We start from the raw sequence: 64,627 nt of genomic DNA, 5'->3' as shown, positions 1-64,627 counted from the left end.
TGTTGAGGCAGGCTTTTTTTCCCCTCCTCTCCTTTTCTTCCCTCTCCTTTTGGTTTCCATGCCCTAAGTGAAGGCTGAGTGTTTGTTTGTGTGTTTAAGTTTTGGATTAGTACCCCCGTCAGTGCTACACTGGTCGGGGGGAAGTTTTTTTGGGGATTTCCGCTTTTTTAGCGACGTTTAAACCCCCTTGTTACTTACAAGGGGCGCTTTTGTTTGGAGCAATTATGGCGGCCGCTCACGTGATTCAGACCCAGACCGGAATAACGACAACCCTGACGAACAACCCCATAACCTTGGTGGAGAACGGCACAAGCAACATGGCTGAAAAAAGAAGTGAGGAAATGGATATGAGGAAATTGACTTTGAATGTTGAGCTGGACGGAGGAGACGGGCTGTCAGCAATTGAGCTGATTTCTCACATGCAGAGGCTATGTGGGGCACTGCTTGCTTGTAGGCCAATCAGCCAAAGGAAGTTTGAGATGACGATGAAACAGCCTAAAGGGAAGGAAAGGCTAATGGAAGGTTTTAGGGTGGGGGAGACGCGAGTCCACGCCAAAGAAATCATGAATGATGAGCTTGTGGTCTCCTTCCTTAACTTGCCTTATTATATAACAGACAAAGACATAATCGATAAACTGACAAGCTGGGGAGTTACGGCAGTGTCCATCATAAGGAGAAGACTTTGGCCGGGTTCTAAAGTAACGGACGGCACTCGGTTTGTGAGAGTAAAGTTCAACGACCGGGTTCAGTCACTGCCTTATTCCACTAAATTTGCGACGGTAATGGGTTTCGAATTCTTCAGAGTCCTGCATGACGGACAGGTTAAAATCTGTAGGCTTTGCATGCAGCCCGGCCACATACAGCGTGAGTGCCCTGAGTTCTTGTGTTACACCTGCGGGGACCACGGTCACTTCGCACGAGAATGTCTGAGAAAAAGGATTCAAGACTGTAAGGACTGTAAAAAACCTTTATTAAACTGTGTGTGCAGTACTGAGGGGGAGGCGGAGGCGGTGGAGGTGGAGGCAGAGCAGGCGGAGGAGGACAGAGAGAGTGAGGCCGAGGAGTCCAGCTTTTGCTCTGTGGTAGAGGAGGAGATGGACAGTGAGGGGCAGGAGGAGGAGAATGATGAGCCTGTTCCAGATGGCTGTGCGGGGGAACTGCAGGCGGCAGAAAAGACAGTGGATGCGGCAGTAGTGACACCAGTGCCTGAAGTCAGCGGTCTGGCAGCGCCTGAAGCCCGGATGGTGGAGACGCCAGCGGCGACTACAGGTTCAGCGGTGGTGCCGGAGACAGCAGCAGGTGAGGCGGCGGCGGCGACAGAGATGGAAGCAAGGGCGGCGGCGGAGCCAGTGACAGCAGCAGCAGAAGCAGGGTTGGTGCCAGAGACTGCGCCAAGCCAGCTCGATCTGAGGGTCGGGGAGCCACGAGCCAGTGGAATGAAGGAGCAGGTCCAGGGCAAGACAGGCAAGAGCCGGGTGGGGAGATTGGCCGCGAGGACGCTAAAACCTGTGCTGTTGGAGGACCAGGGGGCGGAGTTACGGAGGAGAGCTGAGGAGCAGGCGGCGATGGGGTCCTCCCTGGACAGTGTGGTTCCTTATGACGTTGAGGCCTGTGGCTCCCAGCTGATGCTGGATGATCCCTCGGACTTGCATCTGTCAGACTGTCTGTCTGCCTGTCTCACTCATCACATATGTGACAGTTATATTTCACTCACTCACTCAGGACTTATAACTGTCTGCCTGTCTCACTCAATCACTCCACCTAACTGTCTGTCTGTCTCACGCACTCACTCCGTACAAATGACTGTCTGTCTGCCTGTCTCACTCATCACATATGTGACAGTTATATTTCACTCACTCACTCAGTACATATAACTTTCTGGCTGTCTCACTCACTCAGTACAAATGACAGTCTGTCTGCCTGTCTCACTCACTCACTCCACCTAACTGTCTGCCTGTCTCTGTGTCTATCTCTCTGTCTCACTCACTCACTCCACCTAACTTTCTGCCTGTCTCTGTGTCTATCTCTCTGTCTCACTCACTCAGTACATATAACCTTATGTCTGCCTGTCTCACGTAACTGTCTGCCTGTCTCACTCACTCATTCCACCTAACTGTATGACTGTCTCTGTGTCTATCTCTCTGTCTCACTCACTCAGTACATAAAACTGTCTGTCCGCCTGTCTCACTCATCACATATTTGACAGTTATACTTCACTCACTCACTCAGTACAAATGACCATCTATCTGCCTGTCTCACTCACTCACTTCACCTAACTGTCTGCTTGTCTCACTCACTCACTCCATCTAACTGTCTCTGCCTGTCTCACTCTCACTCCATCCAATTGTCTATATGCCTGTCTCACTCACTCCTTTCATCTAACTGTCTTTATACTGGTTTAAGTTACATGCTCAGTCTTTTATGCTCTTAAAACACATTTCAGGCTGAGAGGAGGCCAAAAGTGGATTTTGTGAAAGTAAACAAAGTTTCATAGATTTTCTTAAATAAAGTCAATCAGGACAGCTGATTTCACAGTTTCATGTAATTTCTATGCATATCTGCTGCTTTCAGTACTTTACTGCCTAGAGGTGCATTTTAACTTTTTTTGCTCTTAAAACACATTTCAGGCTGAGAGGAGGCCAAACGTGGAATTTGTGAAAGTAGGCTACACTACATGTATTTTAATTATTTTTCCCATTAGCTTATTTTCTCTTTGCACAGCTCCTGTCTTCCTCAGTTGCTCTGCTTCCAGTGCAGCTTGCTTTAAGTAGAGCTTTTATCCAATCAGATTTCGCATGCGGCTCTTCGGCCCCTCTGTTGCGGCTCCCTGAGTCCTCCGTCCACACAGCGTTTAAGCATTGTTTTCGAGATGATCTCCATCCAGACTTAAATGCCTGAAAACGAATATCACATGACTATTTACTTGCACTGGGCATGCAGTGGGTGCCGGTCCTACTGATTTCCCTTCCGTGCATGTGTTGTGTTCGCGTAACAGCAGTAGCTGTTTTCTGCCTCTATTGTCAGATTCATCACACATTCACAAACATATTGCTGGAGATCTAAAAGCCACATCTCATATATATTGCGGGGACTACGATTGTATAAGTGAGCACTACATCACAACCACGTAGAAATACATTGAAGAAAATATATTTATGGAAAGATCGCATCTGTCGTGGAAAATAATCTTTTTAACCTCCCGGTGAGAAATAATCGAGATGAGAAAACTCTTAAAATATAAAAACATATTTATTTAACAGACACTAATGATAATTCAGCTGAATGGATAGAGCTCTTTCCCCACAGATGGTTCGGAGATCTAACAACAAGGAATAGACAAAAACAGAGTATATGCACGTTATCTCGTCTCCTCCCTTCACCACCCCTTCACAGATGTCGTCCTCCTGTCTGCCGCTGCACAGACCAAGGCCGGTTCACAGCCTTTTCGTGGGAAGAGGGTTAGGTGGTGAAATAACACTACAGCAAGTCAGAAATGCTAAAATACCGATGAACTCATTTATCGTTAGGTTTTAAATGAGCCTGGTTGGCCTCATCTACATATATGCAGGTTTAAGCGATACAAGTTATACCTAAAAGAACGATATGATAAATTTCCACAACAGCATCAACCTGGATTCGAACTCTGTCGAGCAAAATAGTAATATATTCAATAACGGCCAAGCTACGTGATCCGCCACTTGCATTTTACGTCAGTGTCTAGCGCCTTTTCCTACGGGTGGCTAATCATGATTTGCAGACCCCCGCCCTCAGTAAACTATCAATGGATAAATCCAAAAGAAGAAAAGTCACAGAGGAAAATAGAGAGTTTAATTTTGCGTGGAAGTATTAATTTGCGTTCACTGCGAACGATGTTGGCTTACCTGTATGCTTGATATGTGGCGAGAAATTTGCAAACAACTAAAAATGTAATGTTGAAAGACGCTTCCAGAACAAACGCACAGCATTTGCTGGAAAGTATCACGCTGGATTTGAGCGAAAAAGAGCGATTCCTCAACTGCTGCAGCAAACTCTCCTTTTCATAAGAGTTTGATATTGTTATAACACGTAAAATAGCAACACAATGTCAACAAGTGTCTTTATTCTTGTTCTATAATTTCATAAATACAACAAACTATAGTTTTTGTATATATACTGTAATATAACTATATATAAAACTTTATAAACTGTGACATCAAATAGCTTTTGCGGCTCCAGACAAATTTTATTTGGTGGAAAATAGGGCAAAATGGCTCTTTGGATAGTAAAGCTTGCCGACCTCTGCTCTACACCAACGACTGCACCTCAGAGGACCCGTCTGTTAAACTCCTGAAGTTCGCAGACGACACAACGGTCATCGGCCTCATCAGGGACGGTGATGAGTCTGCGTACAGACAGGAGGTTGAACAGCTGGTCCTCTGGTGTGGTCAGAACAACCTGGAGCTAAACAGGCTCAAAACTGTGGAGATGACAGTGGACTTCAGGAGGAGCCCCCCAACGCTGCACCCCCCCCCTCCTCACCATACTCAACAACACTGTGTTTGTGGTGGAGACCTTCAAGTTTCTGGGATCCACAATCTCCCAGGACCTGAAGTGGGCTCCCAACATCAACACCATCAGGAAGAAGGCCCAGCAGAGGTTGTACTTCCTGTGCCAGCTCAGGAAGTTCAACCTGCCTCAGGAGCTGCTGATCCTGTTTTACTCAGCCATCATCCAGTCTGCTCTCTGCTCCTCTATCACTGTGTGGTTTGGATCGGCCACTAAACAGGACAGGAACAGACTACAACAGATTGTCAGGTCTGCAGAGAGAATCATTGGTTCCAGCCTGCCCTCCATCCTGGACTTGTTGATCTCCAGAATCAGGAAACGGGCAGGTAAGATCACTGCAGACCCATCTCACCCTGAACACAAGCTGTTCCAACTCCTCCCCACTGGTAGGCGCTACAGAGCTCTGTACGCCAAAACCACCAGACACAGGAACAGCTTCTTTCCGCTGGCCGTCACGCTCATGAACAATAAATAAGTAATATTGCACTACTACCTCTGATTGTATATTATATATATATACACTTTTTTTGGATATATTTATACTTATATTGTACATAGCTGTTAAATGTTTATAACTACATCTGTTCTACTTTTTTTGCTGCCCTTTTTTATTCTTATATATTTGTCTTTGTTTATTGTAAAATAGTGTATGTACATTGAGAGCGGAGTGGAGACCGGAGACAAATTCCTGCAAATGCATACAAGGCCAATAAAGCTGATTCTGATTCTGATGAAGAGGGGGTCTTTTCATCTTTTCAGCCGTTTCTTTTTCTGTTTTGGGATTTGGTCATCATGCCTCAGACACTGGATAAAACGTTATTCAAACATTTGCATGATGGGCAACCTAGTTTCTACGTCACTGGCTCTTATTTATAGACTGGTAAAGCTAATTTAAATCTTACATTGATGCCGTCACAAGTCGGTGGACAAAAAGGTCAGAGAGACAGGAATTTATTTTTTAATTGTGACCAGCAGCTCTAAAGCTCTGTCTGTCTGTCTGTCCTCTTAGGCCACAGTTTTCACTCAATGGGCCTGATATTTGGCAATGAGGTCAACTGTGGGGGTGCGAAGGCGTTTTTGTGTTCATGCCAAATGGCAACAAGGGGGTTCGACAAAAAAGCGCATTACTTAACAGATTTTCTGACTATGAATCGTTTGAGGCATCATTGCATAAAGCAAGAGTTCCCGTTTAATTTTTCCATGGCGGCCAAGTGTTTGTGAGCGTGGATGCATGAGTGGATGCGGCCATATGTGTGTACCTGTGTGTAAAATTAACAAAATGCAAAACTCTATTGTTAATATCAATTTTATTTCAGCAAATGACAATGATAATTGCTATTTAATCTTTATTTGATTTACAAGTAGGTTTACACAGATTTAAAAAGGGGAAAGAAATTGGTCAAAACAGATCAACAATAATAGCAAAGTAAGAGAAATCAGCAGACACGGTCGGTTGCTGCAGCAAACATGTACATCATAAGGTACTCAGTATGTCAACTTGTCAACTCGCATACAATCCTGAGGAATCACTGCACCCCCCCCAACCACAGAACAATCCGAAACGAAAGTGTCACCAAGCAACAGGATTTCATTGATCAACAAAATTATGAAGAAGTCAGACATTGTAGTTGGTGGTCCATATAGAGTAAACTGAAAACCAGGCCTTTTAGTACAAGCACACTAACACATGCAAACACATGCTGCAGTTCTGAATGTGTCAATCCATTGGTGAGAAGTCTAGAAAAAAACAAATGCATGAACTATGGAGTCCATATTGGGATGGAGAGACAAATCTGATTTAATTTAATTTTTTTAAATAAAAAAAAAAAGACGAGGAGAAATATGACAATTTGTGAGTTTTTTTTGGTAATAATTTGTAATTTCTCTGCAGTCCAGTTGGAATGGCAGAGTAATTAAGGACCATGCACGATTCTACACAATTCTAAACTGCATTGACAGACCAGATGAAAAGATGCTCTGTTCAAAAACATAGTTTGCATTTTTACTGTTGGGCCAAAGTTTGCTTATGCTGCGATTTGTCTGGTCTTCAGTTTGGTTGGTCCCAACCTCTTCAAAATGTGCAACGAAGCCACCCTAAAGAACAACAGAGCTATAGATGATTATTAAGGTTGTGGAAGCTAGCTCGCACAGCTGGAACACCACTACTAGATTCTGTAGCCGTTATACACTCACTAATACATTCACTTCTCCATATGGAAAGATGTGAACAAGTGAGGTGACACACCTCTGTCAGCTAATAAGTCTAATGTGACAATAAAATGATATAGGTTAAAGACAAATTAGTCGAGCAGGAATTCATGAAGGAATATGAATGCCCATGACTTGCCACAAGTGCACACTGAAACTTGGTGCAGTGTTGCTGGCACACGCTTCTTAAAATGTAACATCTCCAACCTGTTGCAGAATACAGTTCTGCTAGTGAGGGACAGTGAAGAAGAAATTATGCATTAACATTAACAATAATTATAATAATAAAAGGAAGGAGTGAGTTCTTTGAGCTCTTCTTGACATTTATTTTTTATCTCTGGCCTACAGGATGGGATGTTGTGTGTGCTGTTGTATATTTATGATCTAGTGAAACATCTAAGGATGGACTTCCTTCCAACCTCCAATCGTTTTAAAGGACCAGGCCCTCATAGGCGGGGCCCTCCGACTCAGGGGATTCTCTCTGCAGGCGAAGATGCTCCAGTGTGTTGTGGAAGTGTTTGTTGATCTGCTCCGTTTCCTCACTGGCCTCCAGGTTGGGAAGATCTTCCCTGATCTTCTGGATAAGTTGGTTTAATACCTGGACAGTCACCTGGAGGGGTGGAGGGTGAGGAACAGTGTTAAGACTTCCTGTTTGTAGTGCGACATGTATTGACTGCATTCACATCATATAGAAAGCAACCGTCTACGTGTTGTGAAGGTTCAAAATGTTGCTGCTGGAAGACTTATGTGCCCATACTGATTTAAAGTCATCGAAATAACAAAACTAAATGTTACAATTAGTCAACTGTCAAAATCAACAGATTTAGAGTTTTAGAGGCTGTGGAGTTTCCCTGATAGTTGGTTAGACAGTGAAGAAGAATGCATGCTAGCAAACAGGGGCGTAAACACTGCACAATGGTAATAGTTTTCAGACGTTATCTGAATCTGTGTGTACGCATAAAGCATCCGCCTGTCACCAACACAATTAATGACTCTCTGATATATAGACCTGCATCAGCATGGACTTTGCTTAGAAAACTCCACTTGGCACTTTCAATGTCAATTGTAGTTTTAATCTAACCTTAAATGTAATCATTCTAAAGACAAGGATGTATATCTACGTGTAATGGTCACTGCCACAGCAATACTTTCCCTGTCTGATATCTTTGTCCTGCACATGATCACCTGCAAAAAATCATGTAAACTTGGCAAGATATCAGCTCTGGCCAGGAGAAACCACCAATACCACCAAAGCAGGTTTCTCATTCACATTTCAGAAGTCAGGTTACTGCAGTGACGACAGTAACCAGGTTCCCTAAGAGCAGGCAAACAAAGAGGTAGGAACAGGCGTGTTAACCATGCAGACATCGGAGGTGTCCTACCGCATCGTTTTCCCTCTCATAGAAGCAGACATATCTGTTGAGGATTTCAATGAAGAGCTGGACTTGCAGCGATGGGTCCATACACTGGTTGGCAATCTTCAGGGCTTTCTTTAAACACTCCATCACTCGCTTGCCATCACGAATCTAAAAATGCAACATGAGTACTTAACAATGACAGCTGAGGAAACAGATTCGAGTTCAAATGTGTCAGAACAATGAACTTACCGGGCAAGTATTACACATATTAATAACAGAAAATTGTTGGAACACACCTCTTCCCCACTTTTGTCGGTGCTGTGACCTGACCAAAAGAGATGGGCGCAGATACTAACAGCTCGGCACTGGTCAGGCTTCTTCAGCAGCTTGGAGGCCGCCAGCGCACACTGAGTCCTCAGCGGCTCGTGGTTTTCCTCGCTGAAACATCGCATTCGCTCAAAGGTACCGATGATCAGTGTGATGGCTGCCAGCTGGGCTTTAGAGTCACTGATCTCATCCTCATACAGAGAGAAGGCCTGGGGGGGGGGTGAGAGAACAAATGCAAAAGGTGAACAAATGCAAAAGGTGATGTTGGTGGGCAAGGAGGGAGAGAAGAATGCCAATGAGACAAAAAGAGATAGCTCGAGGTTTAATGTTTACAATTTTCACCAACCATTGTCTCTGGAATTTCTTTAATTGCTTTTTGGTCTTGGTTAGTTGCCTAATTTGCAATATTACTGCACACAAAATACAGTATTGGCTGAAGCCAACTAATTATTGGTTAAAAGATATTTCCCTGTTTCCCGACTATTGTCTCAATCTTTTAAATTTGTACAGTAAATAAATAAAAACCTTCAGTGTTTGGTTTATCATGTGGTTCAGGGGTTGACACCACCTGTAGCTTTCCAACCAATCATCACATTTAACTCTTGACTTGCACATGAATCTATGAGGCCAGCTGGAACAAATGTATAACCATAGAGCCTAAAAATCACATTCTTTAGGCAGAGGCCGAGAGGGTTTACCATCTTAACTCGTCTCGCTTTCAGACCTGTACTTCGGTTAACTTTGTCAGGACCAAAGACGTGCTGCTTTCACGATGTAGCCTGTGTAGACATGGTGTAAGCCTGAATGCTCAAGAGAATCAAAGGCCTGACAGTTTTATTAAACATTGTACCTGTGACATGAACTCGTAAGCTACAGTCTCGTGGTTCTCGAAGCCAACCTCGCCTGCAGCCAGCGCCCCCTGCAGGAAGAGTCGAAGAGGCAGCTCAGCAAGCTCAGCTTTGATTAGCGCACTGATGGTCTGATGGGCGAAGGAGAAGATCTTCTGACACTTCTTTTCCCACTTGTCATCCTGATGGGAGACAAATTTGGGCCAATTTAAAAGGATGGACAAAACTAGAAATGCAGCATGTGCGATGTAGTAAAAAGGGACGTTTGCACACCGATGAAGAGTTTTCTTTGTATCTGAAGGCCAGTTGGTAGGCAGCGAACACCAGGGGAGGGAGTGTGTAGCGAATCCTTTGGTTTCCACCCGCCCCAAAGTGTTTCCGGGCTGTGTTCAGAATCTGACCACAAATCAGAGAGTTAACTTTAACAACAGTAAACAGGTCAATCAAAAAGTCACAGTTTGGGATGAGAAAGTTACAGAAACATGAGTTTTAAATGCTGTGGCGAACAGTCTTTTCTCTATCTGGACACAAAAAGGATCGTTTGACTGGACTAGTTTGGATACTACTTGGTACTGGGTTATTTTAGTCGATACCTAAAAAAGGCATAGAGTATTGATACCCAGCCCTAAATTACAGTCCACATCAAGTCTGAATGGACCAAAAGGCAAACACTACAACATGATTTCAAAATTGTTTGCAGAAATATGGTACAGCAGTAACAGTTAGGAGTATATACATCTAGTTTATTCAATGGCATGCTCATTTGATGTTGAGGAAAGGACCCACAAGATATTGTTGATCAGGATCTTCAGAGTGGAGCAGATGGATGAAACGACCCACAAGGCTCTGCTCCTCAGCAAAGTCCTCAGGGTCAGGATCGTCAGCTGGTTGGTCTGGCTGGTCCTGTATCAGTGTGGATACCAAGTTCAAGATGGAGTCCACCTAGAGAAACCAGGGAGGGAGAGAGGAGTTTACATTTGATGTACTTTTCTACAAATGTCCTTCCTGCCTTTGGCTGATGAAGCACTCTGCTGAGGTAATGAGTCAGAGACTGGTGGTACAACAACTTGTGAGGCTCCAGTGACTTACGGTTAAATCGACAGGTTTTGATTGGGCAGCGCTACAGATGTTTCCTTGTACACATTAATCTAGAATACATAGCTGATACTTGATTCATAGCTTTATGTTAAGAGGTTACAGCATAACTAGGGCCCCTACCCCAATAAAGACATGCGCCTCTTCAAAACTGCAACTACACATTTGGATCAAGGGAACCGCAAAAACTGTGATTGGCCACTTGTTTTCTCCCACAAGTTTCTTATGCCTGCAGAGGTTGTTGATAGTGAAGATAGCATAAGGAAGTTGAAGAAAGATTCAACAGACATACATCTTGCTAATAATTAACCGTCTACACTGCATTGGCTGCTAGGGATGGGTATCATTTTACTAGAATGCTTATCGATACTGCTTATCTGTTCAGTTCCTTATCGGTTCTTTTGGATTATCTTGTGAGAAAAAAAACGACTTTTGGTTTCTTATTCTTATATGTAAACAAATAGTCTTTCTTGAGGAGCAATGCAAAAAGTTCCAAAATCTTTAAAACACATTCACAGCTAAACAATTAGCTCAGCAATTAGCTTTCATATATCAAACTATTCTTATTAGCAAAGTCCGTATGGCATCACTAACGTTACGGACGGCCGCTAGATCAGTTGAAAATTGTGTATTTCTGCAGATTGATGTTCTGCTTGTTCGCCAAAGGTTTTGATAAATTGGTTTCTTCCTTTACTTGTGAGGGTTTTATTTTTAATTTGTGACAACGAGAGTCCTCAGCATCTACTGGAATAAAATTTTGCCACAATCTAGCTCCAGTTCCATCATTGTGTGCCTAGCTACCGTCCCTCTAAATCACAAAGTGAAGGGAAAAAGCAGGACATCTGATCAGCCTGATAATTAATGATACCCCATCTAATGTGTTGTCAAAGGGAGAACTCTGACACTACTTTAAGAAGTCTAAACCTACACCATAATTATCTGAGGTTAGTTTCCTAATAACTATTGCGTCAACTATTATTTCGGCTTAAGGTCTTTCCTAACGATCTTCAAGTTGCAACCCAATCCAGTACTCTCTGGAATTGAGTTAAGGTTGGACAATTGTACAGCAGTAATTTACGTCCACAAGCAATGTTCTGTGCCAGTGGACGGTGTAGGGGTCAGGGTGTAGCATGTCTGACTTTCATGACTGCCCATCCCGTCACAAACCAACGATTAATGTCCTTAGTAGTAATTAAGAATCTGACCTGTTCCTGTGCCAGAATGGTGGTGTTGTAGTCCAGTGTGTTGCTCAGCACATAGCAGCTCATGCTCTTACGCGACTCGAAGTCAAAGTACTCGAAGAGTGGCGGGAAGTGCTTGAGCTGCAGCACAGTCAGGATGTTGTTGTAGGTATCCACTGGGATCTTTAACAGTCGGGTCAGTTCCTTTGACACTGCACTGCTGGTCGCTATGCTGGGGGAGGGAGAGGAACGGAGAGGGTAAAAGTGAGACACACAAGTGTGACAGCAAGCGAGGCAAAGAGTATTTCAATTGTCAATCACTATATCCACTCTATCCTTTCTGTGACCATGTTTGTGACTAAACAGTGTATTTGGAGTATGACGGTATCCAGGTTTCTGATCACTCAGATATCTCTCTAACTCAAATGGCTTCCACTCTGTTTTTCTCATTTCCGTTTTTTAAAGTCTTTTTTCTGGGTCTCTCCTACCGTTACCTTGGGGTGGATCGGTTTGTGTGTTTGTCAAGGGGGTCAAGTGTACTCAGATGTGGGTCCCTGATGTGAAAGCACCCTTTGTCTTTAACTCGCACACGCTGAACAGAAATTCTAGCGCACGAGTTAAGCCTCGGCTTTACTGTCCACAGGAAGGAGGTTATTTTATTCTTATTGATAATATGCCAGCATTTCAGTGACTTGACTGTCAAAGTAAGAATTGTGGCCATTGAGCAACTGTTTAATATTTACATTTTCTTAAATAAATGAAGAAAAAAAAAAATATTCAATATTAGGCTTATTTTTCCTACATACTGAACAGTGAATCTTTCCTACACGTAGCAGCCTCACTGTTACAAAGACATTTATTGTATTTCAGGACTTTGAGGACTTACTGTTCCAGGTTGAGCTTGTTGAATATCTCCACAGTGCTCTCCAGGACTTTATCTACATAGTCAACACGGTCTGGGTAGCATTTCATGGCTAAGTTAATGAGAGAGACCTGAAGAGAGACCACGTCCTCTGATGGCATGTCCTGGCGAGACTAAAGGAGGAATCACAGAAAAAGAAAACGTCAGTTTGTTTCTAACTTAAACTTAAGAGTCCCCATAGCTTGGGAGGGATAAGACTGTTTTACTGGATTATCATTCTGACAGTCACAGTTGACATGAATGAAAATTTAAAGTTTAAGCAGACCTATAATTGGATGTTTTTGTCTAATTTATGGAGGATTTTTTTTACTAATTAAAAGAGAAATACCTACAGTGTTCAGTCCTAAAAAGACAGCGCAAGAAGTTCATTTTAAATCCATCTGGATATTTCATTGTGTTCCATTGTGTTCCTTTACACAGAACATCAACCCATTCCTGGAGCTGTGTGACCCTCCATCACAGAACTGAACTGGTGCTCAATGGTGGAGGCTATCTCTGGCCACACAGCAACATCACTCAGGTTGCTCATTTTTTTGTGTGGAACCATTTCCCTACTGCCCCACTCCACTTCATACTGCTTCACTGAGCCACCCTGTGAGAGTACACCAGAGCCACGAGAAACAGTCAAATTCCTTGTATGGTCAAACATACTTGACCAATAAAGCTGATTCTAAATAAAGCGACTGCATCCATAGAAAAGCCATGTAAGAAGTGGTATGGCAATGATATGAGGTCTAATCTAGTCAGATTGCTGCTGTGACCTTTGCAGAAAAGTGAGTGAGCGAATCAAAGTAGAGTAGGAGAGAAAACACAGATATACACTCCTGATTAAAATGGCTGATGTCATATGAAAATAACTTGACCTCACCTTGAGAAATAAAACATTTTTAGTGAGTACAGACTGATGACATGGTCTTGCTGACTGGGTAAACTTCATTTAACCTACTTGAATGACAGTGGCCACTTGCTGAGAGAAGATGTCAAACAGTTTAATCTCAGCTGGAATGCCAGGGCCATCTTCTCGATGAGCAAAGAGAGCGAGTCTGAAAAACAAAACTGAAATTAGAGAAAATCTGAATACATTCACACACAGGTAGTCCTGTTCAAATCCACTGCTTGAGCTTGTTAATTAAATGTACAGTCACTTAATTATACTACTGATCCTCATCACATCTTCCTTTTTACACAGACAATCCAGATATGCTACACCTGGGAAAAAAACAAGTGAGTTTGTATTTCCATTAGCTTTGGTCATACAGTGAATCAAAGCATACCTGTCAATGAGGGCAATGATGATGTTCTTGACATTGACATGTTGATGGAGGTCAGCACAGGAACGCAGGAACGGGTTCAGGGTCTGAAGGTGGAACTCATCTGGGAAAACCTTACAAGAGACAAAGACCATTTTAGTTCAGCAGCTTTACTTATTCTTTATTAAACTGCAACAGTGCAATCTAGTGTACTAATCATAACTTAAGTATTAATATCCAGGCCATTTATTGTAGTGCCAGAAACGTCATTGGTGACCAGAGGATTGCATTGTATGATATCTAATAAATATCAGAAAAGTCAGATATTCTTTTCCATCCACTGTCTCTCTCTCTCTCACACACACACACACACACACACACACCTTGAATATCCGTTTGTATTGTGCAAACCTGTGTTGCACAATGACAATAATGAAACCTTGAATCCTCGATGTGTACCTGAATGATGCACTCCATTAGATACTCCTGAGCCAACGAGTCTCTGCAGTTCACAACCTGTTCCAGCACTCCAGCAAGAACAACCTGTGGAGAGAGAGAGAAACAAAGAGGAAACCAGTTTTACCAGCCAGATGCCAAATAGCTAAATGATTGTACAGTATACATGTCAAATGCAGCAAATACAATACTTAAGAGGGGAAAAGCAGAGACAACTCAGAATCAATTGAAACTAAATTCTTTGAATTCTTTGAAAGGCCATCTGGTGTGCTGCCACACTGATTTGTGTCCCAATACGGCAGTTTAAGTTATACAGTAACAAAACTAATTGAAACAAAAACGGTCACCAGCAGACTGTTACAAGGTGTAGATAGTTTACCATCATCGTATAAGATGGCTGATGAAAGAAGTTAAATTCCTGGCTGGTGTCTATTCAATGTGCTAGATAATGAGTCAATGCACTGAACCCAGCATGTACAGATGGGTCAGGAGTAGGACAGCACTCAACTTAAATTGTGTTTTAGGTTTCGGGCAGACGCCTGTCCTAGTGGACAGTTTGTCTTAAAGAATTCAATTCAATTATACTTCAAATACTTTATTTGTCCCACAAAAGGCAATTCAAGGTCAGCAAAACATTCAACAAATCTTAAAATACATATATGACAAACGTGTTTCAAATGCATACACAGGAATTAGTAACATCACAAAGCTCAAAAGTGAAAGTGTACTTATTATTCTGCACACAATGTATACTGACCAGTACTTGTACTGTGGCTGTTAACATTTGTGGAATAAAACCAAACATCCTCCTGTGGTTGTTCTGAAATGCATCCATGGAGAGCCTCATCTCTTTATGGATGATTGAGAGCTTATATTGGTGTTGGTCCCCGACATTGTTTTGATTCCTCTCCAGGCTGAACGCATGACACCATGATTCAATTTATCTGCAATTGTATTCCTCTAGCCTAATCTTGCCTGTCTCACTTAACCTTTCTCTCTCTGAATAACTGGTTGGGATGCAAGAGCAAGCACAACAGAGTGGTGGCAGTGGTATCAAGAATGGACAGGGGGAAGAGTCTGTATGCTCTGGGAACAGACCCGTTACATTTGTCCAGTACCTCTTGCAGAACAGTCAATGTACCGATGATATGCAGGTATAACAGCATCCAGGGGACGGTGGATTAGAAGGCAGATCTGTAGATATCTTTAGGTGATGTATAGTGCGTCTAACTAAACTTCATACTCAGCTAAATTTAGGCCTTCTCCTAACATTGAATCTTATATTTATTAGAATTAGCTATAGACCCAAATAAAATCACTATAAACTGAAATTATAATCTTATTTTATAAATCTTATTGGAAACAACATACATACACAAACACACCTGTTTGTACTTTTCCACGTTGACACCCTCCAGCTGGCTGAGGCGAACTAGGTTGGTTCCCACCAGAATCCTGAGTTCTTGTCGTTCCTTTTCTCTCTTCTCTCGGTCTCGGCTGTGACCCTGATGCTGCATTCGGACCCATAACTTGTTCATTTCTGCAAAGTTCAGGAGGATGAAGTCGATTGAGTCATTGATGTCACCGGTCATCTCCTCTGTTCCCCTGTGGAGTAAACGCAACAAGTTTAGAAATGGGACGCACATCAAAATATTCAAAGCCTGGGATACATTGTGGCATGTATGTGAGCCAAACAAGGCATCTAAACAAGGCATCTAAACTGTGACACAATGATTACATCATGTGATGTTTTCACCACAAGTGTAATGAAGTTGGGTTGAATGAGGTGCTACTCAGCTACAGTAGACAGCAGTCGGCACACCCTGAATAGGCAGACAGTTCGGACACAGAAGCAAAGTCATGTATTGCTCTGGACAGGGGGCAGAAGCAACACAGATTTTAGCCACCGCAAAGAAAGGCCCACCAAAAAAAATATATATATATTCCAACGGGAAAGTGAAACTTATCTATACTTAAAGGAGTTCTGTGGCTTTGAAGGGAGCATAGATACGTTTCACTTTCAGTTGACGTCCTTGTCAGAAATCGTGTCTGAAGGCAAGATAAATTGGTGAAAATATGATTTACTGATAAAGATTATTTTAGGTGGCTAATATACGTTTTGTTGCTGCCCCAGTCCACAGCGGTACTTTGCTTTGTTCCCGTGTTGGTACCTCTATCTGTTTCTCAAACTGGGGTTGTCTGACCACCATCTACTGTTTGTAATACCCCGACTAAAGACTATGACTAGAGCCTCGACAACCCCACTTCAACACCTGCACCATACCTAAACACCGACACTCTGACAAACCCCAGCTGTTGCTGTAAGGTACCCTGCTGCCATCTAGTGGATCCATTTTGTTGTTTAACAGTTTGTTCCCACTTGACTGGTGAAATACAGTATATAATTATATTTAAATTGGCCAACTGTTACATAGCTGTCAGTGCCAAAAAATAAAATAAAAAAAATAACTTGAATCGCACCGTGACCTTAAACTCAGATTGAATCATGAATCATGAGAATGGAGAGACCCATAGTCTTTGCCCCGTTCAGAGAGCTGGAATCAGGACTTCAACCTATGGATTCAGTGAGTTAGCTGTTGGCTACAGCTTGAGACTTATTTGCTTTTTAGAATATATTAATTTATATTTTGTATGCTGAATAAGATACCAGCAGTCTTACTATCTTACTTCGATACTAAAGAAAACGTAAACACGTCATGAGTTTCAGGCAAGTTCTGGAGTTCATTGATAATGCTATCCTCAGAAAGAGTCACACTGAATCCAAAAGTATGTGTACGGTGTCTGTGTTCAAATTGGAGCCATCAATCCAAGAAGGAGTACAACGTCTTTGTTTTAAAGTACCCTAAGTGGCTCCATGAGGTGTGTGTCACACAGCTTTCTCCAGGGTAGGTCATTCATTTTATCTACCGGCCAGAGAGGCCAAAGTCTGAACTTATTTGCATTTGGTGACTGACGACTGTTCATTTTGGCGAAGGTTGTACCTTCCCGATAATGTGCACATACCATCCTGGACCGTGTATCGTCAATGTGATAAATTGTTGCCAAATTGTTAGATTGACAGACGCTGGTAGTTTCTATGACTTGAATCCCTGGATATTGAATGTTCATCTTCTTGTACTGAAGTAGCACATCATATGACATGGTTAAGCTATGTTTGAGACTGAGACAATTATGAGAAATACTGACATACTAAATATGAATTTGATTCTGTTGCCAAAATAATGTTTACACAAAGGTAGATCTCCTCCTGTTTTTTATTATTTAAAGTAATTATCTCTTACACACTTTTACAAGACACAGTTATTAAAGGTAGCCTATAATTTTTTATGAATTATTTTGATTAGAATACTTCAAAATGTATATTATTTGCTTATATTAACTATATGCTTTAGTAGGCCTTTTTGTGGCAATCATGTTCTCAGATGTCTTGTAATGTAGCTAATATTATGTTCTAGATGTCTGTATGAACTTTAGTATTCGATAAGGTTGGACAAAAGCTGATTAAATAGAAAAAATAAATAGAAAAGAATACTTTATTTGTATTTATTTGTACTTTATTTTATTCATTTCACTGAAGGCACCGGTGAAATTACCTTTCATTTCACCGGTGCCTTCAGGCACACATCATGTGGCTATGCACCAACATGATATGTGGATAAGAGAGTTGGTGGATGTGGTAAACTGAAGAGTTAGGTTAAGTAATAACAACAAGGAACCTGTACTCGAGTACCTTAAGGGTAGTGGACTGACGGCATCATTGAATACCCTCTATAACTGGGTTTACTTTACTAGTAGAATAATGTTAAAGTCCTATGATTTGTTTATTTTTCAGTTAATCGTCGCTGAGATGTACCGAGTTGTTCTTATTTTAAAAAAACTTAAAATAAATGTTTAATAAACATATTAGATATTATTTCATTTTTTATCAGAATCACAATTTTTTTCTTTCCAGATTTCCATCTATAAATTTGAAATTGTGGGAAATATCTTCACTACATACATTTTGATATACATATAGATTGTTTTGGAATTTCAGTGAAAAGCTTATTCTAGTCGTTCCCTATCTCCTCGATTTCCTGTGATCTCACTCCCAGTCCGTATTCAAACCTGAAGTTACGTAATTACAGAGTGAATTCTGATGGTGGCATCTCAGAAAAGCATGCTATGGGAAAGTGCATTGGATTAGAGACACAAAGACCAAAGGCTTGTCTTACTCTGGCTGCTCTCCATCATCTGGCAGTATGTTGCGGGTGCACTGCAACAGGTAGTTTCTGAGGAAGAGGCCCCTGAGTGGGTGCTGGACTCCGCGACACATCTCGACCAGGTCCTTCAGAATGTCCTTACGAGACTGGGGGAAGGAGCGAACGTACACCACACCCACTGTGATCAGCAGATAGCTGGGGAGAGAGGGGGAAAGCAAGGAGGGTTGATGGTAAGAAGTTCATAAGTACCAATACTTTAAAGTATAAACTCCAACAAAAAGTGTGTATGAAGCACGACAACTACAGTGGCTTCAGAATGAATGCAGACCCCCTTCACTTTTTGTCACTATTTTGTGTTGTAGTTGCAGCAAATAGATAAAATTGCCATTTTAACCTGTCAGTCTACAGTCGATCTCCCATGATGACAAAGTGTACAAATATTTTGTCAAAAGCATTTGCTTGTTTCTTTTATCGGAAATTTATTAAGTTGTTTGAATTGATTTTTTGGCTGTTTTGTATGAAGTCTGTTTCATGTGAGCTTTTTATGCCGTTGTCTCTCCCTCACACACACACACACACACACACACACACACACACACACACACACACACACACACACACACACACACACACACACACACACACACACACACACACACACACACACACACACACACACACACACACACACACACCCCTTTCCTGTGTACAGTGTGTCATCATTATCATGTAGAGGTGCGCCGATACTTTGGCAGGTAAAAAAAAAAAAAAAACGAGAAGGAAGTTCTGTTGTTATTTGGTCACTTTATTTACACAATGGAACTTACAACAGGTTCAGGGAGTTCCGTTTTAGACCCTAATCTTGAGTATGGCGTCCCCATGCTGGCTACCCAGAGAGATAAGCTGAAGTAGTTAGTTGGTCTTCTTTGCCCCAGCAGGGAAACTCACCTTTTACACCCAATATAGCCAAACTGAGGAATTTATTGATTCAATCGACAACATTTACCACCAACACTGATTGGACAAACTTCTCTTTTAATGTGATACTCACAGCCTGGGAATGATGTTGCCTGCATACTGGACCAGCTCATAGAGATCTGCCACCTTGCGTCCTTTGGCAAACTCATCAGTCAGATAAACTTCTAGGTAGTGGAGTTCGTCAGAGATAGCCATATCTGAAAAGACTGTTAGGGACCAGCGCAAACCCACCATGATTCACCCACACACAAAAACTAGAAAAGTGCTGTGATTAGAGTGCAGATCTCCGTCAGGTGTGTCTGTAACAACCGCTGCCGTTTTGAGGTTCAAAAGGTGCATAATACGAGACTGGGAGCATTTCAATTACCTCTAAATGGTTCTCAGCATAGCGACGCCTGAGCCGGCACCTTGTAGCTAACGGTGCTTACAGTGCAAACATCCTGGCAGTGCTAACAGGGGGTAACCGGTGGTGGGTGGGGGTTACACTTCCACGACGATGCTGTCTGTCGAGACGGAGTTATCAGCTGTAACCGCCATAAGAGCGCAGTACAGAGCGGCAGAAGCAAGCTAACCAGTGGGGCACGCTCACATGCATCAACATGTACTAAAAGAACTGTAAAGGATACATAGCTCATAGTAGCTCTTTGGAGAAAGCATGGAGGTCCTCAGCTCACCCAGCATGTTAGAGGCGTGCTTCAGAGCATCCATCAGCTTGTTCTTGTCCTGCAACAGAATTAAGCTATGAACATGCAAAATAATCCCAACGAGATATGACCTCCAATGTTGGACATTCAGCTGAATCCCAAAATGCAGCATTCACTCATACAAAGTAGTTGGCGATAGCTGGCCTTTCATAATCTATAGCTTTGTGGGTGTGTTGCGTTGAACATATAATTTACATACTCTGCTCTGACTAGACAAGGTAGTCCTCATTGTACATTGTTTGCTGCACAATTGCGCAATTTGTTTCCCTGAGAACAGAATTCAATGACACAAGCACTTCCAGCACAGACACAGGGCTGAGCGGGCATGACTGAGCTCTGTATCTGTGCTGGAAGTGCTCGCCACTTCTCCTGTGGTGAAGGAATTCGCGCTTCCCTTTCTGAAGGAACCCAAACCAGCTAGATTGGCTCGCATATGGTTGTTGCTTGCAGTGTGTCAAAGGATATTTGCATAATGTTGAGGCCCCCTTTATTTTCCTCTCTAGTGCCACTGAGCACCCTTTCAATCTCTGCGAGAGGTGTCGGGCTGGAACGCCAGGCCCCATTCAAATTAAATAGCAGATTATTGCTCTCCAATCTTTTCAGCATGTATTTGTAAGGCAGGTTTAGTCTTCCAAAATAAATCTGAACACAATATTACACAGGAGAACTTTTGAGTGGTAAACTTTATAAATCCAGACCCCTAAAATTCTTGGTTGTTTAAAAAAAGGGATCAGGTGGTGAGCACCAACAGTTATTACTACACTGACAGTATGAACAAATGCTGCTATCTAAAATGCATTAGCGAGCTGAATGACTTGAATATTGATTTGCAAGAAAATTGGTTTGTGGGCTACGCACAGGGCTGTGAACCAATGGTTTAAACAATTATCACAACCATAATGATATCTATAACACACTGAAAGCAGCCTACCAGGCATCGCTTCATCTGGAACGACTGGACCTTGACAGCCTGCACAGCTTCATCAAGAAGCTTCTCCTGTTCATCCTGGGGAGACTGCTGTGTGGTTGGCTGTAATACCAAAGAACAGAAACACTTATTTCAATATTAGCTTCATTTACAAACAACTGTTTGTACACAGTGCTGAATAATCAAGAATGTCATTGAACACCAATGCTGTCATGCAATGCTATGCCACCTTTGTATTCGACATTACAGCATCTAGCTAGCTTAGTGTACTTTGCAGTTGACTTTGCTCCAATGGACTGGACTGAATTACAAAACATAGAACCATGGAGGACCTCAACAACATCACCTCATCAGGTTGTTTTCCTGTCATCGAATTCAAAGCATGCAGGTTCGTACTGACAGTGGCTATGCAGTATGTAAAAACCTGGCTACCCAAAATAAGTTAATTTCTCTTCTCAATCCCAATTCGCATTAATGCACAATCAATGTAAGCTAATGTATCATTGGCTTACATTACCTAAATGCTCGCGAGTGGCGCAGGCATGTCCGCAAGACAAATATTCCTACAGTAGTATAAGTACGAAATAATGTATGAAGTATAGCATATATGTTCAGGCCCTTTTGCCGTTTCGGCATAGCACGGCATCGCACTGCTGCTAACCAGCTGACACAACTTCTGTTTATTTTACGCTGAAACGAGCTCAGGCCATAACATTTAGCTAGCTTCAGTGAAACATGACACACCAAGCGGAAGAGTAGCGCTACGCTAACAACAGCTAGCGCTAGTTTTCACACTGTCACTTGTGTTGTCCCGAAAATCAGAGGCTAACGTTACACTTACTGGCTCGTTTGATCCAACACATAACACGGACTTTAAGGATATGATGAATGTATTATAGATAACGTGAATAAAATACGTTTCAGTAAAACTGACGTTAGCTACTAGCTTGCAGTCAGCTGCAGGATGTTAGCCTAGCTAGCCGCTGTCTGACGTTGCCTCAGAAGCGTTAGGCCATAGTGCCGCTCACTAACAAGTCTTATAGGTTAAGGTACACACTTGAAATGAGCTATTCCATTGACCGAAAGTGAACACAGGCGAGTAGCCAGTGAAAACATGCAAAGGCATAGAATAGTTCTGTATTTGGAAAACTGCTTACCATGATTATTAGATGTGTGTCAGATCAGTCGGAGAGGTTGGCCTGTCATGTGACTCACATTAACGCTGCCTTCAATGTCTGCACTCAGCTACCACATGAGAGAACAGGCGTGGCCAGTGATGAGTACAAGATATGAGTGAGTTGGACAAAGTCATCATTCATCTGCTCAGAGAATCATATACCACCATGAGCAGCACAACACATTATAACAGTAACAGTAACATAACATAGTGCTTGAACACGTTAAAACATTTACAAAAACAAAACAAAAACGTAATCACATTTGATACAAGAACTGCAATGTTATTTATTACTCTCAACTTACCAACACACGATAACCACTACACTGTTGTCAGATGTTATGTTTAGTAACCTTCAGGGCACGTTGCCTGAAGGTTGCTAGATGGTTATATTTGTAAAGATACAATGTTATTGCAAACATTTTAGTTAAAGATGCATTTGAAACAACTCCCTTGGGTGCGTTTTTGACATAAATATAGTTTTCTCTGTTTTGTTTTGAGCATGCATTATCTTACACAATGCAAGCCATGCATCACACCAAAAGGGACAACATACTGAAGACCATTCATACACATTGTCATGCGAAATGGATACAACGTGACAACACTAGTATACGGCTAACTGTACTTGAGTATTATCTTACCAATAATTGAAACATTATATGTAATCACTAAGAAATCCTGATCAATGTCTGTTTTCTTCATTGTCAATTTCTTCATCATCAAATGAGTTCTTGCACCGAGCTGCATGGGCACATCCACATGCCCTACTGCAATACAAAGATTCTCACTTTCCTTCCATCCACAGATTGTCAGCTCCAACCATCTGGCATGTACAGGTACCTTGGTTAAAATCTGGGGATTGAGTTGCTGGTGGACTTTAGGTCGTACAGTTTGCATCCAATCTGTTCTTCCAGTGTTTCAGCAGTGCCTTCACCTTCTCCACAACATTGGTGAGGACACTTTCCATACAGTCCTTTTTTTCACAAGCAAGAACAGAGGAAGTCTGTCTGTATGTATGCTGTAAAGATTGTAAAGCCCTCTAAGCCACATTTGGGATTTCTAATATTGGGCTGAATAAATAAAATGGATTTGAATTGAATTTTGCATTTTGATAACATGCACTTCGATGTGGCGTGATTTCTTGGCTGTTACTGTTTTAGTTCACATTTCTTGATTCAGTTGGTGTGCAAACACAAGAAAGGCAATTGCAATATATAATATATCTCTAGCTAGCACCAACTAATTAGCATTAGTTTGTTTTTTATCAATAACTAAGATCATACTTGCACATGAGATGCATCATTTTGCAAATATCTTCAAAATGACGCCAGCAAATTCAAAAGTTTGGTGTGTAGAATTTAGTTGCGTCTAGTGGAAAGGACTTGGCAGAATTGGTTTGATCCCGAGGTGGCTGGCCCTTCTGTGTGGAGTTCACATGTACTCCCGTTGTTAGAGTGGGTTTCCTCTGGGTTCTCCCGCTTTCTTCCACAGTCCAAAGACAAACCCTAGACTCTGAATAGGATAAGCGGTTACAGATAATGGAAGGATGGGTGGATGGGTGGATGGATGGATGGATGGATGCTTTAAAGATCCAGTGTGTAGGGTTTGGCGTTATCTAGTGGTGAGGTCGTACATTTCAACTAGTTGAAACTTCTCCTGTGCCAAGTGTTTCCGGAGAACTACCTACGGTGGCCAATGTGAAAACGCGAATGTTTTTGTAAGTAGCATATAGGCCCAGTCCCAATGTCCCCCTAAAGCCTCAAACCCTGAACCCTCAAGGACTTACTGACGTCACCTGGTAAGTGGTTGAGTGTGAGAGACTGTGAGGGCTTGAAATGGTATAAATAGGAATGGGACAGCACTTTGCTGCAACATATCATGTTACCATGAAAATGACAAAAAATATGATGTATAATTGTGGGGTTTTATTTTATACTTTGTACTCCCTGATTTGAACGTCTTCCTGGCTCTTTCCTCACAAGATGCGAGGTGATTTCATATAATCTATTCACTCAATTTTTGTCAAAACGGCTTCAATGACAAAATCTAATATTTGATGAATAAATAAATAAATATCCTCTGATTTCAAGTTTATTTTTTGTTCCATCTTCAACCCTTAATGTTTCTGAGTATATTTAATAAGACAGGCTGAACACACTTCAGCGTCCACTGGTTACCCCGTGTTTAACTTCACATTGCGTGCGCATACATGGAATTTGACTCCGGTTACACATTACTCTCATCGTACATACACACATAAAAGATATACAATAAACAAGAGAAATATAAAAAACAAGGACATTAAAGACAACAAAGCAGAACAGAGAAACTAAGCATAAACATTTAACATGCAAGTATTATGTACAAAATAAATATATATAAAGAACAACAACAATGACAATGGACAATGACAACATTACCATTACCATTTACTTATGTTCATTTATGAATTTAAGGATTATTTAAAATTCCCTCACAACTCTTGCAAACAACTCTATTACCTTTATCTGAACTGTTTTCGTCCAAGCTTCGTTTACTACTTTGACTCCTTCACCTCGCCTGTTCTCTCCCTTCTTTCATCCTCCTCTCCCACGAGAGACTGGGGTCCAGTCATCAAAATCCATATCATTCTCCTCATCCATCTCCTGAGTTGCCATCCTAATCCAGTCACAAACCAGTTTCTGCCAAATCCAGAAAATCCTAGTCAAAGCAAAAATATCAAACTTGTTCCGCCACTCTCTCCTGCTCCTAAGGATTTGTGTAGGTCTGACATTTATATGAGCTGGGGTGTCATTCTGGCTTTGGGGTACAGAAGCTGACCATGAACTGGTTTGAATCCAAAGACCTTTGTTGCACCACTCCCTCCCTTGTGTCCTCCCATCTCTCTACTGTTTGTAATAATGAGGGCTGTAAATTATGCAAAATGTTAACTATAAAACAAATGCATATGATTTCATATGTTTGTAAATTCATTTTTAAACTATTTTCATCTGAATGTGTTTAATCAACATTGTGCTTGGAATGCTTTGAAGACTTTATTCCGAATCTATCAAATTAAACATCAACCAATGCAAATTGTTGCTTTATATGCAATAGGAAACATCACACATACAGAATATAACAGTACATTCAATAAAGCATTCAAGGTTTTTACAGTCAAACTGCTAGACCTTTAAACAATTAAATAAATACAACTCTACTACTGTACTGCAAGAAAAAACTATTTTTGTCCGGCATGGAATAGTAGTCATCTCTTTAACTCACTATTATATTGCAGTTCATTTTACGAACATGCTGGTCCTTATCTGCAGGTAGCAAAGTAGTGTGCCTCCTCTTCAGTTCACTGAGGCAGCGTGCCCTGAGATTCCTGATGTGTTGAATCACTCTTTGTATAAGATGGCAAACAAGTCTGCAAAATGTCTGATCGCGTTGGTGCTCCTTAATGTGGCACTACACCTGCTGATCAAACACTGTGACCAATAGTGTACTATTCATTCCCTTTTTCAAGTTTGCGTGGATGCTACTTGTAGTTCATCTATGGTCAGCCATCATGTTACCTTGTCTTTATTCCAAACAAACCAGAGGTTCAAACACATCCCTCCCTGTGGGCCATAGGCTGCTTTTTGGGGAGGAAGAACGAGAGAACTTTGGGTGTTTGTTCAGTAAATGTAAAGGTTGTTCCTGAAAGTGACGGAATAGAACATTATACTCAGTACAGGTGTCGCCCTCCTCTCTAGGACACTGCACTTGGATTGTGTTCAGTCATCTCTGACTGGACAGAGCTGGCAGGATGTCACGGCAACCTTTCCGGCTGCAGGCTGGCTGAACGTGCAGTCAGTTCCTGGTTCTACAACATGCAGTGAGGAGTGCAGGTTCTCAGGCCTAAGACAAAGTAGAACAGCTCATGATACATCCGTTTACTGGTGTCTCGGAGCGACCGTCTCATCTCTTGTGGAAGCTGGGACTATGAATGATCTGAGATAGCTTTCCAAACGAGTCCATCGAGTCCACAGGTTCTTCTGTTTGTGCTGTGCTCTGCTGCGGCTGGTCAGGTACGTCCAGTCCAGGGGACGAGGCCTGATCCACGGTGCTGATCCTTGGGAGGAACTGGGCCAGAGCCGGTACGCCCCGGTCTCGACCCTGCAGCCTCTGCCTGTGGTTTCCCAGACTGAGCAGAGCTCCGTGTCTGTCAGAGACATATATGTTGTAGCCGTCCGGCAAGATCTGCTCCCTGAATGTGCAGTCATCTCTGCTGTAGGTGTGCTGGAAATGATTGGACATGTCCACATATAAAGATAATCATGTTCCACGAAATATTTAAATTACACTGTGAGGAAATGACACCTGAGGCAAATTACTTTGTTTTGAATTAATTGTAACTTTGGGAATGTATTGCTTTTATTTGATATGATTTTCCATTATCTGTCAATGTGGTCCCAGATTACATTGTTTCCTTGATGTACTCTTCTACTAGCAGTAGACTTTCCTCCTTGCTCCTATTTGTTTTATTTTTTCTTCCATGTCAGCAAATTTGCTACAGTTTCATCCCTATGCATATATTTTTTTATATATTAGATTGTTGTTGATTCTGTATATTAAATGCTACTGGAGATATTTAATACTTCACACAAATCAAATTACCTGTGACCTCTGTTTTTGCAGAACAAGATTTCACAGTTCTTTAATATTTAAAGCAATAATATGTAACCTTTGAAGGAATCACACATTCTTCCTCTTACAAAGGACAGGTTCAATTCACAAGTAATAAAATGCACCTTTACTCATTTCAATATGGTGCTTTAGCTGCTTCAGCCTTACTTGGTCTTGTACATCCAGTAGCGTATGATGTTGGCTAATGTTAGCAAACAAAAAAAGACGGGATCGATACTACACCATGACAGACATTACATCAGTTTGCTGTCTTCATGACGCTTCTCTCCCCATGCTGGTGCTGACTCTTTTTAGACTCTTTTTTTAAGAACCAATTTATGATGTTTTATTAACTAAACAATTATTAAGAAAATAATCACCAGTTAATCACTAGTTGCAGCCCTAAAATATATGAAAACACAATAAACCGTAGGTCATATTATGCTCCAACGAGAATCCTGTGCACATATTGCACAATATAGAGAGAAATGCAGCGAATCCTCATACAATGGTTTGTATGACAAAAGTTACTCTTCATTTTTTGTGCATTTTCTTACAAAAGCCAGTAAAACCTGTCAATTTCTGCTTGTTACATGCATACAGTCTTTTCAAAATAAACTTCAGTCTTCACAGGAAACAACTAAATTAGGTTCAGGCAACACAACTACTTAGTTAGGTTTAGGAAAAGATCATTGTTTGGGTTGAACTAACTATGGTTACTCAAGTACCCAAACTATTTGACAAATAAATCAAAGTAGCTTTCTCATTTCACATGTGGAACGAACAGCGGTCTCCCTGATGACAGATCGGAACCCAACAGCCCCTCCTTTCGGGTGTGGCCATACCTACGATTTGATTTTAATTAAGGGATGTGTATGTATGCACATTATATTTCTTAGGTATAGCTACGAATGCTAATAATAGGGTTCCGACTCATTTTTGCCTCAGGGCTCCCCAGCAGGTTAATTAGGCTATAATCTTTTTTACAGCCAAACCAAGAACTTTTACTTTTTTTCTTTTTTTTATGATTTATTTACCTGTATTTGGTCCAACTTGCAATGGCATTTTTCAGTTTTCTTTACTCATATCCATATACAGTAGGTTAAAAAGTTGCTCAGACAGCAAAATAAATCCTAAATTTGAATGGCAGTTTCCCTTAGGATTTGCATGAATGGTGTTTTTAGATAAAAGGCCCCAAAAAGGGTGCTGCAAGTTCTTCGACGGCTGTTTACTTTGACCACAGAGAGACAGTCAGAGGCCAAGGTTGTTATTGCTGCTGCTGGGTCTTTTCATTCAGGTTTTTCACTTTGCAAACACATACCCTGCACCACACTGGACAAAGGTTGATGAACTGGTCGTCTGTTTCAATGAATGACTGACTGGCATGCAGTGTTTTCTGAACATGGAACATGAAAAGCAACAGGAAAGCTCAGGTCAACAGTTCCTGCAGAAATATTTTCTGGAAGATCTTTAGAAAATGTACAATTTTGGCAAAGCATTGTTTTAGCTGCATTGCTAAATTTAGAAAATTTAAAATCTAATAAAGATCACATCATTGTTTTACTCTTATTCTTTGTAACAACAGTTAGAGGAGCAATTATAAGTAAAACTGTGAGTTTCATTTATATTTTAGTCATATTGTATGAGCAGTCTAGGTGTAACATGCTCAATGTTCTATTTACTTATTTATGATCTAACAGTTCAAAACAGACAATAATAATGGAATAAACTAGAAAAGCCTAAAAAAGGATACAATGTGACATGTGCAGAGAACACACAATTCCATGCACAGACACACAAAGTACCTAATCCATTTATTTGGCTCAACAAGGCAACATATGCTATCTAGCAAAGAGCTAAGAGCAGCAGCTAAGTGCATGCATGCCTTTTTGGATTGCTAGGTCCACCTTCATTTTTGCTTTGCTCTCTGGCTTTGTAAGCCTGGCTTTTTTTATCATTATAATCTTACTTTATCACCATTTTGTACTTTTGTTTAGCAGATAATATTTGTTTTTTTTCAGAATAAACTGGGCAGTGATGTGATTTCAAAGATGTTCCCGCAGACACAGAGATATTAATAGTTTCTTTTTCTTTGGTCGAGCACTAAGCAGTAGCTGAATCTACTGAGAGGCTGGGGTGACTGGCTGAAAGGTGGGGAGGTGCACATTGGTCACAACTCTTTCTCGAAAAGGGACATACTAAAATAAAAATGTAGCAGTAAATAATGACACTATGAATACAACTAATTTTCAAAAGGCATTATGTCACAAAACTGACCTCTAATAAAACTATGGTAATAGTAATGACATTGTCAAATTAATAATAACTTAGTTATTCAGTTATTACTTATTGCTATAAGTTATTCAATTACTTCATATTTCTATATTTTACTTAATGTACTGTATTTATTCATATGATTTATTTCATTTAATCTGTTTGATGTTGGCCATTCTGGTGTTCTGGTCCGGCTATATTCAGAGACTTGAATTTAATCTGTTGGGTAAATAAATGTTTGTATAATGGATTATACATTTTAATTTTACTAATTTGATAAATATGTATCCTAATTATCATCACTCTGTAGTGGTAATTAGACTAAATTAACTTTTACTTCTCATTAAGTAATCCCCCTGACACGTGACATTTCATAAATATGAAAAAATAAATCAGGCGAATGAACTATTTTTGGATGAATAATAACTTTTGCAACTTTAAACATATTTCCATACCACCATGACACAACAAATGTACAGTAGTAATAAGCAGACGGTAGGTTGTCACTTTGTCATATAAATCCTTACCGATGAGTACAGTCTTCCATCGCCTTCGATGCAGAGAAACCGTGCGGTTGCCACTCCTCTGATGACAACAGAGCCGGGATCCACTGGACTGATCTCCAGCAGGCCTGCAGTTCAAACGTTCATCGGTGTGAGAATCCCACCAAACCTCCTCCAGTCATCACAGTCTGCAGCCTGTTAAGTCTGTGTTTTAAAATGCCTGACTTACTGTACGGAGTCTGGAGCGCAGAGCCGTGGATCTGTCCATCCTCACTGATCAGCAGGTGTAGTCCCGGCCTGGCGGCGTACAGGTGCTTGAGTCGGACCGACTGGCCCCAGTTGTGGGCGATATGGGGACCCTGGTCCGATAGGGGCACGCAAACAACTCCGAAAGCTAAAAACATATTGGCGACGGATACGGTGACCGCGAGCAGCAACATGGTGTGTCAAATCCTCTCAAAGCGCTCTGTCGCTGCTCCCTCCAGTAGGCAGAGTGAAATAAGTTTGTCTCATCCTAACCCAGTCTTTTAAATGTGTCCTTATCAGCAGCAGATAACATCTTTTCCCAAATCCAGTTCCCAGAAGCAGACCACAACACACCCCTGAACCACATCCAACTGAAGCTCTCCATTGGCCATGAGGAGCCCCCACACGAGCCTCTGTCATGTCTATGATCAGTATACTCTTTATCCAAAACTCTGTCAATTCATTGTGGTATTAAATATTATTAAATAACATGCTCTCTAAAAAATACAACTCAGAACATGTTATAAAGCATCAGGAAACCCTTTTCAATACGACATCCATCCATATATCCTATAACACAGAATGACATTATTGTTACTCACAATAACTTAATTCGGGTGAGCAAATATAGTATGCCTGCATTCCAAATTCAGAAACTATCATTGTAACTGTTTCTTGGTAAATGATTTGCATGTGGAATGTGCCAGAAGACACTAATGATGTAGTCAAAATTGCATGCATGTAGTTGTAATTTTGTGTAGATATGGGAGGAAACATACACTTTTGCTCTTCTTTGAATCTGGCATAAACTCTTGACTGAACTCGTGTGGTGGCTTCACCTGTTGCTCCAAGGGCTCATCATGGGAATGATACTTGTTGTAACTTCTGTACCATACTATTAAGCTACACAGTTTATCATCGTGAAAGTTTGTGGTAGACCTATTTGTACTTGAGTATTTTCATTTGATGCTACTTTCTACTTCTCGTCCACCACAATTCAGAGGGGAACATTGTATTAAACATACAAAACGTGATAAGCTTACAAAATATGTTATACTGTTGTATATCACAACAAGTAGTAGTAGTAATAGTAGTAGGCAAGGCAAGATGTTGTTGCATCTCATAGACAGGCTGATACAATGTGCTTCATCATGTCATGAATCAATGTCAGCGTAATATGAATTAAACAGTACAGAAGTAGTATCGGCTAGTTGCAGGATTTGTAAGTTGTAGTAGGCCTAGTAGTACAAATAGTATAGCTGTTGTCATATTAATAGACGTAGTCGTCGTAGTAGTAGTAGTAGTAAAAGTAACAGTAGTTATATTGTTGTAAGTTAAGAGCAGTCTAGCAGAAGGAACAGAAGAACCAGCCTCAGTGAACCTTGGCTTGTGCCTATAGACTCGTATATGTCTTATATTGATGGTCACGTTGCATGATTATGTTACATAAAGAGCCACCAAATGCTCTGTCAAATTGCACGTTATTTATTTGTGGATAGGGTAAAGTCTACAGATTGTTCTGAATCCAAGCGGAGCTGTGAGATTGGGTCACTCCACACAAAAATAACACACTTCTTTCTGCTCTTATCGCGTTCTGGCCTGTGCTTCCGCTCGTCTGCCTTGCATTTACGTAAGAGTTAAACTATAATGGAGAGCAAACATCAGAATTCACCAAAAGGCTCGGATTTCAAAAGCTTATCTTTTGGTTTTTAGATTTGTAAATTGATCTAGTCTGTGTTATGGCACTTTGACAAGTGTTTTTTTCCCCTTGTGCCTAAAATATCTGCACAGCTTCAGTCACTAGATGGCAGCCTAGAATAGGAATTAACTGAATGAGCTAACTTTATTATTTTTATTTCTTTATTAACACAACCAGAACTTTTTACAGAACAAATGTTCGGTATCATTGCAGTTTCTAAATCTAGATTTATGATTTTTTATTACTTTATTTCTTCACTTTATTTCTGTTTTGTGATTTTCATGTATTACTTGAAATAGTCTTTTAAAGTGATCTATTTATCTACTAACCCTAACCCTTAAGACTTTTCTTAATTGACATCTCCCTCCCTATTCCCACTCTCCTGTGACCTGTCAGGGTGGGACAATTTACAATTGTATCATTCTGATCAGTACATTATGTACAGTTTTGTTGAGTTTGACCTCATGTAATTCCCAACATAGCTCCAAATTTCAAACTGAGCAGATATCAGCCGAAAAAACAAAAAAGCACTTTGAGCAGACACTTGACTCAGGAAAACCACTGAGTGTTGTTAATAAGAACACATTCTCACTCCTTATTTGTCAAACACCAATGTTTTGTCAGGGGCACTATGCTTCAAACTGTGAAGCTCTAGGTACCTCTCTAGCGTCAGTTTTGGACGTGGCAGGGACGGCAGTTTCCACACATTACATGCATATTGTTTAAAAAAATTAAAATAAAATAAAACTACAACAAAACAGCTTCGTAGTGAGTAACAAACGAGTCACGTGACGAGCGGCTCATGTGACAAAATGTCAACATTTACTTTTAGTTTCTCGTGGGACTCAAAAAGAAGTCTCCGTCTCTCCTGCCCACGCTGTGGACTATCTCGCTCTATATACCAGGTCAGTCGCTCTGACTGTCTAATAATGACGCGGCTGGATTTACATTAGTGATAGTTAAATGCGCGGTGTGTCACATACAGACATGCCTCCATGTGTTGGTATCAGGTGGCGAGGGGCACGGAACAACCGTCGGTATTTGACGAGTTGGGAGTGACCCTGGTTTGCTAATAACATTACCAATTACGTTGTTTTATTCAACAGTATCAATATTTACAGGCACTAAAATTGCACTACAATTCAGAATTTGACAATATTGTAAAGATTAAAAGGGTCATGCAAACATGCAGAATATTCCTTTTGGATATTCAGATTTTTGTTCCTATAAAAAACACATTGAGAATACACCAGTATGACCAACAACTTCAATCTGCTCATCTTTCCCTTATTCAAACAGGAAAAAAGTACTGCCCTAAACATGCAGGGCAATTATTCAATGTACAATTACATGAATTCCAGCTCTTCTATGTAAAGAAAAACAACTATCACTACCTTTCAGGTCCAAAGTGGCTGCAAGAGTTTGATACTCAAAAGGACAAGTGCTAGTAGCCAATGACATCAAACACGTGCACAGGTTAGTATGTTATAAACTGTGACCTGAGTGTGTGATGCGACTATATCATGGAAGGTGTATTGATAATCCTCCGACTGTGCCAGGGTGAACAGTAGTGGGCAGTGTGTGTTGCATCAGTTGGAAAACAACCCTCAGTGTCTGAATGACGGTTTACGCCATCATCATTACATCCCACCGCAGTTGCAGACTGCCTCCAGCAGGTCCACTCATCTGTAGTCCAACAGACATGGCCGCAGACTAAACAATGAGATGTGGGGGTATAGCTCAGTGGTAGAGCATTTGACTGCAGATCAAAAGGTCCTCAGTTCATCTCTGGGTGCCCCCTCTACAGATATTGGGCTGAAACCTTTGTCTATATGAAACTGGACAGTGGGTGGAGCTTGATGGTTGCATGTGCTGCTGCAACATAACATCTATTCAACCACAATGATACTGACCAGCTAAACGTTAGTCCCCTCTGCACAGTTACTTCTTCATAACCTATTTGCCAACTGCAGAGAGAACTGGTAGAGCATTTGTCTGAAGATCAAGAAGTCCCCAGTCCAACTCTTGTTGATTCCCACAATCATTGTTTACAAATGTCCCATATTTAAGCAAACAAACACTTTACAAAGAAGGCAGAAAATCAGATAGAGATTAAGATCAAATCTGTGAGAGATTCAAAAGCTAATAAGGGTGTCATGTTGGATACTCAAAAGGTAGACCTCTTAATCTGCAGTCAAATGCTCTGCCACAGAGCTACACCAACTCATACATTAAATGTATCACAGCTACAACTCAACAAAGCATTGATCAACTATCATCACAACCTGACCTAAAACCAAGTTCTTCTGTTCAGTTTTCCACTTTTGCCTGGTTTGGAGGTTTGGAAGATAATAGCGAATGAAGGCTGTCCAGAAACGCTCAGCGATCTGACATCGATCTGACATCTTCTTCTGCCAAGGAGTTCACTAGCACAGTAGATTGCCTCAGTATGAGAGGAGTCGGGCCGCCCCATTGGCAACATATTTGATGTGACTGAGTCTGGGTCAGCAAGGTCTGAGGAGATATATCCGAGAGGTTTTGAATTCAGAATGCCCTCAACTTCAATCAAAACAGTTTCTGTTATTGGTTGGTTTCCTAATGCAACATAAAGGGCCATTTTAATTGATTTTATCTCTCGTTCCCAGCTTCCACCAAAATGGGGGGGAGATGGAGGATTGAACTGGAAGTTCACTTGTGTGTGGGCCAATTGTGGCTTTAAATCTTGTGCAATGGCCTCAAAGGCACTTTTCAGCTCTGCTTCTCCTAATCTGAAATTAGTCCCACAGTCGGAGCGTAGTTCGAAGGGTTATTTATAACTTCTTTGATCAAGTTATTCACACTGAAAAACCAAACTAACCAGGTTCCAGACCTGTTGGTGTTTCAGGCTGTTTTGAGTGTGCATGCTCAGGAAGGATCTTTGCAATCAAACATTAGTCTGAAGATTTCTGTGACTATTCAGCAGTCAGTTAATTACGTCATGACCTTTTGAAGACACCAGAGAGAAACTGTTGTTTCAAGAATCCTCCAATAGACTGACAAATAGCCACTCTCAATTTTAGCATGGATTGAGCTTTTCGATACTTTCACAGTATTCATATAGCACTTTGTAATAAAAAAAGACATGGAAATCTAACTTTGTACAATATTGGACCTTCAACAAAAGAAGCCACAGTTCATCAATGTTCATGTTGTCGACACCGGTAGACAGGTTTGTTTAAGTAAAATACAGTGTCTAATTAAAGAATAAATCATTTTATTTAGTATTTGTAAAATTGTTTGAACCCCAGAATTCATAGCTTGGTAGTTTTCATTACTTTGTGCTATTGAAACATTTTATTCGGTAAACCAAAATGATGGATTTTGGACCCAGCCCCTATCCATACCATATCAATAGTTTGAGTGGTTTTTCACTTCCAAACTTTCCCTTGCTAGATTTTTGTTGAATGTTCTCCCCATTGATTAGAAACATACACATGTACATTTACCGCAGTACTGTGTCACTTTAAGCATTGGACAAAGTGGTAGGTCAGTGGGATGTTACTCAGACAGCTGCAGCTGTAGAGTCTCGCTAATACGCTGTGACCATGAGCCCCATGTATACAAAAGACCACGTCATTTCCCAAAGTCACACATAGACACGACAAGCAAGTACACAGGAAATAAAAGTGAGAAATGAGTGGTGGTGGTGCTGGGGAGGGGAGGGGGTCTAGTTCAGAAGTACCTTCACTTTACAGCTCAACATCTTGACCATCTCAGACTTTTCCCACAGAGACAGACAGGGATGTGTTTTGAAGCGGAAAGAAATGTTGATTGTTAACTGAAAAGTGTTAGTTTTGAAATGGTGAGACTTTTCCTGATAATCGTCGACGAGCGTTGATATGGCTCTCTAATAAAACCAAGTGTTCAATGAATTCTGATGAACTTTAGCACAATTTTAATTGTATGCAAGTCTGTCTGACTTTTAAATTACAGTAATACTACTAACTAAACACTTTGTATTAATGTTGACTGTGCACTATTTTGGCAGTTAGTATTAGAACTTAATGTATTTTAATGTTCTGCATGAAACAGAGAATTAGACAGAATAAATGTGTATGTAGATGTTTTTCAATTGAAGCGAAATGGCCAGCTGTCAGATAATTTGCTTGTTAGAAACAAAGACAGGTTAACAGGAGGTTTGGTGTCGAGGGGTGTTTCCATAGCAGCTTAACCTGGACATCCAGATGTTTAAACACTTGGTTGAGCTGACTGAATGACGTCACAATTTGTCAGAGTTGGGAAATGCACATTTCTTTGTGTTAACTAGTAGTTTGAACAGTTGTGAGCATTACGTGTGTGTGTGTGTGTGTGTGTCCTGCAGGTGTCTGTCCTGTCAGACAGATGATGAGGAGATTTGAATGCTATAAGCACCTGATTTGCCTCTGGACTATCCAGAAACCAGCCAGCTACTTCAACACAGTTTTGTTCTTGTTTGCTCTACTAATTGATGGATAAATATCGCTGTCAGGCAGCATACAAAACTGGAGGGCACTTGTTTGAAAAAAAGGCAGACTTGCTGTGGTGCTATCTTTACTGTTCTTCTCCTTCTAATAAAACATCAGGATAAACAACAAGTGTGTGTTTGTGTGTGCATGTAGTAGCGAGGGGTTGGGAGGCATTTGACCTGAAATCACCTCACCTTTCTGTGTATACTCAGACACCAGTAAATTACTGTTGAATCACTTCTCTCTGTTGGCACAGACGTTAACATTCTCTCTTCACATGCTGCGCAGCTTGAAAGATTCAATCGTTTCATCCCACAGGTGTGTGTGTTTTAGTTTGGTGCAAAGTTCGTGTGTCCTGTACAGCAACAGGAAGGAGGATATCTTTAGTCTGGTTTACAGTCTTTAACCAGGTCAGCCTTGGTTTTGGCGAGCAGAAAGCTGTCATTCTGTCATTCTTTAAGGCTGTGACAGGCTTGTTTTAGCCTTGGCTGCAGCTGAATGGAGGTCCAGAAATACATGTGTAGAAGAAGCTATGTGGACACCTGTCCTGTTGTGGGCAAGGCCACATTGCTGCAGATACACCATCAAAGCGCCAGGCAGCTACAGGGAATGGAAGAAAAATAAAGAAAAGCAAAGCTTATCGTTCGATCTGATGTTAGAATCATGAGGTTCACATCAGAGAATCCCACTCTAGGTATTTAATGAAAGGCTACACATTCCATGGTTGTTTCTATTGATTACGAAATAATAATTCTGTGATAATGAATAGCACGTTTTATTTTTGGTGAATTAGTTTTGATCCAAACATAATCCAAACTGCCTTCACATGGATGAAAACCTGCAAGATTTTGATTTATGTCATATAAAGGCCTAAAAGACATGCTGTTTACATCATGTGTGAACCTCTTTTTGTCTGACCAGCCTCTTGAAACCCAATTTGTCTCTTTAAATTCCCTGAAACTAACTTTAAAGTGGTAGTTCAGCAATTTAGTATTACACTGCCATAAATGTGGGAGACTTCAACACCAACAACGCTAAAGATCCAGAACGTCACAGGCTACAAAAGCAGTGGCGCCCCCATCATTTGTATTGCCAGATGTGCTGAACACCTTTTATGCTCACTTTGATCTCCTCAACAAAGAGTCAGCTGTCAAATCTGCCCCTTCTCCAGAGGACCGGCCACTATCAGTATCCACAGCGGATGTGAGGAAAACCCTGATGAGAGTGAATATGAGAAAAGCGTTTGTGCCTGATAACATTCCTGGTTGTGTACTAAGAACATGTACCAACCAGCTAACTGATGTCATCACTGACACTTTTAACATGTCACTGTCACAGGAGAGTGTTCCCACCTGCTCCAAGACAGCCGCCATCATTCCTGTATCTAAAGGTCTGCAGTGTCCAGTCTAAATGACTACCGCCCTGTGGCACTCACCCTCATTCTGATGAAGTACTTCCCAGCCAGCCTGGACCCTCACCTCCCTCACCTTAAATTTAATCTTTTTTCATTTTAAGATAGTTTTAAACTTTGGTGCATCATGTTTTAAAGTTAAACCATTATTTAATCAGGTTTAAAAATGTATCCTTGTATGTGCAACCCAGAGTTAGAGTCTACAGCCATGCTAGTAGCTCTGTGAGGAGCTATATGCTATAAGGTCAATATTCTATCATGCTCACACTGATAATGCTAATATGCTGATGTTGAACAAGAATCATGTTTACCATGTTTGCCATCCCAGTGTAGCATGTTATCATGCTATCATGCTAACAGTTTTTAATTAGCAGTGAATACAAAGTATAACTGAGGCTGATGGGAATGTCGGTTTCATTTGGTCAAATTAAAGTTTCAACCTGGTGCCACCTGCTCATCAGGACTCTAGCCATTCATTCACAGCCAGCAATTTGGGGTTAAGTGTCTTGCTCAAAGGCATATCAACACTAATGGTGGAGCCGAGGATCAAACCTCCGAACCTCTGATTGAAGGAGGACCCTGCTCTGCCACTGAACCACAGTCGCCCCTACAAATTGTATTTCAAATTTTGAGACAAATTGAAAACCTTATTATTCTGTCAAACTGTGATTGTTTTCCAGAACTTAGAATGATAATTAAGACTATCTGTGGTGTAAAAGATTGAATTCCGCATTGTTTTTTTAAAAAGAGATTCTGAGGGATCGAAAGAGCAGCCAATCATCAGCCGCATGTGACTTTCTGGCTAAGGACTATTGTTTATTTTGAGCATGTCAGGGATTTTTTTAATTCTCTAAAATCTATTATCCCTGTTTTTAATTTACACTTAAAATACACCCTCAAAAAGTGATGTTTAACAAAGTGCAACTACCTCTTCAATATTAGGAATCAAGACTATTTGTTGCAATTTAACTCTACATTTTATGTTATTTGTGTGTAGTGTTGTATTGAGTGTCTTGTATGTTTTTTATGATATATCTTTGTATTATGTATTTTCCTTTGACTGTGTTATTGTCCTGTCCTTGTTTGACCTGCCAAGGGACTGCAGATGCAAATTAGCTTAAGCTACAATCTGGTACAGTGCATCAAATGGAGACATTTATGTTTAAACTGTACATGGTCCCTTTTAAATAAATTTGATTAAATAAATAAATAAATACATAGTGATGCTGGAAGGCCTGCTCTGTAAAGTCTTTGATAAAGCACTCTTGATTTTGGACAACTTGGTGTCGAAATGCATGCAACAGTACAATGATGTATCTTTTGGGTAAACAACAACTGCCAGACACCTTTGGACTGCATTAGTTCAAATCACAGAGATTGCAGAGGACACACACATGTAAGATGTAGTTTAAAATGTCAATGTCTAAGCTGTCCACTTAACCCCAACATGGTTTAATTAAGATATATAAAACTTCCACTGTGCGCAGAAGGAGTGATTGACAAAAAAATTAACACAGGCACAAAGAAACAAAAACCCACGTGCAAACGGGTGTGCCGCAATCATGGGAGTGAACATGCAAGATGATGTGTCTGCGATGCAGCTGGTGTTGTTGAACGGTTCACACTTAGCACTAAAGTGAAGACGTGTGAACGAGCCAATGCTGATCGGGGAGCATAAAATCCGGGCTAAAGTCATGTAGTTTGAACAGCAGGACATCTATTAGTTCATAGTGTGATCATTGGAATATTTGGACTTTAAAGAGCACTGTACCCAACCAACTCGCTCTCACTCCCAATGCATACAAACACAGGACTTTCACCCCGGAGCCCAGTGTGTGTGTCCTGTGTGAAACAAAAAGTAAACGCTGACATTTTGTCAGATGTTAGTCACGTCAGTCATGTGACTCATTAGTGTTGTTAGTCACATGAGTTCATAGTCAAGTGACACATTTTTCACTTCTTAGTCACACAAGTTTAGTGAGTCAAGTTAACGTCAGCTACGCTCTTTCAAAAACCTCACAAAGTGGTTTTATTGTCTAAACCTAACTACCTGTGAAGGCAAAAGTTTATTTTGAAAAGACTGCATTTAAAGATCGTATATTGACACGCCGTCCCTGACACGTCCACAATTAATTAACTACAAGGGTGCGTAGAATGTTATAGTTGGAAGTTGGTGAGAATTAGTCAGTGGAAACAGTTGCACAATGTCTTTTGTGAAGTTTTGACTTGAAACATTTAATTTATACCATAGAATCTGTGTTACAAACTGTGGGCAGTGAAATTTGAAAGATGTGGGTGTTGTTATCAAGCAGATGACAAAACGATACAGGGTTTGGGGGACACGATTCTTATTAGTAGTGCAATTCAGGATAATTTCCACCATTCTTTTGAAAAGCAGTTTCAACTTTATGGAAGTGGAACACTTACTTGTTGGAGTGTCCTTGTATGGTTCACCAGAAAATATGGGTTACTACATTTTAAGGATGCCAATTGTTGTAAAAGTCTCAGAGACAAACTTGTGACAGTGTAAAAAAAAAAATAAATAAATAAAAAATCAACACTGAAATGTGAGTTTGTCTTGTCCTTGAAGAGAGATGCAAACACATTTAAGATGAGGACAGAGTGCCTGTTCTGTCTGGATTAGCACCAGTCACATGCTGTAGGATGTTGCAACTGTTTGTGTGACCCGGCCCAATCCCATCAAGCACATCTGTAATTAAATCAATGTTATTTATAACACCCAATAGTTTGCATTATATAATGAATACACTTTTTGACACACAACCATTTAATTGAAAGATAACTGTATGATAAAAGATAATCTTATTACAAAAACACAGATAAGAACACACCTTACCTTTAAGGGATCAGGATTTTATTGTCAACTTGCCTTAAGTTCGACTATAGACATGTGCACAGCACATACAGTGTGACATTTATTGAGGCCCTGTATAAAACTACAGGACAACTGATAAAAACAATTGATACAAAATTGTCAAAAGACCACAGGACTCAGAATTATAGATAGTACAGTATCATATCACCACCTCTCCAAAGAAAGTCCTTTCCCTGAACACAAATGTCCAGGCAGCAGAGTTAGAAAGAAATATATCAACAGTTTACGATTCAGAACCAGTTTGAGCAATGCAATCCAGTCAGTTCTGTAACTACAGGCTAACTTTATTTTTTCCTGAATGGAGTATGTTTACAGACACACTCCCTGATACACAATTTCACTGCAAAATGGTCAGATCACGTAAATTATATATATTAAAAAAAACATCTTCTCACTACATCCAGCCATTCATAGTATTTTTTTCTGTCCAGGTTTGTTTGTCATATATTTCATATATTTCCCTTTTGTTGTGCTTTCATTAAAATAAAACGTCACGGCAATATTTAGGAACAGTGTTCCTGCTACTCTGGATAATCCTCATAACATCCTGTTAGTGTTCATTGGCACTATATTTTCAGTAGAAATTAGCTCCAGTCAAACCATGTTGTTCTGTGGCTTATCCATAGTGACAGGGACACTGCTTTTAGTGTTTGATGGAGGAGGTCTCTGATGGATATCTCAAACCCTGGGATGTATAAAAACAAAATGGTCTGCACGACTAGATACCAAGAGGGAGGTGAGAGAATGTTTTTTTTTGTAATTTGGGTGAATTAACCCTTTAACAGCGACTTGGGAGGATATTCGGGAATATTGGGATGATGTTGGGCAGTATAATAAAATCATGGAGTGTTTTTTGTGATCAGTGTACAGCAGCCTTTCTGTAGGAGTCCACATGGACGTGAACCATTTGGACCGTCTGAGCAGAAAGCTAGCCACACCAGCCACAGACTGCGGACTTTAAGAACTACATTGGTTTTGCTTGGACTGTAGCTGAATAACCAAATGAGCAGCCGGAGTAGAGGACTGGCCCTGGGTCAGTGACAGAGGGCAGAAAGGTATTCTACTGTAAACACGATGCACACTATGCAAAGCAGGGATACAGGAGAAGACTGAGCACAGCTGTGAGTGCCAGACACACCAGTATACCTGCATGCATCACTGCTGACCAGCTGCAATGTTTGAGAGGAGATTTAAACAGACCCACTGTAACAGGAGACGCTACAGGACTAGCAGACAGTGACTTGTGCACTTATTCTGACAATTTGACATGCATCTCACAGTAGTGAGCCTGCTTAGCTTGGGTCAGTCTCCACACCCATGCTGGTTTGCAGGAATCACGGCCTAAAGCCACTACAGCGACAGTTTGCATGATATTTGCTTGAGCTATTTGCAACTTAATACCTAACGTGTGCGCTCAGTGTGGCAGGCCTCTGCTCTAATGCATCATGACTTCCACTAAAGGCACTCTCACTCAACAGAGAAAAAATTCCAATTCCAACAGGAGTTGGACTGGTTACAATATATGCTATCTTTTGTGGAATGTGGAAGCTGAGATTTCAAACCTCTTAGATTAAAGACTGAATAAGAAAACAGAAGCGCATAGTAAAGAATAAAAAACAGAAAATAGTTCAAATGTCACCAGTTCATTTTTTGACATGGGTTGTTGATGATTGGTGGATTTATTCTGCACCAATGCAAGCATATCAAACGCACCTCGCATCTCCAGACAGCAACTTCCTCCCAGCTCTGTTGGTTTAAAACTGTCCTCCCCCCGAAAGGAATACCAGCACCTTTAGTTACTTCGAGGTTATATTTACAAAATATATAAAGAAAAATATAGGGTTACTGGCCCTAGTATATAGTACAGTCTAACAGCTGTCTCTAAATATTTCTCCCATGATTATCCTTTCTAAAAGTAAATTGCAGGATAAAGATAGCCGGAACGTGACAAGGCGCAACTAGGACAACATGGCCACCAGAGCTAGGCTGCAGTCAACTGCAGAGAGTCACAGAGAGACAGATGGAGACCAATACAGAGAGAAGGAGTCTGGGAAATATATAAACTCCACTGAGCTAGTGCATGGGGCGACCAATGCTGTAGGAATTTAAAGCAAAGCTTGAAAAGGGCTGTTGGTTTAGTAACAGAGGGTGAACAAGAGGGAATTGGAAACTGGTTGTACCGGAACTGTGCCAAACTTTGTATCCTCAACAAATTGAGCTTTTTTTATCCTGAGTATGTTTTTGTTTATTACTACATAAGGAAATGACTGGAGGGGAAATGCACTTAGTAAATGACATTGATGTACAGCCTGAGAAATGCCTTTAAAAAATTGAAGGAAGACTGTCTTTCAAGCTACTAAGATCATTAAAGAAATAATTAGACAATTTGAGAAACACGTTTATTTGCTTTCTGGCTTTTTTCTTGCTGTTATAAAATTACAGCAACAAAGGTTAAAGGGTTTATTGGATTGAGTTAGGAGTTGTTTTATTGCTTATTAAATTAACTTTTCCTTTGTAAGAGAAAGAAGATATCTTCTTTCAAAAAACAAAAATACATAGTATCTTTTTAAGTGAATGCAAATATGATGAAGTGAATGACATGATCTAGGGGGGACAAAATTTGGCACACCACCGGCAGTATGGTAAATATCTGTTCAACTGGCACAAAGTTCCCCAGTCCCGAGCGATGCTGCCGTCCCGCTTCATACCAGCAGGCAGACTTATTTCTTCCAGTCCAGCAGCTACCTGACAATCAGACACAACTTGACACAAAGAATAATCCTATTCTACAGTCTAGGCTACAGTTTCTCCATTGCATTTCAGCACTTTGACCTTGCCTTTAACCGCCCAAATTCCACACTTATAGAATGTCAAAGAGGATGCCGCTCTCTATCTGCAGTCTTATAGGTCTGACTGAGATTGACAGCAGAAAAGTTCAAAGTTCACCCCACCCCTGGCAGGTCTATAAACAGACCAGTGGAGGTTGTGGGGGTTCTTCGTCTCCCTCCTCCTCTCCCTCTCTCTCTTTTCCCCCAGCAGTAAGATGATACTGTTTCAATTAGGCTCCAGTGCCACACAAAAGAGCTGGAGCATTTGGCAATCAGTGTCACTTCGGACACATTATTTAGGCTCAAAAAGGTCCTGTTTTGATGAGAATAATATTTTAAATAAAAAATATTGTATAGCCATAAACATGCACTGTTGCATATTTTCCAATCAGTGCAAAGTTAAAAAACCAACATCCGTAGACAGGAATCCATTCAGTAGCAGCAACAATCTGATAAATTAGAAAATGAAGATATAAATAACGCGTTTAGCCTCTTTGACCCCCCCCAACAGTGAAAAAACAAAAACCCCTCCTTAAAAAAATTGTTAAACATAAATACAAAAAATGAATATATACACAGCTAAAGAAATATGATACACTTGCATAAGTGAAAGTGCATCATGGTTTGGAATCCCCCTCCCCTCTCTGTCTCCATATTGAGGTGAAGTCTATTTATGAAGCCACTAGATTCTTGGCAAGAAATGTGTCACCGTCATGGCGGGTGACACTCGGTTTCCTCTTTTTGTTTTGCCGTTCTTACTCAGGCCAATGTACATCCTCGGGTAAGCCACTGACTCGTAGGCGTTGTAGTTGTTGGCAAGGAGCTTCTCTTTGAACTTGCACTCGTTGTTGTAGTGTAACTGAAAGAGAAAAGAGGGAGATACACACTATAAGGATTATTTAAAAATGCTGATTGTTTAAAGGCAGAGACAAAACAAAGATTCTGGGACATTTGTACGTGTGTGTGTGTGTGTGTGGGGGGGGGTTCAAGTCTGTATTGTTCTTTGTGATTACTATCAAACAATTGCTTTATTTCTGACCACAAAGCTATTGTACAGTAGTTGTTTCAGTCAGAGATTTCGACAAAAAATTTGATTGTCAAATGATGAATGATGTGAATGAGGCAGGACTCAGGACACCATGCTCGGATTACACTATTTTCTCTCAGGAAGTGGAATAATAGTATGTGATGTTGGACTCATGAGGCTGTTTCAAATTGAATTAAGTTATTAACTTATTTTAGACTGTTGCTTCATCAGCATATGGTGTTGTATTCTTTAAAGGTGCAACATATAATACCGAGCCATCTACTCCAAAGAAACAGGGGCAGCATTTCACCTCTACTATTGTGTCCATACAATCTAAATCTACAGTTATTAAAAAAGCTAACTACTAAGTGACTGCAGGGTAGGAATACGTTACATTCTGATAGCTTATTTATTTGCTTCATTTAGAGGCTGTGGCAACTTGGATTTGGCCGGCAAAAGATCCCAGCGCCAGGAGTCACAACTAGCTGGTGGAGCGCTGGGTCTAACCTGTGTACGGCAGCAACACAATGTTTGCTGATTGGGTGGGGAGTCAGGGCATCTAACCCCCAGGGCTGGGGTTTTCAGTTTCAGTTTGAGCTAACTGCTAGCTGAAGCCCATGTTATGGTGCCACCGCATGCTGTACTCTCGGCGAAGCAGCCACCTGCTGGTGGGGAGGATGAGGTGAGGGTGTAGGTTGTTTTCTTGTTTCTGCCACTTTGGATTTCAACCAATAAACTAACTGTCAAAATGTACACGGACCCTGAATGTATTATTGAAAAGCCCTCGGGACAGCTTCTTCATCCTCACATGTTGGACTGAGACTGGACGCTACAGTGACTAGCTATTGCATCTTGAGGAACAGGCGGTTTTACAAGACAGGACGGGCTGGGGCTAGCTGGTTAGCATGCTCATTTCAGTAGATATCTCTGCAACACAATACACAGATGTCTCTGACATAACGTCAGCACTGCAAGCTCTTCACATTCTGTTGATAATGTTTCTTCATTTAATTAATGTTTTAAGCTCAAATTCTGGCTAGATCTTACACATTGCACCTTTAAAAGAACCAGGAAGTGCTGTTTGTCCATACATTGGTGCTCAAAAGTGGATTGAGTCGCATCAGGTCCGTAACTTGAGCAGTAAGTTTGTGAAAGGCAAGTCTTTCTCAATTCTTCTAGCTCAACTAGCATCAACTAGCTGGATTCAAACCAGTGATTCAATTATTAACTTAATTGTGCTGCACCATTAAAACTTAATAACTGGCTTAGCTTCATCACAGCAGACATTTCAGCAGCATAACAAGCTGTTACATCATTCCTCCATCGATTGGGGACCAACCATCCAATAAAGTTAAATGCTAGTCCTTTGTAAATGTAGGAATTAGTTTTTCACATGTCTGCATACATGAAGCAATGCGTTTCAGAGTTAGTGGTAGTTGGTTAGTATTTAGTCTTTGATTTTGATGTTATTGGCATATTCATTTTCGTAATTTGAGATATATTGTGTTATTTTGGTAAAAATCTTCTCAATTTAGATAATTAATAAATAGCATTTGATTAAGTTTCAGGTAATTTTTCAATCCGAACAGGCCATATATTAGCAAGCTGATGCAACTTTTGTCCATTTTATGCTAAGCAGCAGTTGTGTATAAATACTAGCATTGGTATCAACTTCTTGATGACACCAAGGGAAGAAAAAAAAACTGGTGAAAACTCTGGAGATACTATGGAAATGATTTGAAATGCACATTCCAGTACTTTCAGACTTAATGACAGCAATAAATGAATAATGTGTCAGTCGTTCACAGTGTTCGTACTCACAGAGCCGTAGAGCTTGCCTCGCCGGTTCATGGCCACAAAGAGTCTGCTGCCAGCGCCCAGCAGAGTCACCACTCCTCTCTCCACCGGAGAGATCTGCAGAAGACCTTCAGGGAAAACAAATCATACACACTGAAACATACTGGTTTGATGGAGAGAACCCAACCGGCTGCTCCACACTGAGACACTTACATTACTGAGAGTGTCACAGGAGATGAGCTGGAAAGTCAGGAGCTCATTAGAAAGCTAAAGAAATCAGTTTCTAGCTGAGATTCAAGCTGTAAATACTGATGACCACGTATATTCAAACATTTAAAAGATGATACAGTGTGCTCTTTGATGCTCAACAACAGAAGTAGATTCATTTTGGTTTCACCCTTATTGGGTTTGGTAAGATGTGGCGCTGTGCAAGCCTGATCTCATTGTGTATTCGTTTTTATCAGTAAAAGTGAAAAAGTAGACAGTGTGAAGTCAATCTGTCACTGCAATGAAATCCTAATCAAAAGTGTATTTGCTTACTAAGGTATTCCATCCATATTCCTAAACTGAGTTTAGACATTATTAAATATCACGAAATATTTCATATAAAATAGGACTTTCAGAAGTCACAAAAAGACCAAAAATTCCTCTGAGGTGTGGTTGCTAACTTGTAACAACTGACCATATCACAACATCTTGTCAATCATCAGTCATTATTGTATTCTTTTGTAAGTCTACGGAGGTAAATAGTATTAAATGCAGAGATATTTGAAGGTTTACTGATTTTCTCACTTGGCCTTGACATGCTGGGTTACAGCCCACTGAGTGTGTCTCCTTTGTTCCTGCCAACATTTTAAAATGCTTTACAGTGGCTTGAATTCCTCGCAGAGATTTTCTGTAATGTATCTCCCTGAATCTTTGTGCCTTGTCTCAAAATAGTACAGAGGCAGCACAAAAAAAACAACATAGTTTAAGTTTTCCAAGACAGCCTGTCAGTTCCGCAGGTCGCCTTTTTGTTGCTCCAATAGGACCGTCCTCCACAAACACGGGATGACAGGGATTACATTTGACATGATAGGGATTTTTTTGTTTTGTTATTCTACGTGTCTGCAAATGTGAGTCAGAGTATGACTTTGTCTTGGACTGCTGGGGTTAATCTGTTTTAACAGATGGGTCTATGAACTGTGTCCTAACTTTAGGTGCTGCTGGCCGCTGGTCTGGATCACAGCGAGCTCTGGTTACACACAAGGCGGAAGGCACCAGCGCATAAACTCAGCGGCGCTACGGAAGGAGTCCAGATGTTGGCACTAACGCATGGATCAATCAGTTTATCTGTAAATTGTTCACTGACAACACGAGCAGAATCTCATGCAACATAGTCCAGTTCACTGGAGTGAAAAGTAAAGGTTTAGATCAGCATGAGGGGAAAGTCAGCGACTGAAAACATGCTCAAAATAAGATTGTTTAGTCATTTAGTTTATTTCCCTAAAGCTATTTAAAAAGATTTGATGCACTTTAACGGTAAATGATTGTGTTGTTATTGTTGTTAAAAAAACAACTGTCCTATACACTGTGAGAAACTGACTTAGAATAAAAGTGTCAAAAGTGAGGAAATGAATAATCAGTTGCATATAATCTATCTAATTAATAAATAATTGACACAACTTACTGTGACCATTTTCATTGTGTACTCCCATTATTCTACCGTCCGGTAACACCTGAATATGAAAGCCGATCCCCACGTTGCAATAGAGGCGCCGCAACCTTTTAATGCCCAGGAGATAGTCGCTGTCCCGGCTGGTCTCCTCCCTCTTCTCCCCTGGGATCCGCGCCAGAGACCGGGAGTAGAGGGCCTCCCAGCGCTCCGCTGTGCCGTTCAAGCCGAGGGCGCATCCCGCCAGTCCGGTCACCAGGCCCAGTACCAGGACAGTCCGCAGGGCCACCAGAGAGCCCATCCCGGGTCTGGCTCTGAAAGCAGCCTCCCGGCGTTTGCCTTTCCAATGAAGCGAGAATAAAAAGAAGAAGCAGCGACGCGTCAGAGAGGAGCGTGTGGATGTTGCGCTCATTCCCAGACCGACAGGCGCACTGGCTTTAGCGCCGGAGCGACATTGATCTAGACGCTGTGCAGCCATGCCTCTATATTTATACCTACAAACCCATTACATCACAGCTCCGCACCTAAAAGAAATCTACAAACTAGCCTCACAAACAGTGCTGGAGGCTTTATTGAAATCAAATAATAGCTGTCTTATCTGAGACAAAAGTCAGAGTTTGTAGAAAATACATGAATAAAGGCGTTATTATGATAAAAAAAACTTCTTTGTGTAAGGCTTTCATTATCAGCAGCAGAATATCATAATTTATGTATGGGAGGATGTAAAATAGGAAACGGTCAAGTTAACAGACCGTGGTGTCGAGACAGGAGACAGTTATATAAATGAACAATAACAGGAAAAAACACAGGTCCAATTCAACCAGATGAAAAAAGCTCTAACTTAAGACTGGTAGAAGGGAAATCATGTCCTGGGCCCTTATAGAAAACAATGGTAAGAAATAGAGAGTTTGCAGAGTGATAAGTAGGCTGTCATTGTTGGCCAAAACATTACACGCTTCTGACATTACAACTGAATCAGTTGTCAAGTTTGTGAACTGTAATATGTGTCAATAGAGCGTGTGTCCTTTTTAGTAATAAAATAATAATAAAAAAACTTGTATGGCAAGAATATATATATCAATATTTTTTTAATTGTATTCTACACAACCTGAAGTTTGTCTTGTTTGTGTACTCTTATTATCTGATGTTACTGTGTCTCTTCAGTACTAAATGCTCTTTCTGTTTTGTTGTGTTGATGGCAAACAGGGAAACCAGTGTGCTCACCATTGCAGATGTCATCTCAGGACTTTTGTAGGCCTACAACAAAGTAAGTAGTATCAATTTGGTGTAATATTGTATTAAAGACAGCAATATTCACATTATTCTCTGAAATTTTAGATTTTTGTTCAATTCTTTTTTTGTTTTAATTATATTAACAAACTGTTGTCATGGCAGCATGTCTTTGATGTGTCATCCTTGACAGTGATTCAGATGCACTGGTGTATTGCTTTTGATGTCCATTGAAATAAACCAAACTAAATGGCATACCCTTCCTTTATTTCACCATTTCATCACTGCTATTATCCTGGCTTAAATATATGTTGAGCACTACCATTTACCCTCTCTGCCGAGTGTCCTATTATTTATCTCTATGTTCGAGCACTGAAGGTCTTCCTTCTCTGTCAGGCCAGAGACAGAGTCCTTTGATCTCTGGGGTGGCTCAGTCCTGCTCCTCATTGACCACGCATGAAACGTTTTCTCACGTTCACATTCGGGTGATCTACAATATACAACAACATTGTTTCTTTGTGTGCTACAAAATGGCTGCATGAATGCAGTCAGATCTTAGAGACAGTCCTGTGGTTTTGAGTCCCCAAAAAATGGCTGACATACCAGCCAACCATCGGGACCCAATCTGGTGGACCAAAGGACCCTCAGGATGCATGGACCAAAATAATGCCAGTAGTCCATTTAAACCTCCTGGATGGCTGACAAGGCCAACTGTGGACTACTGGACCTCAAGGACAACTTATTGACCGCCATACCTCCAGGAAAACGAATGGACTCCTGGATCTCAAGGACAACTTATTGACCACTGAAGCTCCAGCAAAACATATTTCTGACCTCCAGGACAACTTATTTGCCACTGGAAGCAGAGATAACTAATGTGCTAGATGCCCTGGACCTCATGAGCTGATGGACTCCTAGACTATCAGAACAACTGATGGACTTCTGAGCTCCAGTATAGCAGTGAGAGTACTGGATCACCTCATATGCTGGAAACAAGTTGACTGACATACCATCACACCTTCAGGGAACCTGATGGATTGTAAGACTTCTGCACCACCAATATGCTGGAAGGCTGAAAAGATGGATATTGCGGATATTATGAGCGTTGGGACACTGGTCCTCTAGAGTCTGAGCTGGCTAGTTCAGAGTGTTCCTGGAATTAAAGTCCTGAAGTGAGCCGAGTATAGCGGCAGGTTCTGTGCTGTAACTGTCCATGGTTCTGTAATCTCCTATTATCACTCTTAATTAAAATGATGTCGAGATGTGTCCCTCCTTCGTAAGTTACTGTATGTGCAGCTTTATTTTTTGTTTATGTTGTACTGAAGTCATTGTGGTTTTAGGTTGCATTTACGCAATGAATTATGCTGAGGGAAAGAGGTTTTAGATTTCACTGAGTGACAGCTGCAATTCAGATCCTAAAATGTCTCAACATACAATACAAGCATTAATTCTCTGACTTGTTTATTCAACACTTCCAAAGCTATGCACTGCATCTTCTTGTAATTCATAAATACAGGAAAATAACCATGCTTTTTAAATTTACTTTTGATCAAAAAGCATTATCACTGATTCTAACTATTAAAACACTCCCCGTCTACTCTGCTTTTCTTTGCCCCAAGAATTTGTTTTAACCAAAAATCAATCTTAAAGTTTGAAGAGCCACAGATAAAAGTAATTTTCCAACAATGAAAATATGGTGTACATAACACCTACAGAAAGTGAGTTGAGATTCCCAATGTTGTGGACATCAAAACCAAATCTTTTCACACACTAAGCATGGATCTGTTGGACAGAGATATGATTAACGTATCACATGTCTCTGTATGGTGTGAAAAGGTGTCCTACCTTACAGTGAATGTGTTTATCAGTGTCATGTTCTGTGTATCCAAACAGAGGTGGAGCGATATTTCCTCTGATATTGTTGGCACAGTTCAGTTGGATGCTGGCCAGCTAGACAGCTGTTTCTGAACTACTGCCAGACTGGAGTCACTCCGTGACTTGTACCAATGCATTTGTCTACATTATGCAATTCCCTGTGGAAAATGGGTAAAGTTGCCACATATAGTCCATTAAGGTCTTCTGCAGAAGAATTTCTTATTTAGGTTTGTATGTCATTTTTAAAAGTAATACTTTTAAGTGGCTTTTCTTTCTAAATATTCAGATTATGGCAAAATTGTTTATAACTGTGTAAAACTATTATTTATTTCAACAATGGTTTTGGTTTAAAGGCATGCAATTCGGCTGAGCTTTTGAAAACCTTTTCATTCTGTAGGTGAAAACATTAACATTTTGATGATTGTTGAAACATCACTTCGGTCATGAAGAACAACATTTTATGTACTTTGCTTTTTTGTTACAACTAAAGACTGAAATATTTGGAAATGTTCTGAGTTAACTGGCTGTGGGCTGCCTGCAGAGGGCATTGAGCAGTTCTGCCAAACTCTGACTGATCCAATTAGATGCACAAACCACTGCTGTCTGGAAGAGAGAGACCTATCTGCCTCTAGGGGTCACTATTTACAAGTGAACACCCAGTTACTGCAGTCACCCACTATGAGCTCAGGGACTATGTTCATGTCTAATCCTAATAATAACTACACAGCGCACAGTTCTTTCATTTAGTTATTATTAGGAGAGAGTTAGATAAAAAGTCCCATTCTGACACATTTTCAACATTCAGTATCAGCAGGCACCAAGTACAAATTCTGTCTGGGAACCATTAGTTTATTTCCATACACATGTAACATGATGATGATAGCATAAAAAAACACCCTTTAGTTATTTGTGTGAAAGGTGTGTGCACTTGTAAAGAAAAGTCAGTGAAAAAAAGGTTCTGATGAGGTGCTCTTTCAAAAGGTTTAAATAACAACTTTATTAATAGTTTATAGATAGTGCTTTTCAGATCAGTTATACGTCTTTAACAACAAGCTATTTTAAGGCTCAAAGGAAAATGGTAAACACGCAGTTATAAATTGGTATGTAAGTTGGTAATAAATTAATAAATGCTTACTAAGTTGTTAATGAATAGATTTTCGTCCAGATCCTCCGTCGGCAGAAGATAAGTCTTCACATAGTCCAGTCAGACAAAAGGATTTGGTTTAATGGAATGGTTTATAACTAATAAAGCATTTGTACATCTTTATTAAATTTGTTTAAGGCATGCCATTGGTTACAACTTGGAAACCTGTATAAAGGGTGCCTTATTGTAGAGGTTCTGAGATAGCTTTTAATATGAACAGAGATTTTAAAAGGGAAAAATGTGTCCCATTTACTGAAGTTGTGGCAAACGGGATCTTCGGTGTTTCACTTTCTGAATGATGGGCTTAGAATTATTTAGGTAATATGTAATTAACATCAAAACGCTCTCTAAGGAATCCCTGCACCCCATTAGCACAGCAGATATTGCAGATGAATGCTGTTATTATTGCCCGGCTGATAAATCTTAGTAAGGCAAATCCTTTAGCGGGATGTCATGGATAGAAAGAGCATGTCGAAAAAGATTCAGAAGATAAATGTTGCTAAATGAAACAGACAGGCAGGGAGACGGGCCACAAAAGGCCCTCACCTCTCTGAAGTCCCGCATTCCTGTGAGTAATATTAGAGTTTGGCATTCATAACAAGCCATAGCAAGGTGTTACACTTTGTATGACACAGTTTCTGCTTTCAGCAGGGCCTGTCTTGTTTGTCGACTCTGTGACTTTTGGTCAGTGTTTAAAAAAAAAAAAAAGCCCAAAAGTCTCAGGCGACATCGCTTCCCAGGCCCCCCTTGGGAGGAGCTATTGTCCGGGCCAGGAAGCCTCCCCAGCCCGCAGGTATAGAATAACAAGGCTTTATATGCAGCTACCTATAGACGGGAGCGAGGCAAGGCAAAACCTGAACATCCAAAATAGTCCCAATGTTGCTTGTGACGAATTTTGCATGGATGGCTATCTTTGTAGTTTCTGCTCAGCCGTGTTGCAGCAACAGGTGCAGCACTTTAACAAATGAGCTGTAGCAGGGAGAGAGGGATAATGTCAAATGTAGAGGGAGACTGACAGAGGAGTGGGGGCAGGGGTGCACACCCCCTAAGTTGTAATAAACCTAACAGCCACACCTGTCTACAACTGCTCTCCACAGGAGAAATACGGCACAGCAGGCTGTTCTCTACGGGAATACACTGGTTTCACAAATCATTATTGACTGTTTCAGTACTAAAAGTTACAAGTAACGATGAAATAATCCTTAGGTTTGACATTTTACAATGTATTGACAGTATCGTGGATTTTATTTTACTAATTTACTTAAACTAAACGTAAATCTGTTATTATCATTTGGATTGAATGGGTAAAAAAAACTTTATGTGATGGAGGAAAAGCAGAGAAGCACATTGGTTCTGGGTTAAAGTACAGCTGTTTTTCACTTCTCGTTAAAAACAAAATGTGCTATTGTGTGTGTCGAACGGTGCTGCCTTCAGAGAGCTGCGGCCGAAAAACAGAAGAAAAGAAAAGCTGAAACTGAGACATCATCAGCTCAAAAAAAAAAAAATTCTGTTTAACAAGTACAACCTTGGTTTACCTTTAAAGAATAAAAACAGATATCTGATTTTAGAAATAATGTTTCTTGAATGCTGGTGTTTTTAGGTTTGGTTGCTTAGTTTGGTACACATGATGTCCAAGCATTGTTTTCAGTATTTCAACAGGTCAAAATCCATCATCCAAATCCATCATCCATCCATAGATCCAACATTGTGACTAACACACTGCATCGAGCATCCGCAGCTGATGTAAACTGCATTTATCTCTCTAATAACACGTCTTTTTTAACAGAGAAAATCACTCTATTCTAAGTATGAGAAGACAAACTTTGGAAACTTGTTTGAAGAAATCAAAGAAAGGTTAGAACAAATCAGCCGGTTGTTTCCTCGGGTCAGTACCATCGTGTTTTATATTGGAACCAGGTGGTGAGTGAAAACTATGAAACAAACAGCAACATTGGGAAAATACAGAAATAGAATTATCAATAACTTACAACACAGGCACCAAATAAATATTCATCTCATTAGTAAAAATATACAAAGTTTATCTTTCAGTTTACAGACAGTAGACTATCACATTGTAACACACGTCTCACACTGTTTCCCTTTGAACCTTAATGTGAATCTGACAAAAAGTGCTTTGCTGATTAAAGTCCTCTCTTCAATATCCATCTTATTTGTTAGCACTTCAAATTAGCAAAAATATTGTATAATATCCTGTTTGTGAAATGAAAAGCTATAAAGTCGCTGTACATGCATAGTGCATACCGTATTTACAATAACAGAACCACTTTTAAGGCGTTTTGCTCCATGTGAAGTATTTCTTGTACAAAAGTAGAACTTCTTAAAAAGTAAGATGGACGTTTTCAACTATATTAATACATTTGTTCACACGACAATAGCATTTTAAAGGAATTAAAGACAGTCTGTCAGTAAATAGAAGGTTATATAGCTGTGTGTGTGTGTGTGTGTGTGTGTGTGTGTGCGTGTGCGTGTGTGTGTGTGTGTCAAAGTCTACTGAAAGTGTTAGATTTGATAGGCCCCAACACTATGTCTTTTCTTCTCCTTTGGATTTGTTTTTCTCTGTGCATCAACAACAACAACTTCTGCTAATCCAGTAGGCAGAATCCAAGCCATTTCTCCACATCCTCCACTGCAATCAAGCTACAATATGTGCTGAGATGAGGGGCTCCATGGTTGGATGAGTCAGAGGGCAACAGGGTCATCTCCCGCCATAGAAATCGGCTCAGTCATCTGGCCGTCGGCCCCGGCCTTTCCTGGCACGATGTCGGCGTCTGCGGCGGTCACCTCGGCTGCCGTGCTGATGCGCGTGTTGGTGTGCGCTCCGACTGTCTCTCAGCCGTCTCACCATCTCATGGTCCTTGTTGCCCAGCACCCGAGGCAGGAAAAGCGACGCTTTGTCCGTGCTTCGGGTTTTGAAGCCTCGCCGCGGCCGGCCTTTGCCGTTGATGGAGACGTACCACTGGCGCTTTGCGCTGGCGCGCCGCTTGCTGCTGCTGCCCGGTGGCAGCGGCTGCTCGGTGGAGTGGTGGCGCGACGCGTAGGTGTTGTACCCCAACTCATGGATCCGCTCCACAAACTCACACTCTTTGTTGAACACTTCCTGGGGAGACGAGAAAAGAGAAAACAGTGAGCCACATTTGTCATGAAGCTTGTCGTATGGTTTGGTTTGGTTCTCAAAGACACTGAGAGGGTTTCCATTCGCTCAGCTCCGACAATACCCTCTGCCACTGTCAGCCATAAAACAATACAATTTAGGCTACTCCAGATAAACGTGTCATGTTACAGCAGATAAACGTGAGAGCCAAATCTTTCGGCCCTGTCATATGGCCTTTAACCTGCTGCCTCTGGGCCAGTGTCAGCTGCAGCTGTATGTGGTGTGGAGAAGGTGTCACAGTAGAATATGAGATACCATCTGTACCCACCGAGGCATACAGCCGACCTTTATCATTCATGGCCAGATATCTGCTGGAGAAAAGCCCTTTTATGGCCACGACGCCCACATCCACTGCTGTAATTTCCATAATGCCTGCAATACAGATAAACATAGGATAAATAAATACAAATAATAAACATAAAACAGGTATATAACATAACCTATAGCTGTAGGGCGACGTTTAATAGAAGATGTATCATGATTCTTTTAAACATCGTTCATGCACTGTAGATGTATCGACCAGCCCACCAACTAATTCATGCTAAAACAAACAAACAAACTTTGGTCACACTTCCAATAAAGGAATTAATATCCGGTTGTTTGACACTTCGTCCCGCTCCATTCAGTATGTTTATTGTGTTTTTTTAATCAGTGCTTGATTAGTCAATGGCCTATTCTGCGCTGTAGAAAGGCTCTAATGGTCGCTGATTAGATAAATACATCCGCTAGGACAGCGCCTTTGTCCCGCCTGGATGTTAATACTTTGGTTGATACTTCTAATGGAGCTTAACCTGCATGTCAACAGCTTTGCAATGACATGATTTCACACACACACACACACACACACACACACACACACACACACACACACACACACACACACACACACACAGAAGTCAGCTACCACGGACGCGCTTCACTAAGTGACTGACAGTGAAACTGATAGATCCTGATACATTCATCATATCGGAATTAACTCGAATATATAAATAAATAAATAACACCACATGCAATACTGAATAATATACACTTTCATACATTTTAAGCATAGGCTACATGTAGAGCATAGGCTATATTTAATTTACCCTAAAAGTGCATCTGAATGTGTTTTATTTCATTCCACAAATCTGCATCTAGAACCTTCATTAAAAAATTCTAATTAGCACTGATAGAAAAAAATGGATAACATTGTGTCACATTATAGTCTATATCTTGAACTTTTCTGTGTTCATTTTGTCAGTGTTGGTGCAGTTGTCTGTGCGTAAAACCGCGTGAATACTCACTAAACGGATTGTTTTCCTCCAGTGATCCATCTATTTTCCCATTAGGATGGATTTGTAAATGATATTTAGTAGCGCAGTAGAGTTTCCTGCGTCTTGGCGCTCCTCCGAGGTGTTCATACACTCCTCCGCGGCCCCCGGCGTCCCTCCGCTGCCGGGGGTCGCAAGCCTGGCCCGGGGTGCAGCGGGCCAGGGAACAAACGGAATCCAACAGGCTCAGCAACACCAGCAGAGGTATCATCAGCATTGTGGCATGGCCTTGGAGCGACGATTGTATCGAAAAAATGGAGAACCCCTGCCCGGTTCTCGGGGTCCCATTAAAGTGTCGGGGCCCCAACGCTCGTGAGCTCCAGCCTTGCGCACATCCGAGCCCGAGAGATACCGCTGACTGCACTGCCGCCCTCGAGGTGGGATCCGCTCCTCGCCTCTGCTGCTGCTGGAAATCCCTCCTGCGGATCTGACTGAGAGCCTCTGCTCAGACTGAGCGCAGATATAAAAGAGGCTTGTGGCGACAATAGACTGAACTCCGACCAATTGATACAAAGGAAAGGGGGAGGCAAAAGGTATCGGCCCTGTGTGAAGTGAGAGACTGCAGCGTGGATAAAATTACACAGTGGCTGAGTGCGGAACAGCTCTCTCTGAAATATCCTGAAAGAGCAATTAGACATCCCAAATTATACAGGCAGACCCAGCCGGCAGGCACTGCAACAGGTGAGGAATAAGACTGTTGTCTACCTGTTAAATCTTTAACCTTAACCTTTACAAAAACTTAACTCACTACTAGTCTTTTGTCTGAATTCCTACCTCCATTGAATTTAAACATTTAGGCTACATAACCCGAGGCCTTTACCCTCATGCCTCTCACACTGGAGGATTTCATGTGACCACTTGGACACAACTTTATCTTTTAAATGTAAAACAGCACAACAACATTTTTAAAAACTTAGATTTTTAAGTGGTCCACATCTACCTGAAGATACATTCGTCCCAGTTGCACAGGTGCTGGCCAAGTAACAGTAAACAGTGAGGCCATCAGGAGGGGCTGATGTCAATATTTCTCTATCGCCCTGCACGTAATGCAGAGATCCACAAAGATCTTTCAAAGGTGGTGACAAGCTCAATTAAACCCAACGTCTTCGCACAGCAGTTTAAAGTTCGCAGACTTCTTTGTTTTCAAGTATTTAGATGCTCCTTCCTGCTCCTGACCTGCATTTCCTGCTAGGGGTCGTTTCTGCTGAAGTTAGATTAAGAAAAAAAGACAAATGAGTGGCCTGTCACAGGTCTCTCTCCATGTGCTCCTCACGCCACGGAACCTCTCTGCTATGCATTAATGCTTTATCCTCCACCCGAGCAATGGATTGTCCCAGACTTTTCCCATCCTCATGCCCCAGCTCTGGCTAGGCAGCAGCCGGTGGGCGGAAGAGCAGCAGGCTAAATGACTACTGCCTAAATTGCTTCCATCTTGGTCGCATTATGGTTTGCATTCTGGTAATTAGCACCATCATCTACAAATCTCTCTGCCCTTTGGCGCTGCTCCACTGCTGCTGTGAAGGCCTCTGCTGACAATCCCCCAGAGAGTCAACAGTTAATTTGTCTTCCCCTCCCATACATCACCCAGCTAGCTGCCTCTGTCACTTTATTTACCCCAATGATCAGAAAAAGGCAGCTCTCTTTTAATTACAAATGTGTGCACATTATGCCTCAGAGGCCCCTCGCAAGTCAGACAACACACCAAAACATCAGCCGGGCCGTGTGTATAAGCGGTTGTTCTGGTGGCCATTTCTAAGTGAGACGCTCTTGATGTGGTTAAATGCTGGAAGAGGGTGGAACCTCAGATGTGGCTTGCTGTTTCTCTCAGAAACTATTTTAATTACGCTCCCCTCCACGCCGCCCACAAAGCATCCCATCAATAAGCAAGGCAAACGCTCTCAATTTGTGAACACACACACACCCTCCTCTTCACATTAGGAAACGTTTGTAGTTGTTTTTAGTTTTGAGGGTTAAAATGTCAATTATTAAACAGAGCTAAATCTTTGCACAGTTGGTCCCTCCTCTGAAGGCTTAGCCCCATTTGTGACCTCAGTTGGTCCCTCAACATAACTCAGGAGTCTCTATGCTCCCCGACACAAAGCCTAGTGGAAAGGTCCAATGTGTATATGTTCAGCAGTGGGTTGCATCTTATTTTCACGCTCTCACAGATGTCTACTTTTTGCTGGACAAGATCAAATGTTTGCCCGGGCTGAGACTAATGTTAAATCCAATATTGCCACAGTAGTAATTAAGCTTAATACGAATGTTCTAGGAACAAATAGTCATAGAAACTAATACAAAAAATAATAGTTTATAATAATATATATATATAATAATAATTTTTTTAAATAATTCAAAGTCCCATTTCACCTCCTGCACCAACACATGAGCACATAACTGTAGCCAATATCTTTGAATAAAATTCCCCAAAATAATCCTTGTCATTTAGAAGGATGAATCTTTTACATATACAGTTCTTCTAAAATATTTTCTCACGCACCACGGTAGCCATGAATCTGTGGTCAGATCTGTTCTGATCCACTTGAGTATGAAACATATTGACACACAGATCTGAGACCTGTGGAAATTAAACAGGACCCTTCCTAGCCCTATTGGACCGACTAGAGTCCCGGGTTGGGTCTCGATTACTGAGAACCAACTGGACCCTTGAAGACCTCCGATGGGGCCAGGTTCGGGTTAGAGCATCAGAGTACATCACGAATGCATCTTGAGAGATCACTTATATTGGATTTCACCTCCCTGCTCACTTTTGAATGTGGGGAAACTTCAACCACAGCTAAACTGAAAAAAATACACATTTGTGCTCAGCCATGGAGAGAAGAGGGTTGCGGCAGCTGCTCGATGCCTCGGCTCGGGCACAGACTTCAGAACTTTGTCCGGGTTCGGCAGAGGAAAATCAACTGTGTTTCCGAGCTTTGGTCTGCGCTCTACACAATACAAAGTTGACTAATTGGTCCTTCAATGTGGCCAGGGAGCCATTCGAGTTCACATTACACTGCACACTTGCATTCCTGACCGCCTCCCAGTGTGGCCGGAGTGATCAGGTCCCAGTGCGTCCTCAATGTATTTTGGATGCATTCACACCTGTGTAAGAAGAAAAGCTCGGTCAATTCTTGATTATTTACCCAACTGAAATATTTCTAACCACTCCTTTTGCCATCATTCACTTGACAAATGAATCCAAAACCAGCCACATGAAGTGCTCTGAGACAAAACCCAAAAGCATACATTTTAACTTTCCCCCTTTCCCTCCTCCAGGCATGAATGAAAGCAAGAATTTCAGGGCTCCTTTTTTTAATTGACCTCCCCCAAAATCCCACCACCACCCCAACAAACCCTCTTGGCACAAAAGGGTTTCTTTTCTGCAATAATACAAAGGTTATTAGCCAGGTCCTTTTCTTGACCCCCCACCCCCTTTTTAGTGGAGGAAAAAGGAGGTACCAGTAATCCAGAGCAAATCAAAATGACCTTTGAACCCTTTCTGCTGTACTTTTTCTCATGGACAGATTTCTTTGGTGAGGCGGTGATCAGAGAGCTGAACCCAGCCGCTGCCTCTCGTCTCCTGACAAATCGCTGCTGAGCCTCTTTTGTCCCCATGACTTTGATCTCACCTGCTTGTCAGGCGCTTCAGAAAGAGGTCTAGTACAGTTCCAGCACACAGCAAACAAATTGGCAACTATTTTATTCTGCCTCCCTCTTTCTCCCTCTCTTTTATTTCTGCTCAACCCAGTTCAGTCTTAAACACAGGTATGTTGGTTAGGTTAATGGTGAGAGTCACACTCTAGAATAATTAAATTGGTCAATATTATTAAAAAAAGAATTGTCATCTCTAGTGATAAATAGGAGAAGATAACAATAGGAAACAGCACAGAAAAAGAATCACACAGGTGTAGAAAGAAAATGGACTATTGTGCTTGCACTACTTTGTTAATTATGGAGTATTATATTGATTTATGTATAATCTCTGTTTCTGTACTGGTAAAACAAACAGAAGGTCAAGTATTTAAGGATTCCAGATTTCTGAAATTTTTATTTCATCTAATTCTTTAAGTTATTACTATTATTGTTTATAATAAATAGTTCTCATCATTTTATGTTATGAGTCAAACATATTCTTCTACTTATATAGCCTACCTCAAACCCCCCCCCATTTTCTAACAAGATAAACTAGTGTGCAGGGACTTTATCTGTGGTTATTAAACCACTTGTTTCAGCTCTATTCTCTCTGTTAACATCATTGTTGAACAGTGAATTCATGTGTTAGGATTCTGATCATATTGGGCTCTTAGGTTTACTTTCTGTGTCTTCATTTCAGATGTGAGTGGATACGTTTGCTCAAAAGACTCATGCTTTGAGTCGTAGTGGCGCTTCACATTACCGCTTTTATTAACCGCTACAGTCTCTGAACATATAAGACATACTGGTTTTAAACTGACCATGGGAAGAATTAACCTGTAAGAGTTTGTTCATTGTTGGTTAAAGACTTTGGTCTCTCTGACCACTTTTGAGAACATCACGTGAAATAACTTCTGGCTCGCGTAATAATTCTCCTGCTCTTCGTTCTCTTTCCTCGTCTCTCCCCTGTGTGTGTACATCTCACTCGAGTCAGGAAACTTGTCAGAATACCCATATTTGATTGGCTGAGCTGCATCTCGTGATGTGATTTACAACGCATTGGTCGGTGTGTTTCCTGCACTGCTGAACAAATGCCGTAAAGGCTGAAAAAGCTGCGCCGGTTAAAATAGAAGCACTCCGTCAAAATAAAATCGGTTTTAGCTCCTGGATCCGGATCCGGGTCCGCCTATTACTGACCCCTGCAATATGGTATTGGTTTCTTCCAAAAGCAGGATGAAATGGGTTCGTAAAAGCAGGTACCCACACACACAAGGCTGGAGATGTCGGCTACAGCTTAGTGGTGCGTTGCTGAGAAGTAGTTGGTAGAGCATCAATGCCTTTTTCAATGTTTGAAAATAGTTATACACAGTTCATTTCATTTGAGAAATAAAGCCATAGTTTGCTTTACAAGAAAGTTGGCAAGTACCAGTCAGCCATCATTCTTTCAGAAAGTCCTCAGTCAGCAGGTGGATAGAGGTTGGTTATCTTCGGTGAGATTCATAGTGATCGGCTATTTTGCTTAATGGAAATGTATGTAGATTTAACCTTTCACCAGTCAAGGGATGATGATAATGAGGCAGTTGAAGTTGCTGATCTGTGTGTGTGATCTATGTTCAGACTATGTTAAGTCTTTGAATATATGTCAAATTTCAGGAAATTGCGCAATTATTGTCTTTATTGGGGAGGACCCAGACCCCCCAGGACCCGCTCTAATTGTGCCCCCGTAAAATTTTGGCTCACATGATGACCCTGTCTACAGACATTTTTTGGCATTAATAAAAGTGCAAAGGTAGTTACTGGCTACTGTTGTCTTTTTCCATTCTAGCTTGACTCGTAAAAAAATCAACATAAAAAAAACAACATAATGAGAAAATGTTTGTATTGAATGTCTCTGCAAAGTCTGCAATATCCTGTGTAGGCAACCGAAGCCAAATTAAAGTTTCTATGGTAAGGTATCTCAGATCACTTTACTGTTAAGGTTTGGGGAAGAACGTGGTCTTGGTTAAAAACTAAAACTGTTAACTTTGCCTTGAAGCAGAAGATAGGATGTGTTGTTTTAACCGCAGCCACAATCTTTACCTAATCATAACCAAGAGGTTAAGAGGCCAAAATGTAATCTGGGTATCAAGACTTGAACCCCAGGCTTCACCCCGGCCATCTCCCTATAACTAGGTACATTAGTGTCACACTTTGTGGGTTGGAGTAGATCGCATCTCCTTCAACACTTACTTGACAAAGCAAATAGAGAGTTGGACATTTTGTCAGTGATAGGGTTGCACATACAGGTTCATAACCTTTGACACAGTGTGGACAGTGCTGAAGCCTCCAGTTCCAGTCTTGTGTCGCAGGGCAGTCTCAACAAGAGACTCAACAATAGTTACCATGGTGACGGTGGTGCATGCAGATGGCTCTGATGATCTTAGTTACATTTTTATTTTAAGTTGTTGTCTTCATACACTGTCAAAAAACCAACTAGCAATTGTTGACCTCATACATGTTTTCAAATCAACCTGACTCAGAAACAAAGCTTTGCCATATGAAATTAACAAAAACGTGCCAGGCCAGCAAACTCCTCCCTATCGTTGTCCTAATAAGTAATTTCAAAACGGTTTAACAGGCATTTCTGAGTGGAGCTGCAAACTCCTCCCTATCGTTTCCCTAATAAGTAATTTCAAAACGGTTTAACAAGCATTTCTGAGTGAAGCCTTATTTTTCGAGTTGGAAACCCCGTAACGACGGCGCGCATGCGTGTTGCTGTCATGTACGGGGTTTTCGCGTCTGAGTCGGGGCTGACAGCGATGCGGAGCGTGGTGGTCGGACATCTTGTGGATGGAAAGTTTAACTACCTGGACCGATGTTGGACATTGGACAACTATTTGAAGCTAACCTGAAGTTACCTAGTTAGGTAAGTGTGTTTTTTACTAGACAACCAATGTTATCAGTAATGTGCACTGACCTATTTCAACCAACAGATGAATTAAATGAGTTCAACTAGTTAGCTAGCTACCACATGTAGCTTTGTTAGCTACGTTATTAACTGTGTGTAGAATACTATGTAAGCCCCGTTATATAACGTTATATAACGTTATAACGTATATATGTTTACGGCTACATGCAGCATTTATTGCTTCGGCAATGCGCCCGCGCTATGCTATAGTGGACACTTGAATTGTATTTGTTGAACACAAGCCAGTCTTTCCCGGTGTTTGCCCGGCTAAAACACCGGTCCAGTATGGCGGTTACGTTCACGTTCAAGCCAGTTAGAACGTTTTACACAGCCTCTTTACTGCTGTAATGTATATAAAGTAGTGTATGTTTTGTGTATAACGTGGGGACTTGAGATATGGGGTGATATCATTCCGTTTGGGCGGCAGCTGAGGTAACGTTAGTAACATGTTGAATCAAGGTCTGTTCAAATGGGGGAGCCGCCCACTGAGGGCGCCAACACTGTTGTGTTATAAGTTACTTTGTACAGAGTAAAAAAGCCGGCATGTGAAGCATTCTTTAACGTCAGTATTGCGGCGGTTTGTGACTGTTGGCGCGTGTGAGCTGGTAAAGCGTTGTTTACACTCGCGCTTGCCGCCGTAGTGCGAGTCTCCGCAGATCGCGTGTGAGCTCCGAACAAGAACAGATGCATCATTACTGTATGGGCTGTGCTGTGCTGTGCTGTGCTGTGCGTTATTTTCTGAAACACCAGAGTGAGTACAAATATAATGAACTGTGAGGAATCAAAAAGACAGCGAGTGTAACTCATAGATACGCCCATAGACTGTAGGTGTAACCGGCTAAAACCCATAAACCAACCTCCACTATAGAGGAGGGATTGTAATTATCTGTAATATCATATCTCTTATTCATGGACTATATTACCATTTTACAAGCTCTGTATACATACAAATTAAGTATTACATGCATTATAAAGAAACAAAGGTTTAATATCCCAAACAAATTGATTTGGCTAGCAAAATATATACTCAAATTAAGATTTTTAAGACCTTGTTACTAAAGCATCTATAAAGGAATTGGTCTTCTTTGTATAATCCTTAAACATGTAAATAAAACAACTTGTGGCAGGTTTTCTCTATCAACACAATGTGCTTACCTTTTCTTTACCTCTTAAAATGATTTGATATAAAATGTCATTAAGAAAATTCACTCACTCAATACTGCAGTGCCATCCTTTCTAGCAGGCATATGTTTTCAGTTGGCTATTTTGCACGTCCTCTTCCCCCTGTATGACAGACCTGGCCATTATTTATTCAGTCACATGGATGGGGTTGTTATGGTTTCCATGGGATACATGTATGTCTCATATTGATGAGATAAAGCTGTATCATGGTAGTTATTATATATTTGCAAATTACAAGGTCTGCAGCTTAAATGCTTTTTGAAAAACTGAATATGTCCTATATGTGTCTTTTGTTTCAGGGGGGGTTTGGATGCAGTGCAAATTCTGCAAATTCGCAAGCTCCAGTCAAGAGATTCTTCTGAAACATTATCGTCTTCGTCACGGAAAAGGTGCACACTGGCCTTATATTCACACGGACTGTGTATGTGTATTTAAAACACCTGGTGCATTAGGATCACA

At 41.0% G+C, this 64,627-nt stretch overlaps 4 protein-coding genes across 4 annotated transcripts; all 4 read right to left on the bottom strand.

Moving 5' to 3' along the window:
- Positions 1 to 5,844: 5,844 nt before the first annotated feature.
- vps35 (VPS35 retromer complex component) lies at positions 5,845 to 22,254 on the bottom strand. The gene is made up of 17 exons (XM_079172462.1): positions 22,181 to 22,254; positions 21,027 to 21,125; positions 20,018 to 20,114; positions 19,465 to 19,588; positions 18,426 to 18,608; positions 15,576 to 15,795; positions 14,194 to 14,277; positions 13,759 to 13,868; positions 13,431 to 13,527; positions 12,449 to 12,597; positions 11,587 to 11,794; positions 10,073 to 10,228; positions 9,560 to 9,682; positions 9,289 to 9,468; positions 8,408 to 8,647; positions 8,136 to 8,279; positions 5,845 to 7,363 (listed from the first exon to the last, which is right to left on the bottom strand). Exons 1-17 carry the CDS (start codon positions 22,181 to 22,183, stop codon positions 7,184 to 7,186), a joined length of 2,397 nt encoding a protein of 798 aa, XP_079028588.1. The 5' UTR covers positions 22,184 to 22,254; the 3' UTR covers positions 5,845 to 7,183.
- Positions 22,255 to 26,145: 3,891 nt separating this feature from the next.
- On the bottom strand, positions 26,146 to 30,070 carry fgf19 (fibroblast growth factor 19; the record flags this gene model as incomplete). The annotated part of the gene is made up of 3 exons (XM_079158020.1): positions 26,146 to 26,466; positions 29,655 to 29,758; positions 29,860 to 30,070. 3 exons carry the CDS (start codon positions 30,068 to 30,070, stop codon positions 26,146 to 26,148), a joined length of 636 nt encoding a protein of 211 aa, XP_079014146.1.
- Positions 30,071 to 43,862: 13,792 nt separating this feature from the next.
- fgf4 (fibroblast growth factor 4) lies at positions 43,863 to 48,084 on the bottom strand (the record flags this gene model as incomplete). Its single annotated transcript, XM_079159861.1, has 3 exons — positions 43,863 to 44,053; positions 46,043 to 46,146; positions 47,688 to 48,084. The coding sequence occupies 3 exons, from the start codon at positions 48,082 to 48,084 to the stop codon at positions 43,877 to 43,879; spliced, it is 678 nt and encodes a 225-aa protein (XP_079015987.1). The 3' UTR covers positions 43,863 to 43,876.
- Positions 48,085 to 54,661: 6,577 nt separating this feature from the next.
- On the bottom strand, positions 54,662 to 56,620 carry fgf3 (fibroblast growth factor 3; the record flags this gene model as incomplete). Its single annotated transcript, XM_079157632.1, has 3 exons — positions 54,662 to 55,039; positions 55,362 to 55,465; positions 56,377 to 56,620. 3 exons carry the CDS (start codon positions 56,618 to 56,620, stop codon positions 54,662 to 54,664), a joined length of 726 nt encoding a protein of 241 aa, XP_079013758.1.
- Between the last annotated feature and the right edge of the window lie 8,007 nt (positions 56,621 to 64,627).

This window comes from Pholis gunnellus, assembly GCF_910591455.1.
Source record: "Pholis gunnellus genome assembly, chromosome: 1".
Taxonomy (NCBI): Eukaryota; Metazoa; Chordata; class Actinopteri; order Perciformes; family Pholidae; genus Pholis; species Pholis gunnellus.
This window is presented reverse-complemented; position numbering and strand designations above follow the sequence as displayed.

Bases quoted from the DNA above. Each gene is read 5' to 3' on its own strand.
- vps35 (XM_079172462.1), bottom strand. The intron at 18,609-19,464 runs GTGAGTATCACA...CTCTCTCCCCAG, and splicing joins GGCAACATCATTCCCAGGCT to CTATCTGCTGATCACAGTGG. The intron at 13,869-14,193 runs GTACACATCGAG...GTCTCTTGTAAG, and splicing joins TAATGGAGTGCATCATTCAG to GTTTTCCCAGATGAGTTCCA.